At 37.7% G+C, this 72,089-nt stretch overlaps 3 protein-coding genes across 4 annotated transcripts in view; 2 read left to right on the top strand and 1 right to left on the bottom strand.

Moving 5' to 3' along the window:
• The window catches only part of atcayb (ATCAY kinesin light chain interacting caytaxin b), a gene marked incomplete at both ends in the record, with an annotated part of 36,362 nt that extends 19,625 nt beyond the window's left edge, over positions 1-16,737 (bottom strand). Inside the window, 4 exons of one of the 2 annotated variants that reach the window (XM_079820554.1) lie at positions 2,205-2,432; positions 2,698-2,744; positions 10,261-10,355; positions 16,183-16,737. In XM_079820554.1, the coding sequence (XP_079676680.1) occupies positions 2,205-2,432; positions 2,698-2,744; positions 10,261-10,337 (352 nt within the window). Of the gene's footprint in view, positions 1-2,204; positions 2,433-2,697; positions 2,745-10,260; positions 10,356-16,182 lie in introns of those variants that run through there. The other variant, XM_079820555.1, reaches the window with a different exon arrangement.
• An 8,001-nt stretch (positions 16,738-24,738) lies between these two features.
• cplx4c (complexin 4c) lies at positions 24,739-41,162 on the top strand. The gene is made up of 3 exons (XM_079818651.1): positions 24,739-25,148; positions 38,228-38,315; positions 39,284-41,162. Exons 1-3 carry the CDS (start codon positions 24,988-24,990, stop codon positions 39,506-39,508), a joined length of 474 nt encoding a protein of 157 aa, XP_079674777.1. The 5' UTR covers positions 24,739-24,987; the 3' UTR covers positions 39,509-41,162.
• Positions 41,163-63,434: 22,272 nt separating this feature from the next.
• Positions 63,435-72,089, top strand: part of rx2 (retinal homeobox gene 2) — a 13,378-nt gene continuing 4,723 nt past the window's right edge. The window contains exons 1-2 of the mRNA XM_079819435.1: positions 63,435-63,669; positions 65,881-66,256. Coding sequence (XP_079675561.1) covers positions 65,965-66,256 — 292 coding nt within the window. The 5' untranslated portion in view covers positions 63,435-63,669; positions 65,881-65,964. The remainder of the gene's footprint in view (positions 63,670-65,880; positions 66,257-72,089) is intronic.

The following is a 72,089-nucleotide window of genomic DNA, read 5'->3' as shown; positions in this document are numbered from 1 at the left end:
TTGGGGTCGCTTCAACCCGCGGACATGGCAACACAGTGCAGTTGAGTTCTGTTGACATTTGACGACTAATGTTATGCGTCGCTCCGTTGCTCTGATTGGTTGTAGGTCTATCCAATTGAGGGCTTTCCTGGTTCGGTTATCACAGCCCAACGGAGCAGGAGCAGACTCATATTCTGACTAGAATTGAGTATGACGACGTCAGGCTAGCTAAATCATGCAAGCTAAATCATGCTAGCAATGTTAAATCATGCTAGTGTAACGGAGGCCAGCTAGTAGTTGCTGTGCGAGTAAAGCTCACTCCTCTGATCTCAAGGGACGCTCTAGCGACTGACACTAGGGGTTGCAGCCTTTAGCCTCCTTGTTAGAGCGTCCAACTCTCATGCCGGTGGACCCGAGTTCGAGTCCCGCTTGGAGAGGGCGGTTCAAACAGGAGGGGTTACAATAGCAACATGATAATCATGCAAACAAAATGTAAATCATGTTAATAATGGTAGCAATAGGTTAGCAATGTGTTAAATCATGCTAGCATCTTAAATCTCACTAGCAAACTGATAATGCTAACATGGAATCATGCCACCAACGTGCTATCAATGTGCTTAATAATATTAGCAATGTGCTAAATAATGCTAACAAAATGTTAAATCCTGCTAGCAACATGCTAATCATGCTAACAAAATGTTAAATAATGTTAGCAACAGGTTAGCAATGTGTTTAATCTAGCTCACAACATGCATATAATGTTAACAAAATGCTAATCATGCCATTAACATGCTAAATAAAGCTAGCATTGCGCTAAATTATGCTAACATTGTGATAAATCATGCCACCAACATGTTAGCAATGTCCTAAATAATGCTAACAATGTGCTAATCATGTTATTAACATAAATCATGTTAGCAAAATGCTAGCAATGTGTTTTCGTTAACCAAAAATGCTAATAATGACATCAACATGCTTGAAACATGCAGGCATCTTAAATCTTGCTAGCAAACTGATAAATAATGTTAACATGGAATCAATCCAACAACATGTTAAAATGTGTTAAATCATGCTAACAAAGTGTTAAATCTTGCTAGCAAAATGCTAATCATACTAACAAAAATGCTAAATAATGCTAGCAAAATGCTAATAATGCTAACAAAATGTTAAATCCTGGTAGCAACATGCTAATCATGCACACAAAATGTTATATAATGGCAACATGTATATCATGCTAACAACATGCTAATCATGCCATTAAAATGTTAAATCAAACTAGCATTGTGCTAAATCATGTTAACATTGTGCTAAATAATGTCACCAACATGCTAGCAATGTCCTAACTAATGCTAACAATGTGCTAATCATGTTATCAACATAAATCATGTTAGCAAAATGCTAGCAATGTGTTAAATTTTGTTAGCAAAAAATGCTAATAATGCCACCAAAATGCTAGCAATGTGTTAAATAATGCTAGAAACATGATAGCATCTTAAATCTTGCTAGAAAACTGATAAATCATGCTAACATGGAGTAATGCCAACAACATGTTAACAATGTGTTAAATCATGTTTACAAAATGTTACATCCTGCTAGCAAAATGCTAATCATGCTAATAAAATGTTAAATAATGCTAGCAAAATGCTAATAATGTTAACAAAAATATAAAAAAATGTTAGCAAAATGCTAATCATGCAAACAAAATGTTAAACCATGCTAGCAAACATGCTAATAATGCTAACAAAATGTTAAATAATGTTACCAAACATGCTAATCATGCTAACAAAATGTTAAATAATGCTAGCAACATGCTAATCATACTAACAAAATGTTAAATCATGCTATCAACATGCTAATCATGTTAACAAAAATGATAAATCATGCTATCAAAATGTTAATCATGTTAACAAAATGTTAATCATGTTAACAAAATGTTAATCATGTTAACAAAATGTTAATCATGCTAACAAAATGTTAAATAATGCTAGCAACATTCTAATCCTGCTAACAACCTGATAAATCATGTTAGCAACATGTTAGCAATGTGCTAATTCATGTTAGAAACATCAGTTTTTCTGATAGACTGCGTTCAAGACATTGAAACTTTAAATTTTAAAACTACTTTAAACTTCAAACTGTAAACCTTCAAACTTCTTTCTCAAGCCAACTTCAGAGTCTGTCTTTTTTTAAATCTAGTGTGCATTTGATTTGTCAAACTGACGGACCTTCCCATTCCAGCTCGTTGCCGTTGTTGAGGGAGCCGAGAGAGTCATCATCCGGCGTGTCGATGTCGTCCACGTTTATGTCCAGGTCGTCTGGGGTTTCCAGGAAGTCGTCAGAAAGGACTGAACCTTCGCTTTTGTCCAGCGACAGGTTAATATCCGGAGCGATCAGCGTGCGGCGCTTTTGCCGGACAGACTCTAGATGATCAGCCGTCAGAGCGCCATGATGAGCTGCAGAGAAACACATTTATACAAGAAGAAGCATTCAGACATCAGAAAGAACGTTTTGCTCAGTACAGGGTTTGTTTTATATGGCTAATTTATGGAATTGGGATTATATAAGGGCAATTTTTTTATTTATTCTGTTAACTAACTATCTCTTAACTTGGCCAGGTCTTCATCTAATGTCGTCTAATAAATTCTGTGGATTATCTTTCTCAAGTACAGCTTTTTATATGCCATTATCAATGCAATTTCAGATGCACTGAGAACTTACAAGTGTTGTCAGTGAGTCCGTCTAAATCCCCGTCTTCAGGAAGAGGCCTGTAAATGAACCCAGACGACCACAACACCAAAATACACACATTAACACTTCATAAATTCACAATAATGAGACAAGTGAACCACAATCATAATTGGGTGTTGAGTTAAACCAAACCCTAAGGCCTAGAGACTTGAAACTTGGACAGATGGTAGGTCTCAATTTGGGGAGAGACTGACGTGATATCACCCCAATCGGCCAATAGGGGGCGCTACAGCAATTTAAAGTTTGAAATCGCTCACAACTCGTAACGTTTGTCGTAGACTCTTATATCATGGGAATCCGTGGCTCAAGATGGACAAACCGTATATCTTCGATTTCAACATTTCATTTTGAATGTTGTCCAAAACCTACTTTTGCTAACTAGTCCCAGGTTATTCACCCGATCGGAACCAAACCAGTGCAGAAAGATTCTCTGGAGACTGAATTTAAATAATTATCCCAAAAAACGGTGAAATTTTGATTCATGTCGCTAAGGGGTGCCAAAATGATCGAAGTGGGCGGAGCCACCTTTACTAAACTGGCTATAACTTGTGACCAGAATGAGATATTTTCAAGGTACACATATGAATGAGTTCAATGTTTGGTCACAGCGATTGTTGGTGCTATAACTTGGAAAAAACATGAAAATGGCTAAAACAACCCAACCATTAGTCTGATTGACTCAGGTGTCTTATAACATTGGAATCCGTGGGTCAAGACGGACAAACCGTATATCTCCGATTTAATTTCCGCCCTGAAAAATGTTCCGCCATTTTGAATTTTGTCCAAAACCTACTTTTGCAAACTATTCCTAAGTTATTCACCCGATCTGAACCAAACCAGTGCAGAAAGATTCTCTGGAGTCTGAATATAAATAATTATCCCAAAAAAGTTGAAATTTTTATTCACAGTCGCTAAGGGGCACCAAAATGTTTGAAGTGGGTGGAGCCCCTTTTACTAAAATGGCTATAACTTGTGACCGCAATGAGTTATTTTCAAGGTACACAGTGATTGTTGGCGCCATAACTGGGAAAAAAACATGAAAATGGCTATAACCACCCAACCATTAGTCTGACTGACTCAAGTGTCTGATATCATTGGAATCCGTGGCTCAAGACGGACGGTATATCTCCGATTTCATTTCCGTATTAAATTTTTTCCGCCATTTTGAATTTTGTCCAAAACCTACTTTTGCAAACTAGTCTTAGGTTATTCACCCGATCGGAACCAAACCAGTGCAGAAAGATTCTCTGGAGTTTGAATATAAATAATTATCAAAAGTATTTTAGGTGATTAAGGTACACAAAATTTTTATTCACGGTCGCTAAGGGGCGCCAAAATGTTCGAAGTGGGAAGAGCCACCTTTACTAAAATGGCTATAACTTGTGACCGCAATGAGTTATTTTCAAGGTACACATATGTATGAGCTCAAATGTTTGGTCACAGCGATTGTTGGCGCTTTAACAGGGGAAAAAACATGAAAATGGCTTTAACCACCCAACCATTAGTCCGATTGACTCAATTGTCTTATATCAATGGAATCCGTGGCTCAAGACGGACAAACCGTATATTTCCGATTTAATATCCGTATCCAATTTTTTCGCAATTTTGAATTTTGTCCAAAACCTACTTTTGCAAACTAGTCCCAGGTTATCCCACCCGATCGGAACCAAACCAGTGCAGAAAGATTCTCTGAATATAAATAATTAACAAAATAATTTTAGGTGATTAAGGTAGACGATATTTTGATTCACGGTCAAATGTTCAATGTGGGCAGAGCCACTTTTACTAAAATGGAGATATTTTCACCAAACTCGGTACACATATGTATAAGCTCAATCTTTGGTCGCAGTAAAATAAAAATTGCGGCAATTGGACACTTGTTGGCGCTATAACTGGGAAAAAACATGAAAACGGCTATAACCACCCAACCATTTGTCCAATTGACTTGAAAATTGGCATGCACTGTCTTTGTCCAAGGTTCCATAATGGAAAATGAGGACATTTGCAAATCTCCAAAAACATGGCCGCCATCGGCCATTGAAGTTTGAGCACCTATTAGACAAAGTTAACGGAGGCTGAGCGAAACGAAACTTGGTGGGCATGTTCGACTCATCGAATTTTGAAAGAAATCGGCCACTAGGTGGTGCTAACGAGTTTTACGCCTCAGTAATCACGAGGTGTTTCACACATACACACAATATTCATATAATTTGATAGAACAATTTCATACGGAACAACTTTGCCTCAAGAACCACTGCTGTCAATCAAATAGTTCATTAAATAATATACTTTTTGCGAGCTAGTCCTAGGTTTTTTTAATAAAAGTTTTTTTTTATCCGAATAAAACCAATGCAGCATTTCCCTGGACTCTCTAGATCAATAATAATGTTAAACTTTGGGTTGCTATAACAGGGTCATTTAGAAAATGGGTGTGGTCAACTGCATACGAAAGCCTATAACTCCTAAACGAAAATTGGAAACTTCACAAGCATGCAAACTTTTATGAGGGTGGCGCTATAACTGTTAAAAAGGCTTAAAAACCATATATTTCCTATGGTAAATTGCCTGCATTGGCTGTAAATAGTCTTTTCCATCTATGATCTAAGTTGTTACATGCTTGCTAAGTATGCATTAAAGGCCTTAAACGCTTGAACCCTGATTATTGATGCTCACAGCTATATTTATTATTATTATTAGGGTGGTGATTGTGTACGTGTTCTGGGTGTTTTTTAAGTGGTTGCTTACTAGTCAACTGAAAAGGGTCATGCATCCTCAATTCTCTGTGACAAATGAACACAGTACAAGGATAGCTAACAAACCACAACCTCAAGTTTAATAAATGATCATGATCATTATTTAAAGTTGGTTTCAGCTCACACAAAGGTCACTGGTAAACCGAACACATAAATGATGAATTCACATGTGTCAAGCCATGAACAATAGCAGTTTGTGTTTCACCAGGAGTAAAGGCAACATTTATCCCGTCTCTCTCTGACGTGTTTGCGCATCCCAGAATGGAACGGGTGGTAGTCTAGCTGACAAACTACATTCAACACCGGATCTCTGAACAAACCCACACAGTGTGTAATTACCCAGCAGTCTGTGCAGTGTCAGGGGACGTGCTGTTTAATGAGAGAGTGCAGCAGAAGAAATAAAGAACTGAGCGATAGGAAACTTTCTGCTGCACTGATATCTGTTAAGCGATTATCACCAGTATCGGGGTAGTACTGTAGTTCTAGACTAGATATGTTAAAGTATACAAATGTACTTTATGGACTTACTCTCATTTTATTAACCAATGTCTTTGATGATCCAATTCAATCATACGAATAAGCAACATTTGTGTTTAATTTGTTTGTTTGTATTGCTGAAGTAAGTGTTGAGCTTTCTTCTACTGCGTTTATCTTCTGTAATCCAGAACGGCAGCAGAGCTACTGTACACATGTTCAACCTGAGACTTATTCATTTCACTTTTGGCCTTTACATTTGCCAAAAATATAACTTTTTTTTTTCTTCTGTTAAAAACAAACAAGCAATCCCCAGAAAATAAATGCAAAAGTAACGCAACACATTACTTTCCATAAAATGTAACTAAATAACTAGTAACCTTATGCCAAGGTTCAATATACACTCACCTGAAGGATGATTAGGAACACACACTAATACTGTGTTTGACCCCCTTTCGTCTTCAGAACTGCCTTAATTCTACGTGGCATTGATTCAATAAGGTGCTGAAAGCATTCTTTAGAAATGTTGGCCCATATTGATAGGAGAGCATCTTGCAGTTGATGGAGATTTGTGGGATGCACATCCAGGGCACGAAGCTCCCGTTCCACCACATCCCAAAGATGCTCTATTGGGTTGAGATCTGGTGACTGTGGGGCCATTTTAGTTCAGTGAACTCATTGTCATGTTCAAGAAACCAATTTGAAATGATTGGAGCTTTGTGACGGTGCATTATCCTGCTGGAAGTAGCCATCAGAGGATGGGGACATGGTGGTCATAAAGGGATGGACATGGTCAGAAACAATGCTCAGGTAGGCCGTGGCATTTAAACGATGCCCAATTGGCACTAAGGGGCCTAAAGTGTTCCAAGAAAACATCCCCCACACCATTACACCACCACCACCAGCCTGCACAGTGGTAACAAGGCATGATGGATCCATGTTCTCATTCTGTTTACGCCAAATTCTGACTCTACCATCTGAATGTCTCAACAGAAATCGAGACTCATCAGACCAGGCAACATTTTTCCAGTCTTCAACTGTCCAATTTTGGTGAGCTTGTGCAAATTGTAGCCTCTTTTTCCTATTTGTAGTGGAGATGAGTGGTACCCGGTGGGGTCTTCTGCTGTTGTAGCCCATCCGCCTCAAGGTTGTGTGTGTTGTGGCTTCACAAATGCTTTGCTGCATACCTCGGTTGTAACGAGTGGTTATTTCAGTCAAAGTTGCTCTTCTATCAGCTTGAATCAGTCGGCCCATTCTCCTCTGACCTCTAGCATCAACAAGGCATTTTCTCCCACAGGACTGCCGCATACTGGATGTTTTTCCCTTTTCACACCATTCTTTGTAAACCCTAGAAATGGTTGTGCGTGAAAATCCCAGTAACTGAGCAGATTGTGAAATACTCAGACCGGCCCGTCTGGCACCAACAACCATGCCACGCTCAAAATTGCTTAAATCCCCTTTCTTTCCCATTCTGACATTCAGTTTGGAGTTCAGGAGATTGTCTTGACCAGGACCACACCCCTAAATGCATTGAAGCAACTGCCATGTGATTGGTTGATTAGATAATTGCATTAATGAGAAATTGAACAGGTGTTCCTAATAATCCTTTAGGTGAGTGTAAATCACGATACTGAACTCACGATACGATATTATTGTGATACTCCAAGGCATAAGGTAAAATGTTAACAACAATAGCATTGGCTATTTGCACTAAGTGCAAGTTCTTTGCAATATGTGTAAATAGTAATTAAATGTATGTAATTTATACTTTATTTTGACAGATGCATACTATTTGCACCTCAGTATTGTTGTACATTAACAGGATGCAATAATAACATCGTGTAAATGATTATATTTATTAAAATGATTAAATGGATGCTGCCTTAATGGGACAATAAAAGCCCTACCTACACCGACCCCTAACCCTACCCAATAAATGCTTTTATTATTATTAAACATTTCGTTAGGCTCTTTATTTCCACTTTTAGAACATTTTCTTATTTTTATCGAAAGTAAATGCCTTTCTGATGTGATACGTGATGGAAAAGAGAGAAGAGCGAGCTCTGCAAAAGGCGGATTCGAACCCGGGTCGATCGCGTCAAAACCTTGTTTCACAAGCCTTATGCTTTACTGACTACATCACTGAAGATGTTGAAATCTGTGCATGTTCTTTAATCTTGTTTGTCCCAACCAGGCATTGTTAGGCGTAGCGAGTGTGAACTTGCCAACAAGGCACACGATTTGCACTTGGTGTGAATACACACTAAAATAATGTAGGCCACTTTTTACTGGTAGTAACATAAGACACACAAATAATCCCCCATTGCTTTATTATACATTATATTCAACATTATATAGCAGTTTAATGTAGTACTTGAAGAAACTTGAAGAAAATAGCTCACACAGTAATTTTCATTTTGGGTGAACTATCCAAGATACATGTTGCAGTTTTGTATTGTGATATATTATGACATGATGCACTGTTACACCCATATAAGCAAAGCACTTTAGGGAGTAACTGAAAATGTTAGGACTCTCTCAAGGGATACAATCATCTAAGAGCTACTCGTTTGATTTACTCAAAACAATATATAAATAATTTATTATAAATATAACATGCAGTGCTTACTTTACTTTTAATCACTATCAGATTAGGGTCCAATTCTCACTATTAACTACGACTTTTACCTCAATAAACTCCTAATTACTGCTTTTTAATAGTTAGTGAGGTAGTTGTGAAGTTTATGTATTGGGTGATTAAGGGATTTAGAATATGATCATGCAGAATAAGGCATTACTATGGGCTTTATAAGTACTAATAAACAGACAATATCCCAGTAATATGAATGATAATAAGACACTAGTTAATAGTTATGGGCTCTAAACTAAAGTGCTACCCGCATTACTTTAAAAAAAGTAACTTTCTTAAGTTTAAAAAGTGTGACACTAATAAAAAGTACTATTCTTTGCACATGCACCATATAAGATATGATTGCTTTTTAAATATGGTACATGAATATGGTAATCTTTCAGTACACTGAATGCAAAAGTAATTGAAAGCAGGTGTTATTTTAACTGTTATTTTATCAATTTTAAATGACCTGAGCCATAAAGTAGCCTTTTAAACCTTACATTTGCATTTACATTTATGCATTTGGCAGAAATTGCATTCAGGTTATCAGTTCATGCATTGCTTGGGAATCGAAAACCAGTTACCATGTGAAGCATATGTTTAGGAGTAAAAGCTTGTAATGTGAAATTATTAATAAAAGCTGAAACACAATAAGGTTCATCAGAGAAAAAGTTTTATGCAGCCATTAAATAGCAATTTTGTTCAGCACGGTTTTATAAGATAATGTGCTCTAGCACACTCACATAATCAATTATTCACCATCCTCTGTCTTTTATACCCTCATTGTCATGGCAACACTGATGACCTTATATTTGCCCATAAATGGTAATGCATTATGATGTAAAGGGGGTGTGTCTGCTCTCTTTATGTCATCATGTACCACATGCATCGCACCAAACACACTTGAACTGCTGATCTTGGACTGACTACGCCATCATTCACCTTCATTTCTCCTTCAAGTGCAGATAACATGCACTCAGCTCCACATACTCTGTAGCGCACATTATTGATCAGAAATCAAAGACGTCTGCAATGTGGATGATAATAACTGATGCATAACAAGCCCCATGGGTATCATACATGTTCATGGGTTTACAATAACATGTCTGGGCTCGCTGTGTCTGCTTATTAGCAACTTCTGCCTTCTAATGCCTCTGAAATCATCATAAATATGATCGATATATAGATCAATAGCAGTACCGTTTGTGCAAATATTGAATTTTAAGAATACATACAGTAAGGGCTTGTTCAAATTCACTTACAAATTGAACTAGTTTCAAAGTTGTAAATAAAACAACGATTTTTGGAGTATGTTTTACAAGAAAAATGCTTAAAAAAACCCAAAAAATGTAACGTCTCTTTCAATGTGTTGCTGCAATCCACATGAACTCTTAAGCTCTTCTTTATGTCAAAGTCTATGCAAAAATGCTGTCATTTCAACCTCACTATGCTGCATGTCAAACCTGGCACATTGCATTATGGGATACAGTATCTGATGCAGTGTGCTCTGCTGTAAACTGCACATTTACTAAATGTTGTACAGAAGATTCCCATACTGTGCACAGGTATGCCAACTGTAGACCGTGAGACTAGTTTCCCACTGACACCAAATCAATGCTCATTGTTAGCTGGAGAGCGACTGAAGGTTAGTCAAACAGCGGCTGAAGGGCTTACCGTGGGAAATCATCGTCTTGCCACTCATCTTTTACCTCCATGTTCTCCATGCGTAAAGTGGCTTCAGTGGTTCCCATCCTCTGCTCCCGATCGCACTGATTAACACAATCAATTACAGAAGATTAACACATTTACAAGAGGCTATATGGACCAACAAAAAAAAATTCTTAATTATTTCTCATTGACAACATGTTAAATAAGCAATCAGCGAGGAATGTTTATAGTTTGCAACACTCTCCCCTAAACACCAAGTCACTCAATTTGAAATCAACATTGACATCGACAGACAGACACAGACAGGCCGATCGACCGACAGACAGACAGACAGACGAAGTGACAGACAGCCGATTAGACAGGCAGACAGACAGATAAAATGAACGAACGACAGACAGACGAACACAGACAGAAATATAGATAGACAGATTGACTGACAGACAAATAGATAGACAGAAAGACAAAACGGCCAACCGACCAACCGACCAACAGACAGACAGAACGGCCAACAGACAGACCGACCAACAGACAGACAGACCGACAGACAGACAGAAAAATGAACAGACAGACGGACTGACCTGCCAACAGGCAGACAGAGAATGACCGACAGACAGACAGAACGACAGACAGACCGACCAACAGACAGACAGAATGACCAACAGAAAGACAGAACGACCAACAGACAGACGAACAACAGACAGAACGACCGACAGACAGACAGAATGACCAACAGAAAGACAGAACAACAGACAGACAGAACGGCCAACAGACAGACAGACCGACCAACAGACAGACTGACTGACAGATGAACAGACAGACAGACAGCTGAACAACAGACAGACAGAACGGCCGACAGACTGACCGACAGACAGACAGACAGATGAACAGACTGACCAGCAGGCAGACAAACAGACAGAACGTCCAACAGACAGATGACCAACAGACAGACAGAGAATGACAGACAGACAGAAGGGCCGACAGACTGACCGACAGACAGACAGATGAACAGACTGACCAGCAGACAGACAAACAGACAGAACGTCCAACAGACAGATGACCAACAGACAGACTGACTGACAGATGAACAGACAGACAGACAGCTGAACAACAGACAGACAGAACGGCCGACAGACTGACCGACAGACAGACAGACAGATGAACAGACTGACCAGCAGACAGACAAACAGACAGAACGTCCAACAGACCGGTGACCAACAGACAGACAGAGGATGACCGACAGACAGACAGAACGACCGACAGACCAACCCAACAGACAGACAGAATGACCAACAGAAAGACAGAACGACCAACAGACAGATGAACAACAGACAGACAGAACGGCCAATAGACAGACCGACCAACAGACAGACTGACTGACAGATGAACAGACAGACAGACAGACAGCTGAACAACAGACAGACAGAACGGCCGACAGACTGACCGACAGACAGACAGACAGATGAACAGACTGACCAGCAGGCAGACAAACAGACAGAACGTGCAACAGACAGATGACCAACAGACAGACAGAGAATGACAGACAGACAGAACGGCCGACAGACTGACCGACAGACAGACAGATGAACAGACTGACCAGCAGACAGAACGTCCAACAGACAGATGACCAACAGACAGAGAATGACCGACAGAAAGACAGAACAAACAACAGACAGACAGAACAAACAACAGGCATACCCACCAACAGACAGACCAACAAAAAGACAGAACGAACAAAAGAGACAGAACGGACAGACAGACAGACAGACAGACAGACAGACAGACAGAACAAACAAAAGAAAGACAGAACGAACAACAGACAGACGAACAACAGAAAGACAGAATGAACAACAGACAGACAAACAACAGACAGAACGACCGACAGACCGACCAACAGACAGACAGAATGACCAACAGAAAGACAGAACGACCAACAGACAGACGAACAACAGACAGACAGAACGGCCAATAGACAGACCGACCAACAGACAGATAGAACGGCCGACAGACCTACCGACCGACAGACAGACAGACAGACAGATAAACAGACAGACAGACAGCTTAACAACAAACAGACAGAACGGCCGACAGACTGACCGACAGACAGACAGACAGACAGACAGACAGAACGTCCAACAGACAGACGACCAACAGAGAGACAGAGAATGACAGACAGACAGAACGGCTGACAGACTGACCGACAGACAGACAGACAGATGAACAGACTGACCAGCAGACAGACAAACAGACAGAACATCCAACAGACAGGTGACCAACAGACAGACAGAGAATGACCGACAGAAAGACAGAACGAACAACAGACAGACAGAACGGCCAACAGACATACCCACCAACAGACAGACCAACAGAAAGACAGAACGAACAAAAGACAGACAGAACGGACAGACAGACAAAACAAACAACAGAAAGACAGAACGAACAACAGACAGACGAACAACAGAAAGACAGAATGAACAACAGACAGACAGACAGACAGACAGACAGACTGACAAACAACAGACAGACAAAACCACCAAAAGACAGACCGACCAACAGACAGACCAACAGACAGACTGACCGACAGATAGAATGAACAACAGAAAGACAGAACAAACAACAGACAGAGACAAGCAACAGACAGACAGAACGGCCAACAGGCAGACCAACCAACTGACAGACTGATCGACAGACAAAGAGACAGACCGACCAACGGACAGACCAACAGACAGAATGACCAACAGACAGACAGACGAACAACAGACAGACAGAATGACTGACAGACGAACAGACAGACAGAACGGCCAATAGACAGACCGACCAACAGACAGACTGACAGACAGACAGACAGAACGACCAACAGACAGATGACCAACAGACAGACAGAATGACAGACTGACCTGTCAACAGACAGACAGAAAGACAGAACGAACAACAGACAGACAAACAACAGACAGACAGAACGGCCAACAGACATACCCACCAACAGACAGACCAACAGACAGACTGACCGACAGACAGACAGAATAACCAACAGAAAGACAGAACGAACAACAGACAGACAGAACAGCCAACAGACAGACAGAACGGCCAACATACAGACAGAACGAACAACAGAAAGACAGAACAAACAACAGACAGACGAACAACAGACAGACAGACAGACTGACCTGCCAACAGATAGACAGAGAATGACCGACAGAAAGACTGAACGAACAACAGACAGACAGAACCACCAAAAGACAGACCGACCAACAGACAGACTGACCGACAGACAGACAGAATAACCAACAGAAAGACAGAACGAACAACAGACAGACAGAACGGCCAACAGACAGACAGAACGGCCAACATACAGACAGAACGAACAACAGAAAGACAGAACAAACAAACAGACAGACAGAACGGCCAACAGACAGACAGAACGGCCAACAGACAGACAGACGAACAACATACAGACAGACGAACAACAGACAGACAGACAGACTGACCTGCCAACAGATAGACAGAGAATGACCGACAGAAAGACTGAACGAACAACAGACAGACAGAACCACCAAAAGACAGACCGACCAACAGACAGACAGAAAGACAGAATGGCCAACAGAAAGACAGAACGAACAACAGACAGACGAACAACAGACAGACGAACAACAGACAGACCGACCAACAGACAGACTGACCGACAGACAGACTGACCGACAGACAGACAGACCGACAGATGAACAACAGACAGACAGAATGACCAACAGACAGACAGACGAACAACAGACAGACAGAATGACCAACAGACAGACAGACGAACAACAGACAGACAGAACGACCGACAGACGAACAGACAGACGAACAGACAGACAGACAGACAGAAAAACGAGCGACTGACAGACAAAAAATACTGACAGGCAGAATGACTGACTGACATACAGATACACAGACAGACAGATAGACTGATAGACAGACAGACAGATGATAGGTGGGTAGGTAGGTAGGTGGATAGACAGACAGACAGACAGATAGATAGACAGACAGATGATAGGTAGGTAGGTGGATAGACAAATAGATAGATAGAAAGACAGATAGACGATAGGTAGATCGACAGACAGACAGACAGAATGACAGACAGACAGACTGACCTGTCAACAGACAGACAGAAAGACAGAACGAACAACAGACAGACAAACAACAGACAGACAGAACGGCCAACAGACATACCCACCAACAGACAGACCAACAGACAGACTGACCGACAGACAGACAGAATAACCAACAGAAAGACTGAACGAACAACGGACAGACAGAACGGCCAACAGACAGACCGACCAACAGACAGACTGACCGACAGACAGACAGAATAACCAACAGAAAGACAGAACGAACAACAGACAGACAGAACGGCCAACAGACAGACAGAACGGCCAACATACAGACAGAACGAACAACAGAAAGACAGAACAAACAAACAGACAGACAGAACGGCCAACAGACAGACAGAACGGCCAACATACAGACAGACGAACAACAGACAGACAGACAGACTGACCTGCCAACAGATAGACAGAGAATGACTGACAGAAAGACTGAACGAACAACAGACAGACAGAACCGCCAAAAGACAGACCGACCAACAGACAGACAGAAAGACAGAATGGCCAACAGAAAGACAGAACGAACAACAGACAGACGAACAACAGACAGACGAACAACAGACAGACCGACCAACAGACAGACCGACCAACAGACAGACTGACCGACAGACAGACAGACAGACAGACAGACAGATGAACAACAGACAGACAGAATGACCAACAGACAGACAGACGAACAACAGACAGACAGAATGACCAACAGACAGACAGACGAACAACAGACAGACAGAACGAACAACAGAAAGACAGAACAAACAAACAGACAGACAGAACGGCCAACAGACAGACAGAACGGCCAACATACAGACAGACGAACAACAGACAGACAGACAGACTGACCTGCCAACAGATAGACAGAGAATGACTGACAGAAAGACTGAACGAACGACAGACAGACAGAACCGCCAAAAGACAGACCGACCAACAGACAGACAGAAAGACAGAATGGCCAACAGAAAGACAGAACGAACAACAGACAGACGAACAACAGACAGACGAACAACAGACAGACCGACCAACAGACAGACCGACCAACAGACAGACTGACCGACAGACAGACAGACAGACAGACAGACAGACAGACAGACAGATGAACAACAGACAGACAGAATGACCAACAGACAGACAGACGAACAACAGACAGACAGAATGACCAACAGACAGACAGACGAACAACAGACAGACAGAACGACCGACAGACGAACAGACAGACGAACAGACAGAAAAACGATCGACTGACAGACAAAAAAAACTGACAGGCAGAATGACTGACTGACATACAGATACACAGACAGACAGATAGACTGATAGACAGACAGACAGATGATAGGTGGGTAGGTAGGTAGGTGGATAGACAGACAGACAGATAGATAGACAGACAGATGATAGGTAGGTAGGTGGATAGACAAATAGATAGATAGAAAGACAGATAGCGATAGGTAGATCGACAGACAGACAGACAGACAGACAGATATACAGACAGACAGACAGATAGATAGATAGATAGATAGATAGATAGATAGACAGACAGACAGACAGACAGACAGACAGACGATAGATAGATAGATAAACTGATAGACAGACAGATAGATCTGTAATCTTTCATTAAAATATAATAACTTGCTGCAGATCTGAAACAATTGTATTTTAGTTTTTCACTGACATCCCCTATATAACCCCTATCCCTCCAACCACCTGTCAGCATCCAATCAATTCCACATCAATCCAACGGTTTCTCACTGAATGTCCTGCTGACTCAGAAATATCACTTTATGACAGTAATACTTACAGCAGAAGAGAGTTTCCTCCGCAGGTTTTGAGGTCTCAGTGTGTTGATATCTCAGCTCTTGATTAAATCCATCATGCGTGTCTTAGATGAGGATGTTGAAGTGTGAAGCCGGGCACGTCTGAGCTTCTCCTCGGACAAAGAGAGGGTGGAGGATTTCAGGACAGTCCCCAAAAACAAGCTCTCAGTATCTCTGCACTGCCATTATTAAGCAGAACTGAGGACATATATGTTCCCGTTGTGCAGCTGTCAGGCTTTTATCATTCATCCCTGAATGGCAGAAGGAAGACCAGCACATAATCCCGGTCCGGATTACGTAATATCACCTGGAGGCTCCGCCCCTTCTTTCCGTCGTTCTCCTTCTGTATGGTTCCCTGGAAAAGCTTTTATTTCCCTCCGCTGTGGATTGAGATCCTTTCCCTGTGCTTTTGCTCTATGTGGAACAAGCTGCAAAAGATGGACGTCTCCTCTCTGTTCCCTAGCAACAGCATCCCTGTCTGACACAATCTCTCCTCTGTAAATTCCTCCTCTCTCTCTCTCTCTCTCTCTCTCTCTCTCTCTCTCTCTCTCCTCTCTCTCTCTCTCTCTCTCTCTCTCTCTCTCCCTCTCTCTCTCTCTCTCTCTCTCTCTCTCTCTCTCTCTCTTCTCTCTCTCTCTCTCTCTCTCTCTCTCTCTCTCTCCTCTCTCTCTCTCTCTCTCTCTCTCTCTCTCTCTCTCTCTCTCTCTCTCTCTCTCTCTCTCTCTCTCTCTCTCTCCCTCTCTCTCTCTCTCTCTCTCTCTCTCTCTCACAGCTGCTCAGAGCTCTGGACTGCGTCTGTGAGCAGAGGCTCATCCCTCTGTCTCCTGGAGCTCTGTGATTGGTGGAGACACATTTCCTGCTGCTCTCTGATTGGCTCGGGGTTCTGTTTGATGATGTCATCTGTTTAGTACTCCGCAGGCTCTGTGAGGTGCATGTGTGTGTTTCGCACATCTAATATGACATTTTCAGTCTATATAGGCCAGGAAATTAGTCATGTAATGTTTCTTTACATAACAGTACATACAAGGAAACACATTTTTTTTATCAGTTATTTTATTTTTATTGGTAAATTTAATACCAATTATTTATAAATTGCAACTACTTGAAACCTGTAAAACAAAGGCAAATTCACTCCCACAATAAATGGCAAAATATGGTATTTTCTCCATATGTAATTGCATAAATTTTAACATTCTTCAACCCACTATTTTTTTTAATGATACATAATAATAATAATATCATATTTCATTAACTGAAATAATGTTAAATTACCAACCTATTGAAATACTAATATCTGTTATGTACCTACGATATATACGGACAACCACCAATCACAGTCGAGATGAGAATCACATGATGAATCAAAGCCCATCACAAGCAGCTTTTAGGACAATACTAAAATATAGAAGAGCTCAGTGTCATTCACACAAACACTAAACACCATCATGGTAACACACGTGAATGCAAAAAAATGCAATAAACATTAATTTAACAACATCAGATGTAACATAAAACCCTAATGTACATAACTGATTAGAAAAAAACAAAGAAGAAACATAGTTATTGCAATGAAAATACATCAAATTTGAAGTGTCACGCAGGGAATTCTGGCAATGTCAATTTACGGGTTTTCACTGTAAATTACACAATGACTTGTTCTTTTTCACTTCCAAAAACTGTAAATTTAACGGTATTTTACCGTTTTAAAAATGAAATGTAAGGTAAGATCTATTACAGTTATTCACCGTATATAGTACGGAAACTTTCTGTTAACCAATTAACTGTTTTCACCGTAGCATTTTTACAGTAAAATACCGTTAAAATCACAGTCATTTTTTACAGTGCATATATTATTGCATACATTTTAACATTGGACCCTCAAATCTTTTTGAATGTTTCATAATAATAAAAATAGTAAATATTGTTAATATTAATATATAATAATAATAATTAACAACAAAATAATACAGTTAATGAAATAATTACTTTAGCATTATAATTAAAAAATATGTTAATAATAATATAATTACAATAATAATTATTCAACATGAATAATAATAATTATTGCTACTAACAATACAAATTTATAATTAAAATGACAACAATAACAAGTATTAAGTATATAATTATTATTATAATATTAGAATTAAAATCCCACTTTATACAAAAATAACTATAATTATAATAAATATTATTATATAATTTATTATTATTAACAACAAAAATAATAATTGTTATTGATAACAATAACATTAAAAAGAAATATAATAATACTTATAATATTATAATTAAAAGAGTAATTAAAAGAGCAAATATTAAAATAATAACTAATGGTAATTTTTGTATTAAAATTAAATTAATATAATATGATAATTATTACTATGATATTATAATTAAAATAATAATGTTCATAATAATAATATAATTACAATAATAATGATTTAATATCATTAAAACAAATAACTAAAATAACAATTATTAATATAATAATGATAAAATTATGATTACAATTAAAATTAATAAAAATAACTACAATAATGATAATTATTATGATTATAATTTATATAATAATTATAATGTTGTGAATAAAATGTAATATAAAAATGATTAATAATAATAATATATTACAATAATACTTATGATTATTATTGAAGCTGAAATAATGCAGTGGTTTGCGGTTAGGCTTTGCAAGGCCATAAAAAAATAAAATAAAATAAACATCCCAGATTTTAAAAGAGCTTTAGGGTTTGACGTGCTCTTCTGCACTGACTCAGAGACAGTCTGTCGGATGTATAGCCATAAACATCATAAAATCGTCCTGGAATGGTTTTGTCAATCGCTGAGACGACTTCATAATGGACGAGAGTGAATTTAGAGATATGCTGAGCCTGGGGTTTTCCTGTCAGGACAAACACTGACCCCAAACCTCACAGCCATCCATTAATATCCACTCAATCATTTCAGGACGGGCAGCCATGTGGAATTTAGCCTCTCATCGTTCACAAAACAATTCTTAAAATCAAAATGATGCATCTCCATGTTAGCTGTATTTGAACTGCACACACGATACACTAATGATGCATACAGTTATAAAATATTCAGAATGAATGTAACATCAGATGTTCTTCAGAATGATAATCATGATGTTCAGCTGTTGAGACTCTATGCTGTACTTCTCTATACTCACCAGCAGATGGAGCTGGAGCTCAAATACCCCCCCACGAGCAGGAACAACTCGATCTTCTCCACTGATTAAAGAGAAAAGAAAAGAATGGGATTTAAAAATAGTAAAGAACTTTTACCTTTAACATGAAACTGCAGCCTTAACCTTTATTATTAATGAATAAATATATAAAAAAATAGTTTTTTATTCATTATAAATTCATATTTTCAATTATTACATTCATTTACGTAATTCAGATCACATGTAATCAGTTACTATCCATCAGTGACTACACGGTTGAGTAAATAGGGCATTAGTACATTAGTACATTTGTTTAAGTACATAATATATATTACTATATTGATATATAGTGCATAGTGTATAAGTACATAGTGCATAGTGTATAAGTACATAGTGCATAGTGCATAAGTACATAGTGCATAGTGCATAAGTACATAGTGCATAAGTACATAGTGCATAGTGCATAAGTACATAGTGCATAGTGTATAAGGACATAGTGCATAGTGCATAAGTACATAGTGCATAAGTACATAGTGTAAAAGTACATAGTATATAAGTACATAGTGCATAGTGCATAAGTACATAGTGCATATGCATAAGTACATAGTGCATAAGTACATAGTGCATAGTGCATAAGTACATAGTGCATGGTGCATAAGTACATAGTGCATAAGTACATAGTGCATACTGTATAAGTACATAGAGCATAAGTACATAGTGCATAGTAAATAAGTACATAGTGCATAATGCATAAGTACATAGTGCATAGTGCATAAGTACATAGTGTATAAGTACATAGTGCATAAGTACATAGTGCATAAGTACATAGTGTATAAGTACATAGTACATAGTGCATAGTGCATAAGTACATAGTGCATAACTACATAGTGTATAAGTACATAGTACATAGTGCATAGTGCATAAGTACATAGTGTATAAGTACATAGTGCATAGTGCATAAGTACATATTGTATAAGTACATAATGCATAGTGCATAAGTACATAGTGCATAGTGTATAAGTACATAGTGCATAAGTACAAAGTGCATAAGTGCATAGTGCATAAGTACATAGTGCATAGTGCATAGTGTATAAGTACTGAAGGGTCAAGGGTCAAGCCAAACATCACTTGTCTCTTCATCAGACACATATCCTTCAAGAATGATTTTATGCTCAATATTAAAATAAGAATGAATGATAATCAAGTTATAACAGTGTCCTACATTTGATAAATCAGTTCTCTATATTCAAGGAGTGATTTTGAATATTGTAGTGTTTTAGTTGCTCTGTGCTTTTGAATCCAGCTCTGATGTCTGTGTCAAGACGTGCTGGCAGGCAGATGTCCTTGGTGTAGTAATAACACTCCAGGGAGTCAAACGAGATCAGCATATGTTAACTATATGTCTTCCTGAGGTGACCCCCCGGGGTCATCCCTGAAACATCTATGGGATTCTTTGGGGACTCTTTTGGGGAGAAATGTACCTCTCTGATACTTTTCTTTCTTTATAGAATAAAGTCACTTCTGTACTAAATGTAGTATCAGCATGTTTTGGAGAAGCTTTGTTGATAGTTAGTTAAGATGTCCCGACCTTGATGGAAACTGTTTTTCTGGGAAACTTTGTGTGTGCGTCTCATGATTCTGTGCAGATCCAGTATTGGAGATGGTCCTTTCGGCAGACGATTCTAGACTTGGAGGCGTCTTTTCTATGACCTCCGAGGTCACTGGGGACTAATCTGGGCCTGGGCGACATCAAGTCTACGCATTTTTAGAGATATATGCTCCTATCTGTCTACGTGTGGAAAGTTGCTTACGTTGCATGTTGTTAGAACCAATCAAAATCATTCCACATGGCAGTAATGACGTGTCTAGACCTTGAAAACAGTATAACTGTTCAGAAAATTGTATGTACGTTAGACGGAGGCGGGGAGACTGTTGGAGGGAGCGCGGCCTACGAACTCCTCTTGAGCTGGCTTCTGCTGATGAAACTGCAAACTATTCTTCAGTAAAATTTTCTTTAATTAATCTGACTCCTGACTCCTGGTCTTCATTTTTTCACTACTGGTCCTGGGTCCTAAGCTGTTACCCCAACAGTACATAGTGCATAGTGTATAAGTACATAGTGCATAGTGCATAAGTACATAAGTACATAGTGCATAGTGTATAGGTACATAGTGCATAGTGTATAAGTACATAGTGTATAAGTACATAGTGCATAGTGTATAAGTACATAGTGTATAAGTACATAGTGCATAGTGCATAAGTACATAAGTACATAGTGCATAGTGTATAGGTACATAGTGCATAGTGTATAAGTACATAGTGCATAGTGCATTAGTACATAAGTACATAGTGCATAGTGTATAGGTACATAGTGCATAGTGTATAAGTAAATAGTGTATAAGTACATAGTGCATAAGTGTGCATAGTGTATAAGTACATAGTGCTTAAGTACATAGTGCATAGTGTATAAGTACTATGCACTATGTACTTATGGACTCTGTACTTATGGACTATGCACTATGTACTTATACACTATGCACACTTATACACTATGTACTTATACACTATTTACTTATACACTATGCACTATGTACCTATACACTATGCACTATGTACTTATACACTATGCACTATGTACTTATGGACTCTGTCCTTATGGACTATGCACTATGTACTTATACACTATGTACTTATACACTATGTACTCATGCACTATGCCCTGTGTACTTATGCATTATGTACTTATGGATTCTGTACTTATGGACTATGTACTTATACACTATGTACTTATGCACTATGTACTTATGCACTATGTACTATGCACTATGTACTTATACACTATGTACTTATGCACTATGTACTATGCACTATGTACTTATGCACTATGTACTATGCACTATGTACTTATACACTATGTACTTATGCACTATGTACTATGCACTTTGTACTTATACACTATGTACTTATGCACTATGTACTATGCACTTTGTACTTATACACTATGTACTTATGCACTATGTACTATTCACTATGTACTTATGCACTATATACTATGCACTATGTACTTATACACTGTGTAATTATGCACTATGTACTTATGCACTATGTACTATGCATTATGTACTATGCACTATGTACTTATGCACTTTGCACTATGTACTTATGCACTATGCACTATGTACTTATGCACTAAATACTATGGACTCTGTACTTATGCACTATGTACTTATGCACTATGTACTTATGCACTATGGTGTACTAGTCATTTTCATTGGCTGATTATAGAAATACTCTATTCACATGCATTTTTCACTCATTATTCATTTATTCCTCAACATAAAGAGGGTCACTAAGGTAAAGTCAGCCAGATCCTGCTGGTCATGTGATCTCAACCTGGATCAAACTAACGTAGAATAAAACAGAACTTTTTGTTCAGATTTTATCATTATGCCAAAAGTACTAATCATATGAAATTAAGTTTAACTTCGTGCACCTTTAAAAAAACCTCATGCACACGAATAGGAAATCTCAATAAATGAATAAATGAATGGAGAAGGTTGTGGACATGTTGTTTAGAAACACCATATTGGTCTTGAGCTCAGGAGAGATGTGTCTAATTTAAGAACAGGCGAACAGACGGGGGTCTTAATCTGAACATGCTTCTGTACATCTGAGATTAGAAAGATCTCACCTCCAGGTTTCAGTCCACCATGAAAATCTGGGATTTTTTTCTCCATTTAAACCTGGAAATAAACAAAGTAGTAGAATCTTGAACGACACAGAAAAGTTATGGTGCGGAGACATGTGTGTGCTCTAGTTAAATGTATGTAAATGAGTGTCAGTGATGTGATCTTTGTACATATGGTCAGGTTTTCTTTATCCGCTGAAGCTCGAGATGCTCTTTGGATCTCAAATCCTGCTGGAGAACATGATCATGAGGAGCTGAGCTCCACTTCTGCTGTCAGTAAAGCAAAAGAGACAACATGCACAATTTCACATCAGTGATATTTAACATTATGTATGTATTATTACAGTATTTAATGTTTAATTTCAAGGTTGCTTTGTTGTTTTTTTGTCATTTCATTATATTTTAACAATTAAAAAAAATCTATTTAGCTTTATAATTTATATTTATTTCAGTTAGTAATTTTGGTATGTCAATTACAATTTTCTTTTAATTTCAACTTTTTTTAAGATTACTTAATTTTTTTAGATTTATTTAAATGAAAACAATTTTTAATCGTTTTATTTTTTAGTTAGCAACAATATTATAATTGTAAAAAATAATGATCTAAATAATAATTAATTTTCATTAATATTAATATTTTATTTTAGATTAATTTTAATTAACTAATAGCTAAAATAATTTTAATACCTATTTTTTAAATCAAATTTATACATTTTTTATATTTTATTTCAGATTTATTAATGAAATGTATTTTTAATAGTTTTTTTTAGTTAGCAAAGGTTTTATAATTAATCAAATAATTAACTAAATAATAATTATTCTTATCTTATCTTTATTTTATTTTAGATTTATTTTAATTAATGAAATAAAAATGTATTCGTTTTTTTTCAATGTTATAATTGTAAAAACAATTAACTAAATAATGCATTTTTAATTTAATTGATATTTTATTAATTGAAATGTATTTTAATTAATTAAAAACAATTTTTTTAACAATAGTTAACAATAAAAAATAATGGAATATATAATTATTTTTAATATAATATTTATATTGTATTTTATTTCAGATTTATTTCAATTAGCTAAATTTAACAATTTTATAATTGTACAAATAATTAACTAAATAATAATAATTTTTCATCCAATATTTATATTTTATTTCAGATTTATTTCAATTAATGGGAACTATTTTTAATAATTTTTTTGGTTAAATAAAAATAATTAATTAAATAATTATTATTTTCCATCAAATTTTTATATTTTATTTCAGATTTATTTATTGATTTTTAATAGTTTTAGTTAACAGTCACTGATCCAAGTTCATGTTTCAGCTTTAAACAGTATTTGCAATTAATAATGTGTATTAAAAAGGCGTTTTTCACAAGTGGTCACAGACCTTTAGATAATACTGTACATCGAAGCAACACTCACTGAAACAAAATTTGGTGTAAAGATTTACAGTTCACAATTTACATTGAATTAAAAGTGAAATTTGTAAGTAGAAAAACTGAACTGGCATTTCCTTGTAATACGTACTCCAATAATCTTAGTTTTTACAACATATATTAATGAACAGCACGTTCAGATTATCTGTGCTGCTGTAATGTCCTTGGCCCAAGGAGAGGCCAACACAGGTTTTGATGGGCTTTTATAATAAGCTAAGCCCTTGAGCCGTTTTCATCACACCCTCAGCCTCATCTCCATCACAACAACAGGTGCCAAATCTGAAACTACACCTCTATTGTCTTCATATTGTTAGTGTTGCTCCAAAAAATAAGTTATAATTAGCTTCAACGCCGGCGTTACTGAACTGGAAAGGATACTTCTGGAAAGCTCTGGGTCGAATACATGAGCTAACACCACAATTTAGTGAATATTGGATAGTTCATCTACTCTCCAGGCCTAAACCCGGAGAACATGGCATTCCTCATGCAGCACATGTTGGGGGACAAACTGAAGAACATGACCGGAGGAAAGGAGGATACAGACGAGAAGGCGGACGGAAAAGAGACGGCGGCGTCTAAAGGAATGAGCCGGGAAGAGTTTGAGGAGTATCAGAAGCAGCTCATCGAGGAGAAGTGAGTACAGCGTTTCATTCATTAGAGCAGAGGTGGACAAAGTACACAACTCCATTTCTTGAGTAAAAGTAAAAGTACTATTGGTTAAATATTACTCCATTACAAGTGAAAGTTGTAAAGATAGATTTTTATTTAAGTAAAAGTACAGAAGTACTTGCTTTTAAAAGTACTTAAGTATCAAAAGTAAAAGTAAACGCAGTATTTTATTATCGTTGCATTGTTGTATGAATGCGCTGTTCCATCATGGTGGTTTAAGCCAGTCATTCTCCATCCGACATGCTAGCATATCTTGAACTCATTTAAATACTTGCTTAAAAGTTACAAAGCTCTTATCAAAGTCAAAATCATACTAGAAAAGAAAGGTTTCTACATTGTGTTTATTTGACAGGATTATGTAAAAAACATTTCTGAAAGGACTTCAGTTAACATTATTAGCCCAACTACGTTTTTGCATGCTAACTAACATCATTGTCGAATGTTACCTATGCGTTAGCGCTCTATCCACAAGGCTATGGCAACTTGGCGGGTAAATCTATAAAAATCATTTGACCAACCATACTTCATACCAATGTTAATTTTGACAGCAAATTTTGATTTAGTTTTAGTCCTAGTCTTTTGACTATAACATTTAAGGCATCTGAATTGTTTTAGTTTTAGTCTATAATAAGTTTTAAGTAAAATTCAGTACTTGTGGTCTGGCGTCTGAGAGGCAGCTTTCTGTGTGCACGTTCATGTTTTCGCACTTTTTCAGACTTATCCACGTCTGCTCTTCTTAATTTTAACTTTTAAGTATGACTATGGTTGCGCGCACTGCGTCTGGGAACTGCCGCCGTCTATTTTGCCATCAATTGATTAGTGTTCAAAAAATACTTGGAAATCATTGAACTTCATGTGATCCTACAAGAGTGATTACTGATAGGCTGTCTGCAAAAAAACCCCCCGAATCATCCACTGACTTTCAAAGCGGCTACGACTTTCTTCTTCGAGGGCCTTGATAGAAATGTAGTGGAGTAAAAAGTACGATATTTGTCTTTCATATGTAGTGAAGTAAAAGTCATACGTTTCCAGAAAAAATACTACTCAAGGAAAGTACAGATACTCAAAAAGTGTACTTAAGTACAGTACTCAAGTAAATGTACTTATTTACTGTCCACCTCTGCATGAGAGCTGAGACTACAGATGGAGAGAGATAAGACACATGAACATGTTCTGTTAAGGTCTTAATACACTATGAAGTGAATAACACTGATGATCACTTGTTAGTGGGTGGGATATATTAGGCAGCGAGTAAAATTTTTGTCCTCAGAGTTGATGTGTTACACTGTAAAAACTAACAAGCTCATTCAACTTAAAATAATTTGTAACCTGGCTGCCTTGAAATTTTGTGTTAAGCTAGCTAAGAAACTTATATTGGAGTTCCTTAGGCTTAAAATTAATCGTTGGGATAACAAAGATGAAGCTGACAAAATAGTCTGAGCAACTTCAATTTAAAAGTTTTTTAGTTACTCCAACAATACATTAAAAGTTCAATAAACTTAAATCCCAGTTGAGGCAACATAAAATTAGTTACACCAACAAACTTTTTCTGCTATCTTGAGTTGTTTAAACTAAGTATCTTGTTGAGTCAATTTATAATTAATAGTTGTGCCAACAATGTAAAAATTGGCTTAACTATGCATTTTGCTGAATAAAATAATTTTTTTAGGCAGCTAGGTTACTTTTTCAAGAATAGTTAGTTGTAGTTCATACAACTAAGAAATCTATGTTGCCTGAACTACTCTGATTAAACGGAGTAGTTGGGCACTGGTAAACTTAATATCTTATACTCAACATTTTAGTTGAACTAACTTATGAAAATTAGTTGAGGTAGCAAAAGCCTCAAATCCTTTTTTAAAGTGTAGAAGCAGGAAAAATGGGCAAGCGTAAGGATTTGAGCGAGTTTGACAAGGGCCAGATTGTGACGGGTCAGAGCATGTCCAAAACTGCAGCTCTACTGGAGCTCAAACTGCTCAAGAAGTTAATGCTGGTTCTGAAAGGCGTCAGAATACACAGAGCATCTCAGTTTGTTGCGCAAATGCTTCAGGAATGGTTTGAGGAGCACAACAACGAGTTTGAGGCGTTGGCTTGGCCTCCAAATTCCCCAGATCTCAATCCAATCGAGCATCTGTGGGATGAGCTGAACAAACAAGTCCGATCCATGGAGGCCCCACATCACAACTTACAGGACTTAAAGGATCTGCTGCTAACATCTTGGTGCCAGATAGTTACCTACCAGAAGTGGTAACACCTAATAAAATAGGTTAGTTGTCACAACGAGCGAGAATAGTTGGCATGAAGCAGCTAAATCTCCAACCTATGGGTCAGAGAGTCAGACTTATAACCCTAAGGTCGCGGGTTCGATTCTCAATACTGGTAGGAACTACTCCGGGTATGAGTGTGTTCACTACTCACGTCTCCTAATGTGTGTGCGCTAACTTGGATGGGTTAAATGCAGTGTACAAATCACAAACTGCTGTTGTTCTCTTCTAAAATGTGATTTTGAAACTGATATCTTGTTTTTATGTGCATAAATTAGTGTTATCAAATCAATTAATGGCATCTAACATAAAAGTTTGGGCCCCACTTTATATTAGGTGGCCTTAACTACTATGTACTTACATCAAAAAATAAGTACAATGTACTTACTGTGTTCAAATTGTATTGCAAAACACCTTTGCTGATATTGAGGTGGGATACGGGTAGGGTTAGGGACAGGTGTGGTGGTATAGGTAAGTTTAAGGGTAGGGTTCGGGACAGGTGTGGTGGTATAGGTAAGTTTAAGGGTAGGGTTAGGGACAGGTGTGGTGGTATGGGTAAGTTTAAGGGTAGGGTTCGGGACAGGTGTGGTGGTATAGGTAAGTTTAAGGGTAGGGTTCGGGACAGGTGTGGTGGTATAGGTAAGTTTAAGGGTAGGGTTTGGGACAGGTGTGGTGGTAAAGGTAAGTTTAAGGGTAGGGTTCGGGACAGGTGTGGTGGTATAGGTAAGTTTAAGGGTAGGGTTAGGGACAGGTGTGGTGGTATGGGTAAGTTTAAGGGTAGGGTTCGGGACAGGTGTGGTGGTATAGGTAAGTTTAAGGGTAGGGTTCGGGACAGGTGTGGTGGTATAGGTAAGTTTAAGGGTAGGGTTTGGGACAGGTGTGGTGGTAAAGGTAAGTTTAAGGGTAGGGTTCGGGACAGGTGTGGTGGTATAGGTAAGTTTATGGGTAGGGTTAGGGACAGGTGTGGTGGTATGGGTAAGTTTAAGGGTAGGGTTCGGGACAGGTGTGGTGGTAAAGGTAAGTTTAAGGGTAGGGTTAGGGACAGGTGTGGTGGTATAGGTAAGTTTAAGGGTAGGGTTTGGGACAGGTGTGGTGGTAAAGGTAAGTTTAAGGTTAGGGTTCGGGACAGGTGTGGTGGTAAAGGTAAGTTTAAGGGTAGGGTTAGGGACAGGTGTGGTATAGGTAAGTTTAAGGGTAGGGTTAGGGACAGGTGTGGTGGTATGGGTAAGTTTAAGGGTAGGGTTAGGGACAGGTGTGGTGGTATAGGTAAGTTTAAGGGTAGGGTTAGGGACAGGTGTGGTGGTATAGGTAAGTTTAAGGGTAGGGTTAGGGACAGGTGTGGTGGTATGGGTAAGTTTAAGGGTAGGGTTAGGGACAGGTGTGGTGGTATAGGTAAGTTTAAGGGTAGGGTTAGGGACAGGTGTGGTGGTATAGGTAAGTTTAAGGGTAGGGTTAGGGACAGGTGTGGTGATATGGGTAAGTTTAAGGGTAGGGTTAGGGACAGGTGTGGTGATATGGGTAAGTTTAAGGGTAGGGTTAGGGACAGATGTGGTGGTATAGGTAAGTTTAAGGGTAGGGTTAGGGACAGGTGTGGTGGTATGGGTAAGTTTAAGGGTAGGGTTAGGGACAGGTGTGGTGGTATAGGTAAGTTTAAGGGTAGGGTTAGGGACAGGTGTGGTGGTATGGGTAAGTTTAAGGGTAGGGTTCGGGACAGGTGTGGTGGTATAGGTAAGTTTAAGGGTAGGGTTCGGGACAGGTGTGGTGGTATAGGTAAGTTTAAGGGTAGGGTTCGGGACAGGTGTGGTGGTATGGGTAAGTTTAAGGGTAGGGTTCGGGACAGGTGTGGTGGTATAGGTAAGTTTAAGGGTAGGGTTCGGGACAGGTGTGGTGGTATAGGTAAGTTTAAGGGTAGGGTTTGGGACAGGTGTGGTGGTAAAGGTAAGTTTAAGGGTAGGGTTCGGGACAGGTGTGGTGGTATAGGTAAGTTTATGGGTAGGGTTAGGGACAGGTGTGGTGGTATGGGTAAGTTTAAGGGTAGGGTTCGGGACAGGTGTGGTGGTAAAGGTAAGTTTAAGGGTAGGGTTAGGGACAGGTGTGGTGGTATAGGTAAGTTTAAGGGTAGGGTTTGGGACAGGTGTGGTGGTAAAGGTAAGTTTAAGGTTAGGGTTCGGGACAGGTGTGGTGGTAAAGGTAAGTTTAAGGGTAGGGTTAGGGACAGGTGTGGTATAGGTAAGTTTAAGGGTAGGGTTAGGGACAGGTGTGGTGGTATGGGTAAGTTTAAGGGTAGGGTTAGGGACAGGTGTGGTGGTATAGGTAAGTTTAAGGGTAGGGTTAGGGACAGGTGTGGTGGTATAGGTAAGTTTAAGGGTAGGGTTAGGGACAGGTGTGGTGGTATGGGTAAGTTTAAGGGTAGGGTTAGGGACAGGTGTGGTGGTATAGGTAAGTTTAAGGGTAGGGTTAGGGACAGGTGTGGTGGTATAGGTAAGTTTAAGGGTAGGGTTAGGGACAGGTGTGGTGATATGGGTAAGTTTAAGGGTAGGGTTAGGGACAGGTGTGGTGATATGGGTAAGTTTAAGGGTAGGGTTAGGGACAGATGTGGTGGTATAGGTAAGTTTAAGGGTAGGGTTAGGGACAGGTGTGGTGGTATGGGTAAGTTTAAGGGTAGGGTTAGGGACAGGTGTGGTGGTATAGGTAAGTTTAAGGGTAGGGTTAGGGACAGGTGTGGTGGGATGGGTAAGTTTAAGGGTAGGGTTAGGGACAGGTGTGGTGGGATGGGTAAGTTTAAGGGTAGGGTTAAGGACAGGTGTGGTGGTATGGGTAAGTTTAAGGGTAGGGTTAGGGACAGGTGTGGTGGTATAGGTAAGTTTAAGGGTAGGGTTAGGGACAGGTGTGGTGGGATGGGTAAGTTTAAGGGTAGGGTTAGGGACAGGTGTGGTGATATGGGTAAGTTTAAGGGTAGGGTTAGGGACAGGTGTGGTGGTATAGGTAAGTTTAAGGGTAGGGTTAGGGACAGGTGTGGTGGTATAGGTAAGTTTAAGGGTAGGGTTAGGGACAGGTGTGGTGGTATAGGTAAGTTTAAGGGTAGGGTTAGGGAAAGATGTGGTGGTATAGGTAAGTTTAAGGGTAGGGTTAGGGACAGGTGTGGTGGTATAGGTAAGTTTAAGGGTAGGGTTAGGGACAGGTGTGGTGATATGGGTAAGTTTAAGGGTAGGGTTAGGGACAGATGTGGTGGTATAGGTAAGTTTAAGGGTAGGGTTAGGGACAGGTGTGGTGGTATAGGTAAGTTTAAGGGTAGGGTTAGGGACAGGTGTGGTGGTATGGGTAAGCTAGGGTTAGGGTTAGGGACAGGTGTGGTGGTATAGGTAAGTTTAAGGGTAGGGTTAGGGACAGGTGTGGTGGTATAGGTAAGTTTAAGGGTAGGGTTCGGGACAGGTGTGGTGGTATAGGTAAGTTTAAGGGTAGGGTTAGGGACAGGTGTGGTGGTATGGGTAAGTTTAAGGGTAGGGTTCGGGACAGGTGTGGTGGTATAGGTAAGTTTAAGGGTAGGGTTCGGGACAGGTGTGGTGGTATAGGTAAGTTTAAGGGTAGGGTTTGGGACAGGTGTGGTGGTAAAGGTAAGTTTAAGGGTAGGGTTCGGGACAGGTGTGGTTGTATAGGTAAGTTTATGGGTAGGGTTAGGGACAGGTGTGGTGGTATGGGTAAGTTTAAGGGTAGGGTTCGGGACAGGTGTGGTGGTAAAGGTAAGTTTAAGGGTAGGGTTAGGGACAGGTGTGGTGGTATAGGTAAGTTTAAGGGTAGGGTTTGGGACAGGTGTGGTGGTAAAGGTAAGTTTAAGGTTAGGGTTCGGGACAGGTGTGGTGGTAAAGGTAAGTTTAAGGGTAGGGTTAGGGACAGGTGTGGTATAGGTAAGTTTAAGGGTAGGGTTAGGGACAGGTGTGGTGGTATGGGTAAGTTTAAGGGTAGGGTTAGGGACAGGTGTGGTGGTATAGGTAAGTTTAAGGGTAGGGTTAGGGACAGGTGTGGTGGTATAGGTAAGTTTAAGGGTAGGGTTAGGGACAGGTGTGGTGGTATGGGTAAGTTTAAGGGTAGGGTTAGGGACAGGTGTGGTGGTATAGGTAAGTTTAAGGGTAGGGTTAGGGACAGGTGTGGTGGTATAGGTAAGTTTAAGGGTAGGGTTAGGGACAGGTGTGGTGATATGGGTAAGTTTAAGGGTAGGGTTAGGGACAGGTGTGGTGATATGGGTAAGTTTAAGGGTAGGGTTAGGGACAGATGTGGTGGTATAGGTAAGTTTAAGGGTAGGGTTAGGGACAGGTGTGGTGGTATGGGTAAGTTTAAGGGTAGGGTTAGGGACAGGTGTGGTGGTATAGGTAAGTTTAAGGGTAGGGTTAGGGACAGGTGTGGTGGGATGGGTAAGTTTAAGGGTAGGGTTAGGGACAGGTGTGGTGGGATGGGTAAGTTTAAGGGTAGGGTTAAGGACAGGTGTGGTGGTATGGGTAAGTTTAAGGGTAGGGTTAGGGACAGGTGTGGTGGTATAGGTAAGTTTAAGGGTAGGGTTAGGGACAGGTGTGGTGGGATGGGTAAGTTTAAGGGTAGGGTTAGGGACAGGTGTGGTGATATGGGTAAGTTTAAGGGTAGGGTTAGGGACAGGTGTGGTGGTATAGGTAAGTTTAAGGGTAGGGTTAGGGACAGGTGTGGTGGTATAGGTAAGTTTAAGGGTAGGGTTAGGGACAGGTGTGGTGGTATAGGTAAGTTTAAGGGTAGGGTTAGGGAAAGATGTGGTGGTATAGGTAAGTTTAAGGGTAGGGTTAGGGACAGGTGTGGTGGTATAGGTAAGTTTAAGGGTAGGGTTAGGGACAGGTGTGGTGATATGGGTAAGTTTAAGGGTAGGGTTAGGGACAGATGTGGTGGTATAGGTAAGTTTAAGGGTAGGGTTAGGGACAGGTGTGGTGGTATAGGTAAGTTTAAGGGTAGGGTTAGGGACAGGTGTGGTGGTATGGGTAAGCTAGGGTTAGGGTTAGGGACAGGTGTGGTGGTATGGGTAAGTTTAAGGGTAGGGTTAGGGACAGGTGTGGTGGTATAGGTAAGTTTAAGGGTAGGGTTAGGGACAGGTGTGGTGGTATAGGTAAGTTTAAGGGTAGGGTTAGGGACAGGTGTGGTGGTATAGGTAAGTTTAAGGGTAGGGTTCGGGACAGGTGTGGTGGTATAGGTAAGTTTAAGGGTAGGGTTAGGGACAGGTGTGGTGGTATAGGTAAGTTTAAGGGTAGGGTTAGGGACAGGTGTGGTGGTATAGGTAAGTTTAAGGGTAGGGTTAGGGACAGGTGTGGTGGTATGGGTAAGCTAGGGTTAGGGTTAGGGTTAGGGTTAACCCTAACCCTAATTAAGATGTTAGTGCATAGTAGTTAAGGCCACCTAATATAAAGTGGGTCCACAGTTTGTAAATATACATGTATGTGTGTGTGTGTGTGTGTGTGTGTGTGTGTGTGTGTGTGTGTGTGTGTGTGTGTGTGTGTGTGTGTGTGTGTGTGTGTGTGTGTGTGTGTGTGTGTGTGTGTGTGTGTGTGTGTGTGTGTGTGTGTGTGCATGTATTGTATGTATGTATATATACACACATATAGTATATATTTACAATTTTTTATGCTACATGCAATTCATCAATTTGACAGCACATGTATAAATGATGTATTCCCAAACTCTCTATGGGATTTGTGATTGTTGTCAAAATGTGTGTATTACAGTAAGAATGGATGGGAAAACACATATTTCGGTGAAATTAAATAAGTACTTTGGAAGTATGCTTGACCCCTACATATTAATGCATCTGCTTTGTGCTACTGACTGATCACAAAATCTATAATCTGCAGGATACAGTTCTTTAACAAAATCCACAACAGATCTCTTCATATCGTACGGTAAACTACATATGTCTTCATTTGGGAGCCACTGAGCATCATAAACACACTGTAAAAAATGATTGTGATTTTAACAGTATTTTACTGTAAAAATGCTACGGTGAAAAACAGTTAATTGGTTAACAGAAAGTTTCCGTACTATATACGGTAAAAAACTGTAATAGATCTAACCTTACATTTAATTTAATTTTAAAGTAAAATACCGTTAAATTTACAGTTTTTGGAAGTGAAAAAGAACAAGTCATTGTGTAATTTACAGTGAAAACCCGTAACTCAAATAATTAACTAAATGATTAATTAAATATAAAAACTATTAACTAAATGATTCATTAAATAAAAAATAATTAACTAAATGATTAATTAAATATAAAAACTATTAACTAAATGATTCATTAAATAAAAAATAATTAACTAAATGATTCATTAAATATAAAATAATTAAATAAATGATTCAATAAATATAAAAATAATTAACTAAATGATTCATTAAATATAAAATAATGAACTAAATGATTCATTAAATATAAAAATAATGAACTAAATGATTCATTAAATATAAAACATAATGAACTAAATGATTCATTAAATATAAAAATAATGAACTAAATGATTCATTAAATATAAAATAATTAACTAAATGATTAATTAAATATAAAAATAATGAACTAAATAATTCATTAAATATAAAAATAATGAACTAAATGATTCATTAAATATAAAATAATGAACTAAATGATTCAATAAATATAAAAATAATTAACTAAATGATTCATTAAATATAAAATAATGAACTAAATGATTCATTAAATATAAAAATAATGAACTAAATGATTCATTAAATATAAAATAATGAACTAAATGATTCATTAAATATAAAAAATAACGAACTAAATGATTCATTAAATATAAAAATAATGAACTAAATGATTCATTAAATATAAAATAATGAACTAAATGATTCATTAAATATAAAAATAATTAACTAAATGATTCATTAAATATAAAATAATGAACTAAATGATTCATTAAATATAAAATAACGAACTAAATGATTCATTAAATATAAAATAATTAACTAAATGATTAATTAAATATAAAAACTATTAACTAAATGATTCATTAAATAAAAAATAATTAACTAAATGATTCATTAAATATAAAATAATTAAATAAATGATTCAATAAATATAAAAATAATTAACTAAATGATTCATTAAATATAAAATAATGAACTAAATGATTCATTAAAAATAAAAATAATGAACTAAATGATTCATTAAATATAAAATAATTAACTAAATGATTCATTAAATATAAAAAATAATGAACTAAATGATTCATTAAATATAAAAATAATGAACTAAATGATTCATTAAATATAAAATAATTAACTAAATGATTCATTAAATATAAAAATAATGAACTAAATGATTCAATAAATATAAAAATAATTAACTAAATGATTCATTAAATATAAAATAATGAACTAAATGATTCATTAAATATAAAAATAATGAACTAAATGATTCATTAAATATAAAATAATGAACTAAATGATTCATTAAATATAAAAAATAACGAACTAAATGATTCATTAAATATAAAAATAATGAACTAAATGATTCATTAAATATAAAATAATTAACTAAATGATTCATTAAATATAAAAATAATTAACTAAATGATTCATTAAATATAAAATAATTAACTAAATGATTCATTAAATATAAAAATAATGAACTAAATGATTCATTAAATATAAAATAATTAACTAAATGATTCATTAAATATAAAAAATATTACTAAATGATTCATTAAATATCAAAATAATCAACTACATGATTCATTAAATATAAAAATAATGAACTAAATGATTCATTAAATATAAAAATAATGAACTAAATGATTCATTAAATATAAAATAATAATGAACTAAATGATTCATTAAATATAAAAAATATTACTAAATGATTCATTAAATATAAAAATAATCAACTAAATGATTCATTAAATATAAAAATAATGAACTAAATGATTCATTAAATATAAAATTATTAACTAAATGATTCATTAAATATAAAATTATTAACTAAATTATTCATTAAATATAAAAATAATTAAATTGTAGAAATAATTATCTAAATGATTCATTCAATATAAAAATAATTAAATAATTATACAAATAAGTATCTGTGATTTTTTGGCAGGAACACAGTTACCAAAGTATTTTTGTATAACTAAAATGTAATTAAATATAAATAAATCAATTAAATAAATAAATACAATTTGTAAATATTTCCAATTGTTAAAAAATTAACTGTGGTATTTTGGCAAGAACACATATTATAGTAACTTTTAAGTAAAAATAAATAATATAATATTAATATTAGAATCATTGTAAAAAATGAAGTTCAGTCAACTTGGATGTTTAAGTCATTTCAACTTAATTACATTAAACTGACTTTTAGAAAACGAGTTGAATGCTGTATAACATGATTTTAAATGAATAAATGATACAGAAGGTTAAAAAACAAACATAATATAGGTTTCAATCCCACTCACTGTGTGTATGTTTATAAACATCAGAAATCGTCTTAGTCTGTTATTATTGTCTTATCCTAATTCCCATTTCCTGTGGCCAGCCGGCCAAAAGTGGGATCAGTCCGTTATAGCCGTCACCGCTGATCTGAGGTCAGAGATGTCAGAGATGCATGACAGTATATGTGAGGATGTGATATTAATAAAGCATAAATCCATGTAATGATGAATAATAATAACTCTGCCTCTTGAGCTGGAGGTCAACAGTGAGAAGAGAAGCCGCTCAGTGCGAAGGCTGTGACGTCTCGGAAAAAAGACTACACACACACATTGCCGTAATGTTGCTTTGCACTATATCTTATCTCTTTATATAACGCCCCATGGCTTTAAGACCAGAACTGGGTCACGAGAGGCCTTACCGGGTCAAAGGTCACGGCCTTTAGTGTGATCCGACCACAACAACTGATGAAATGATCATAAAGGTGCTGCTGTCTGTGAGCATGACAACACGTCTGCTCTCCCGTGTGTGTGTGTGTGTGTTTGGCTATTGAGCATTACAGCGTTTACCTTGCTTGACTCTATAGAGCCGCCTGCTCCATATTTTACCCATAAACCCCTGTAACCTTCTTAGGCTCCATCCTGCTGCCGTCGGGTCAGCGAGTAACTGGGCTATTATTTCGGTAAGGAACAGTCTGTGGACACGTTTGAGCGAGCGCTAATCTCTGGGTCAGAGTAATACGATTGCCAGGGTTAGGAAGACGGTCAGATTGATTGCTTTCATGTAAATAATAGCCCATCTCACAATACATATCTCAATCCAGATTAATACAATAAACTAATAAGGGTTATTAAGCCCACTTTTGTACCATATATATATATATATATATCAATTATAATTTCAAATTTGCATTAATATAATGCATATATGGATATTTTACTCTTTTATTATATGATTGGCATTAGATTGTCATAATTCAACTATAATATTTATTTATTTAATCAGCAAAAATACTCATTAATATAATGCACATATGGATATTTTATTGTTGATGTTTTTTATTAAATGATTGGCATTAGATTGTCATAATTCTACTGTAATATTTATTTATTTAATCAGCAAAAATACTCATTAATATAATGCATATATGGATATTTTACTCTTTTATTAAATGATTGGCATTAGATTGTCATAATTCAACTATAATATTTATTTATTTAATCAGCAAAAATATTCATTAATATAATGCACATATGGATGTTTTATTGTTGATGTTTTTTATTAAATGATTGGCATTAGATTGTCATAATTCTACTGTAATATTTATTTATTTAATCAGAATAAATTCTCATTAATATAATGCATATTTGTATATTTTATTTTGATGTTTTTTTATTAAATGACTGCCTTTAGATGATCTTAATTCTACTGTAATAATTGCTTTATTTATTTAAATAAACACACATTTTCATTAATATCATGCAAACTGTATCAACACAGTTTTATTTTTAAATATTTTTAATTAAATTATTGCTATTAAATTCCCATAATTGTACTGTCATTTGTTTTATTTATTTAATCAATAAATTATCATTAATATAGTGCATATATGCCTTACTTTTGATGTTTTTTTTTATTTAATAATTGCCATTAGATTTTCATAATTTTGCATTAGTTTAATCAATATACATTTCCATTAATATAATGCATACTGAAGTTTTATTTTAAAGCTTTTTATTAAATGATTGCATTAGATTCTCATAATTGTACTGTAATAATTGCTTTATTTATTTAATCAACATAAATTCTCATTAATATAATGCACACCAAAGTTTTATTTTAAAGCTTTTTATTAATTGATTGCATTAGATTCTCAGTAATACACTTTTTTTGTTCTTTTTAAATTTGGTGCAACAAATACTATTTACCCCATAAAGACTTTACAATTGAAATAATGTATCATTACAGGAGAAGTTGCATAAGAAAATGCTGAATTTTCATGAAAACAATGCAAAAAATGTTCAGCAAAACACAATTTCTCATTTTTACCTTGTGAGATTTACCCAGGAAACACCTCATAACATATTCCAGATCCATTTATCCATTTAATAGAGCAGAAAACACCAGAAACTGATTCACTAAAGGGCTAAAAGTCCAAGCAGTAAAACCACACAATGCAGTTTCTAAAGTCTCGACCTGATTTGTGCTGTCGATCTGTAATGCTGAAGGTGTTAAGCACATTATCTCACACTGTTAGCTGTGGTCTAACATGGAGTAAACCTGTTGTAGAACAGACACATGAACAATGCAGTGACGTGTTGTGTGTTGTGTTGGCAGGATCGCGAGGGACCAGGAGTTTGCCACAAAAAAAGCCGAGAGAGCAAACTTACGCGTGCATCTGCGTGACAAATACAGACTACCACAGGTATTTCCATTAAAGGATCAGTTCACTTTTAGATCAACTTTTGCTGATAATTTACTCACCCCCATGTCATCCAAGATGTCCATGTCTTTCTTTCTGCAGTCGAAAAGAAATTAAGGTTTTTGATGAGGATTGTTCTCCATATAATGGACTTCAATGGGCTCCAAACGGTTCAAGATCCAAATGACAGTTTCAGTGCAGCTTCAAAGGGCTTTAAACGATACCAGGCGATGAATAAGGGTCTTATCTCGCCAAACCATCAGCTTCTGAGAGAAACCCAGCAGTATTTATGCTATTATTTTACCTCTTATCAGACTAACGTGATCATCTCTGAGCTCCGCCATAACTTCCGCTAAGTGAGGTCAAAATACGAGCCTGGTCATAGATATATCGATCGTAGATGCCTCATTCTACTGATCCGTGCAGGCGCTAATGAGGCATCTACGTATAGATCTATGACCACGCTCGTATTTTGACCTCACTTAGCGGAAGTTATGGCGGAGCTCAGAGACGATCGCGTTCGTCTGATGAGAGGTAAAATAATAGCATAAATACTGCTGGGTTTCTCTCAGAAACTGATTGTTTGGCTAGATAAGACCCTTATTCATCATCTGGTGTTGTTTAAAGCCCTTTGAAGCTGCACTGAAACTGTCATTTGGACCTTGAACCGTTTGGAGCCCATTGAAGTCCATTATATGGAGAACAATCCTGGAATGTTTTCATCAAAAAACATAATTTCTTTTCGACTGCAGAAAGAAAGACATGGACATCTTGGATGACATGGGGTGAGTAAATTATCAGCAAAAGTTTATTTAAAAGTGAACTAATCCTTTAATAATATAACATATGCTGGGTTCATCTCTCATATAACATGTCCAGATCACATTTAACTTGAATGTGGAATTTGTTGATATACTGAAACATATTTCAAACTCAGGCCTCATGACTGTCTTTCACACTTGCATCTGTAGAGCGCACAAGACGATGCCACCGTCCAGATGGCCGGAGACGATCTGGACATCCCCGAGGAGCTGGCAAAGATGGTGGATGAAGACGAGGAGGAGGAAGAGATAAACGATTCGTTTCTGGGAAAGCTCCAGAACATGGACGTGGACTTTGATTCAATCAAGGCTAAAGCTCAGAGCACGATGACGGAGGTCAAACAGGCCGCCGAAGACAAATGTGTCGTGATGTGATCGTTCGGTTAAACGTACAATAAACCGCACATCGTCAACAAGTATGGATTTGGAGGAATTTTTACTTAGTTTTCTTCATCTAATGATTAAAGTATTAGGCAAAATTCACTTTTATATGGTGTTTGAATATAAATGTGTGTCGGCAGTGTGTTCACACCCACCCTATAATAGTAAAAATACACCCATTCCTTTTTTTTAAATCCCCATAAATCATAAAACATGCCGTTTGCAGTTTCTATCACATATGATTAGGCCCCGCCCACGACAGCTGACAGACTCCGCCCTATTAGCATAGCTCCTCCCCTCGGTGAGCTGTCCGCCATGTTTATCTCCTCGCCGGAGCGTTCAAGAAAACAAATGTGTTCTTTTTAAAGCTACTAAAGTTATTGTTTGATTCATATTAACAGCAGATATAGCATTAGGTACTGTATATTACGCTGCTGTCACTTTAACACACAGATCTAATACACACATGTGATTTCTTTCCCTGCTGTTTGCGTTCACAGACAGAACCGACTGTGTTTATGTGTGTGTTTGACAGTTTAAGCGCAATAAGACGTGAAAGAGAACTTAGTTTAATACTCACGGGACGCTCCGTCTGACATCAGCTTTCTGTGCGCGTGCGGGTGTGTGTGCGCTCAGAAAACCATATATCAGACGTTTAGACTGATATGGTTTTAAAACGCATGCAGATAATAAACTTTCATGAGGAAGAACTGCAATGTCACGTGAGAGTGATCGCGATATAGATCATAATCAAAAACAAACAGATGTTTTAGTTTTTGGCAGAAGCTTTTAGTATCACAGGCATGAGCTGTACAGGCTCCGCCCTCTTCTGGAAAGGGGGCGGGGAGCAGCAGCTAATTTGCATTTAAAGATACATGCATGTTTTTCCTTCCACTCCAAAAAATTATCTGTGGGGTATTTTGAGCTGAAACTTCACAGACACTTTCTGGGGACACCTGAGACTTATATTACATCTTGTAAAAAGGGGCATAATAGGTCCCCTTTAACACAAAGACTGAATTTTTATTTTTGGGTGAACTATCCCTTTAAGAGGATAACATTTACAAGGCATGCTTTAGCCATACAGGACAAGTTCCCCTAATTACAATCAAACAGTCCAAACACATATGAGTGTTGTTCAAACTCAGTCATGCTGAATACTAAAATCTGATTGGTTGAATTAGGATCATGTCCTACCTGGATGAAAGCATCACGAAGCTGAGGACATCTGCTGTTTTTCTGAAAAGCAATGAAAAATAAGCTCATGATCAATAATTAGGCATCTTAAAATAACGTTTCTTCATCTGAAGTAGACATTCAAATCAGTGAAAGAGAAGATGCATAAGAATGACAATAATGTCTTATCTATTGTTTCTTTCTTTGTCAGTTTATTATGCTTTATTGTATTATGTTATGTTAAGCATGAATTCAAAATAAAGCATTTGCCATCTTTCCATTAAAAAATGAGACCAAATGAGTGTTGCATCTTGGGTAATATTTTACAATAAGGTTTCATGTGTTAAAATTAATGAACTACATTATAGTTAACATGAATAATACAGAATGTATTAGTTAATCTCTCATTAGTTAATGCTCTGTGAACTAACATAAACATTTTAAGTAACATCAACAAAGGTTAATAAATCGCAAAAAAAAATCTAAATATCGCCTTTATCCAACTTGTTCTTGTCTTCCGTGTGTGCCTCCACGACGCATGCGCGAGAATATGACGTAGATCCGGCGTTTGGACACATGACCGATTTGTTTACAAGCAGAGGAAGACGCGCGTGTCTAAGCTGTTGAATTCTACATTGATCGTGCTTTGGGTCTCGGCGTAGTGCTCAGAATGGGGCTAAAGTGTGCATTTCATGGATTCCCGAACGCCGGATCTGCGTCATATTCTCGCGCATGGAGGCACACACGGAAGACAAGAAGAGGTTGAATAAAGTCGTTATTTTGATTTTTTTTGCGCACAAAAACTATTGTCGTCGCTTCGTAAAATTATTGTAGAGCCACTGTGGTGAGATGGATTTTGTAACGACATTTTAAGTGCCTTTTATGGGTCTTGTGAGTGTAAATGTACTGAATGCCAATGGAGGCCTATCTGAAGCCTTTCTCAGCACCAGCTTTACACTCAAATATCTTCATTTGTGTTCCGAATATGAACGGAGGTCTTACGGGTGTCGAATGTGTCGAACATGAGGGTGAGTAATTAATGATATCATTTTCATTTTTGGGTGAACTAATCCTTTAAACCTTATTCCAAGCCTGACACCAAACATTAACCCTGTAATGAAGTAACCATTAGAGCCTGACCAAAGAAGGGAAAACTGGGACACCATCAGCTAATTAACCTTCATTACAAAACAACACTAATTAAACTGCCATTGTGATATCACCAAGAGTTGCAGTCAAAGACTTTTAGAAAAGGATAAAATGTAAATTTTTCTAATTTTGTTGACAGATCTTATTGGTTTGACTTAGCACTGCCCTTCAGAAGCAACAGAAGATATGTTTCCCAGAAGACAAAATAAGAACACTTTATTGATACATTGATCTTTATATTCAGAAAGTTTGAAAATAAAGGGGCGGGGCCTGGTTGAGTTAGTTAGTAGTGTTTATGGTAAGGGGCGGGACATTTCCCAAACACGCTGGAATCGTTTGACCAATCACAACACACTGATCCAGCCGACCAATTAGAGCACAGTGTGCTTTTCAGAAGGCGGGGCTTCATAGAGACAGAGTGTTACTGACAGACTGAGAAGAGAGGAAATAATCAACATTCAAGCCGGAAAACCTGCTCTAGTAGAGCCTTAAAACTAAATCAAGACTGCAAAAGAGCATAATTGGTCTTCTTTAAGAATCAAGCACTTGTAAATTCAGTTATATTTTATTCTTGTGGACTATATGTATGTGAAACAGCTCATTCAGGACAGTACCAAATAAAAACAACCCTCTTGTTTAAAATTATTATAATTTTGTGGATTCTGCAAGGTATGTATATTTAAACATACGTCTGCAACTATAAAAACTCAGATATTGAAATATAATTTAAAGGAATATTTCACATAAAAATTTGAATCTGTCATCATTTACACTGCATTCAAACGTGACACTTATAAGTCCTATGAACAATTATGGTGCTTTATAAAAAATTTAAGTAGTAAACGAGTTAATAATGACAGAATTAGGCCTATTTGTGGACGGACATCCCTTTAAAGGAGTGGTTGATTATGATTTCACTTTTTAAACTTTAGTGAGTGTGTAGTGTCGCTATTTGAGCATAAACAACATCTGCAAAGTTGCAGCGCTTAAAGTTCAAAGCAAAGGGAGATATTTTCTTTTAAATAAATTGCATTTTAAGGACTACAACGAGCTTCTTCACGGGTTAGTGACATCACTAACCCTAATATCTACATAAACCCGCCCCCGGGAACACACAACAAAGGGGATGAGATTATCATGATAGAATATGCTAATCAATGACTTGAAGATCGTTAAAGGGATAGTTCACCAAAAAATTAAAATTAGCCCATTATTTACTCATCCTCAAGTTATCGTGTATATGACATTCTTCTTTCAGACTAATAAAATCTACTGAGTTCTGAGTCTGAATCTGAGCTATATTAAAAATGTTCAGGCTAATCCAAGCATTATAATAGCAGTAATAGTTGCTCTGTTTTTGAAGTCCATAAAAAATGCATCTGTCCGTCATATAACTGCTCCACACGGCTCTGGGGTGTTAATAAAGGCCTTCTGAAGCGAATCGATGCGTTTGTGTAAGAAAAATATCCATATTTAAAAATTTATTTCATTTTTTTCTCTGGCTCTGCATCAGCCGTCCCCGCGCCATCACTTCCGGCGAATAAGGTCAAAATACATGCAAAATACCGGCACGATCCTAGATATATACATAGATTCCTCCTTAGTGCCTGCACGGATCGGTTGAATGAGGCATCTATGTATATATATCTTTGATCTGCCAGTATTTTGACCTTATCCACCGGAAGTTATGGCGCTGGGAAAACTAGATGACATTTGTCTGATAAGAGGTAAAAATCTTTGGTTTCATTGCCGGTCTGCATGAGGTAATCAGAGCTGCTAACATGAGCTCCTGAAGCTCCGCCCAGTGAGCGGCAGCTCATTTGCATTTAAAGGGACACACACAAACAGCGCGTTTTGTTCGCCCTCAAAAAGTGACCATTTTAACATGCTATAAAAGATGATCTGTGAGCTAAAACTTCACCTGCACACTGTGGGGACGTCAGAGACTTATTTTACATAATTATTGTAAAAAAGGAGGCAATCAACCACCCCTTTAAATTAAACCCAGTACTAGTTTATAGCAGAATACAAGATAGTTGAATGTCAAAAGAGCATTGTAGGGTCTACTTCAGGAATACCTTAACCTTTTCTTCATCCTTAAAATGTTAGCGTGATAAACAAGAGTGTCTTCTTCACATTGGACAGCAGATTATCTGTTCTATCCCTTCTCTGCACCTGCAATCACAACACAGCCTAAGAATAGACAACACTAGACTGCTTACTTAGCATTGCTTCACAAACTTCCTCTAGATAAAGCATTAGTTGTGTGACAAGAGATGCTTAGCAGTGTGATTCTGCAGATAAAGACTTGCTTTGGTATCAAACACCAGCTGCTCCAAATCATTCATGTGAAAAGCTCATTAACCATCGAAAGAAAGGCTACAGCAAAAAAGGATGTGTAAACAAGAAGAATAAGGTATTCCCATGTTTTCTGGATAAGGGTGATGGTTTTAACATGTTTTTCATTTAAGTAGCCTTGTTGGTCACAACCATTTTACTTCCATAATAATACATATTATTAAACAGATTGTTTGCTTTGATTATTTAGTATGTCATTTACTTCTATAAGCAGACACATTTGCGAATGCACCAGATTTTATGCTTGGATAAAAAGGGGCTACATGTTCGGAAATGCTTGTTATTAGCGCAACGGTGGCCGTTAAGTGAACTGCAACCAGCAACGCTCACAAACTAGTGCACACATGTAATGTTCAAAAGACTGAACCAGAGATGGGCACTCAAGTTCATGGGCGTGGGAACCATTGTATGTGGGTGGGACAAGGGAGTGGAGTGAGTTCGGCAAAAGGCGGATTCTAACCTCTGTGATTTCCCTAATTTTGTCTTGCCCAACTAGACGTTTAGCAAACAAGGCAATATTATAATGTCTGTCGTCAATAATAACGCTGTGTAACAAACGTGATTCATTCAGTGACTGTATTGAAAATGACTAGCCTACTCGTCTTGTTGCCAGGACAATTGTTTTTTTTTTATTTTACATTATAATAATCGATTATATACATCCAACAGGCTGGATGTAGGCTATCCCTTACAACTTAGGACCTATATTAAAGGGGTGATGAATTGAGAAATCAACTTTCCTTTGAGCCTTTGTTATATAAAAGTTCATCGTGATATGAAAATATCCTGTAAGTTTCAGAGCTGAAAACGTCCTTGTTAAGGCCCTTTTACACCGGACCCGTCACGAAAAAAAAAAAAAGGAAAATTATTTGTGTGCGAATAGTTTGCGTCAAAACCATTCACATCAGCTGCGACACGAATTTGTGACGTCTGTGATGTTTCAGAGCTCCAACATTACAAAACATTCGCGGCGACAGCTGAGAAAACACGGACACTTCCTCATCCAGTGAAGACGAGCTTTTCACTTTATTTAAAAGACAGAATAGTAGGTTTCGGGTGCACCCAGTCTTAAAGAACAGAGAGTCTGAAGGGGAGCTCATCTTGTACAAGAGCTAAACTTTATCATGGCCGGTTCCGCACTTACTTTCAAATGTCCGTGGGACAACTCCTCCAGAGACAGTAGCACACATTCACTTTCCATAGTCACAATTAGGTTTAGAAAAAAATCAACGAGTTTTAACTCAAAAGTTGATGTTATCGTCGTCTGTAGCCTACAGTGGGCAAACGCAGCTGCATCTGTACAGCTGTAAACACAACTACAGCTGTAATCTCATGAGAAATGCGATACCTGGCAAAGGTTAATGTTGATTGAATAGCTAATGACATCAACTGGACATTTCGTGATCTTTGTTTCCTTGTATGTGATTGGTTTAAGCCTTTTCTGTCGCTGCGAGAGTTTAAAAAAAATCGACATCGAAACGAAAAAATAAACTTCGTTTTTTCGCCACAGCACATTCGTGTTCGGTGTGGAAGCCCTCATTGCACAAACAGCTGATCAAAAATAAAACCATTGCGCGAATTATTTGCGCATCAAAATCGCTTCCAGTGTGAAAGGACCAAAGAAAAGCTTTTATAGACACCAGGCCCAGAAAACAAGAGATCTCACAATATGTCGACCTTTGACGTCATAGGCCCCGATCACACAGAACGCCTTTTTCAGGATCGAAAACGCGAGGCTTTTATTAGTCGACGATTTTCAATTTAGAAAATAGCAGTGCGCTGCGTTTTTTTTTATGTTCGTAAGAAACCCCCGAATCAGCTGTCCTGTCAGTCTCATCAAGGTAACGTCACCACAACGGAAGGCCGCCTCTCCATTCATTTGATTGGACAACAGAAAAAAAACGTGATGACGTCGAGCGCTTTTCCGCTCAGAGTTCATTTTTTTTCAACTTCGGGCGCTCAGAGCGCCCCTTCTAATGCTGCGTTCACACCAAACGCGAATAGAGCGCCAAAATCGCGTCTACCGCGTCTAGTTTCACGCGCGAACATTTTGAATGCATTTGCGCATCCGTGGCGGATTGGACGCGTGTAGAAATCAAGCGCTGGAAGCGAAATTGACTCGCGTTCAAGGCACTCCAGGAGAAATATGTCATAAAACACCACTCTGCCTCTTTTCATTTTCATTAAAAATATATATTAATCATTAATAGCCACACACATGTGGCCCAGGAAACGCCTACATTATCTTCACTACATGTATATTTAAATATCCTAAAACAGCCATTCCCAAACTGTGGTCCGCGGACCACTAGTGGTCCGTGAGGGTATTGCAGGTGGTCCGTGGAAAGGCAAAATAAAATAAAATAATATTTTTTTACCTTCATTTTACTAGGAAATTCCCATTAAAAAATAAAAAGTAAAAAGAATATGTAGGCCTATCTTGATATAACATTTGTATTAAATTGTCAAGTTATTGTGCGATTACTAAAATAGGCTAGTGGCGCTCAGCCGTGACGTTCAAGTTCAGTGCTGTTATGGATCGGTGGATAGCAACAGGTTCTCTGAAGAGAAAAGAGACAGAGGCAGAAGTTACAAAAAATGAAGAGATTGACAGTGAGTCGGATGCATCTATGAGCCAGAATAAATAAATTAAATATGTGGCAGCCGTTGTGTGCAGTAAACTTTCTTTTAACAAGCCTGTTGTACTGATCTGATGACTAGTTATAGTTTTAGTGCTAGTAAGCCTATTTAGAGGTGCGGATTAATTCAGGTAGGACCGTGTGTAGACATATTTTATTATGTGTGTTATGAGGTGGTCCGCAAAATTTTTTGATTACAAATAGTGGTCCACACACACAAAAAGTTTGAAAACCTCTGTCCTAAAACATAAAGTTATGAAACTTCTCTTTGCCCTCAGTCAAAACGATTTGGCAGACAACAAATTATAGATTCATGACACCAAAGATCGCCCGTTAGATCCACACAAGATGCACCACTACAGGACATCAGAGCCAGCGGCAAACGTCAGAAGGACTGGCCGAGGAAAGGCTGCCCTCGCCGGGGTTATGAGCGGTGAGTGCCCGGTGATCACCTGGATCTCACAACTCCAAAAACACAAGATAATTTTTTTTAAATAGGCGCTCTCTTTATAAATAAACCACAGATTTGAGCTTTAAACAACTACATTCTCACCTGAAAAAGTCTTAAAACTACATTTTGTGACACACTAGTAGCATTTTTAAATTATGCGGGGTTTCTCATCACTTCACTTTACCACGTGACTGCAGCGAGCAGGCTCCTGATTGGTTAACGCGGCGCGAATTGACGCCAAAGTTAAATTTTTTCAATTTTTCTCGGGCATCAGACGCGAATTGCATTCACAACACTGCATTCACACGGGGCGTCGCCGTTAATGCTTCTCATTTACTTTGAATGGGTGACGTCATGCGTTGCCGAACTGAATTGTGGGTTCCGTCGAGTCGCTTCACTCGCTTTGCAAGCGGCAGAAGTTGAAGATTTCTCAACTTTTCAAACGTCAACGGAGGCGTCATCCAATCAGATCGCCCTATGCAAATACCTTAGGGCAGACTCTAGCCAATTGCGTTCATGCAACCCCAGAGCAGACGTGTGATTGGCTGTTGTCACTATGATGGTCGCATCTGCACGATGCTTCAGCCAAGCGTTAACGTCGACGCCCTGTGTGAATGCAGCGTTAAACGCGTGGCGCCCGGGGCGCATAAGCAGCGTGCATAACGCTCTCTGCCAACAGAAATCTATCAAAAAAAGGCGCATCTCGCTTCATAAACACGTTCCGTGTGATCGGGGCCATAGAATGCAGAAGCACCGCCTCAAGCCCGCCCACCGACTTGTGGATCTAAACGGGTCGCGCTACCGAGCAATAAACATGCGGTTCCAGCTCACGTGTGTAAGACATTGAGTTTGTTCGCTTCATTTCACCGCAGAATCGATTGTAAACAAGATACAGGTCGAGACTGGATTTGCAGACATATTGAGATTAAAACACAATGCAAAGTCCTGGGGCTATGTGTTTTTCAGATGGACTATCACTTTTCTTGCGCGCGCGTAAATGCGTTGTACGGTTCGCGGTTATATTCACTGATGATCGGGCGAAATGATACAGAAATAACATTCCAATCAATCGTGGGTGGGTACATCATTGTATTTGTTTGATAAAGATATTTTTCGAGCCCTGTGAGCGTTTCCCCAGACGCTTTAAAAACAATTCCTCAGGTGTACTGACAGGGGAGCGGAAACTCATTAAATATGCAAATCTTATCCAATCATAGCTGTGGGCGTTTACTTCCAAGTCTTCAGTGCAGCACGCCCATAAAAACCGACCATTTTTCAGAGAGCCTCAAAACCAAGGCAGAAAATAGCCTATTACTTATTCATTATGATGTTTCTGAATGTAAAAAAACATGCAAACGTAATAAGTTGACCTCAGACAACTGTATAAAAAAAAGTTGTATAAAAAAAAAGCCAGTTCATGACCTTTAAAAACAAAACAGATGATAGAAAGGTCATGTATTTTGTCTAAATAAAATAAAAAAAATTAAAAAAAGTTTTTGAATATGAGATTATTTTTTTTGTAAGACATAAAATGACTTGAGACTCGGACTCGTGACAAAAGACTACTTGACTCGGACTCCAGTGATAAAGACTTCAGGCTTGATGCATCTCTGGACTGAATGTAATTTAATGCAGCGATTTACTCACGGTGAAGATATTTTTCGTTCTTTGCTTAAAAGTAATAAGAAATTAGAAATACCTTTGCCGCGATATACGAACATCCCGACGCCGTTGACACTGAGTGACGTTTAGATGAATATGCGTGCTTTCTTTTCAATAACAATATAAACACAACAAAAGTGACAGAGGTAAGGAATCAGTAAATAAATCCTCTGATTGTAGCGATGTGGATATGTTTACACCAGCTCTGCCATTCACCGGCATCACAGATGAGGTAATTAAAACTATCTGTTAGGATAGTTTGATTATAAATTAGGCTATATTCGAGAGTGTATAGACCTGGCTATGTGAGACCATAGTTCTTTGCATAATAAATTGACATTACAGTACAGAATGGCACTTTCGGCATTATTCTGAACTAGGGTGACCACCTGTCCCGCTTTGCGTTGTACCGCACAGCATTTTCACCCCTTGTCCCGCATGTCGCATATTGAGAAAATGTCCCGCATTTTCACCAGTCTATTGATTTTTAATGATCATATTGAGAAAACATGCATGCATTCTTTTGCCTTTTTAAGAAAGCATTTTATTTATTATTTTTGCGGCATCGTTTTTCACCTATATTTAACAGCGCTTCGTCAGAAGTAACATCCCGCCTTACACAAATACAAAAGCCATTTTTTAAACCATATCCAATGGTTGAAAAGAAAGGAGTAAACACGGTCACTAGTAGGTTGTGACGGCTGTCAATCAAAATGTGGAGCGGTGATTCGTTCCATGTGTTCCCTGTCAGAAAACGAATGGATAGTTCTGTATATAAATGAATATATATATATATATATATATATATATATATATATATATATATATATATATATATATATATATATATATATATATATATAAATAAATAAATGCAGTTCTGTATACAAATTTATATATATATATATATATATATATATATATATATATATATATATATATATATATATATATATATATATATATATATATATAAATAAATAAATGCAGTTCTGTATACAAATTTATTTATATATATATATATATATATAAATAAATAAATGCAGTTCTGTATACAAATTTATTTATATATATATATATATATATATATATATATATATATATATATATATATATATATAAGATTAACTAATTTAATGTTGTTTTATTTGTTTCATTATTTATTTAGTTGGATTTTAGTTGCACTTGGTCAGAACTGTTTCAAAAGTAGTTATCTGCATGATGCCTGCTGCCTTTGGGCTCAGTGATGTTGAATTTAAGATTATACAACAGTTTCAGGTTATGATTTAGTGTTGGTAACATGTCCCACATTGTCCCACACAAACTTAGTAATCGTCCCACATTTGGTTTGTTTGATGGTGGTCACCCTATTCTGAACATTGTAGCTAAACATTCATTTCATGTGAACGGAAAGAGAGACTATGATCGGGAGCGCGCGTAACCGTCACATATTGATTTTCCCGGCAAAAACGTCCCTCACATAAAAATCATGCTGAATTCGGAACCGCATACTTTTATAATATACTTTTACTCATTTTACCATATCCTTTCATGGCTAGTAGCTGTTCCGAATTCATAGAAATCGGGGAAGGTCTCGTTTTTAAGTTGCTGTTCACACATTGGTAATAAAAAGCGATTAATAGGATGAAAATTCTTACATATAGTCCCTTTAAAGCGGCAGCTTGCATAAATATATAGCTACAACAAAAAATACTGTAAATACTATATTAAAAAATCTGACCCCACCATCACTTTCATTCATGAAGCAACAGATGTAATCTCCGAGAGCAGCGGATGTATGTTAGGAAGGATGGAGTAGGCGGAGTTAATTAGCACATAAAGACTAAGCGGTAGATTAAACCAAAGCATGTCAGGGTCTCATTTGGGCTTTGACGTCATCAACAACCTAAAATTACACGCGCAAAATCCATTTGGCAGGCATTGACAAAGCTACTTGACATGAAATACCCACACACAAAAAATAAATGATCAAAAGCATGCGTGTAATTTAAACGCATTAAGGTTGAAGGAATGAGTTGGCTCTTGGTTTAATTTGATTTTCAGCCATAACAGGATTAGTTACCTGTGCTTTCATTCTTGTCCTTGGTGTCAGAGCAACAAAAGCAAACAAACTTGTCATGCTGAAGCAGATCTACAGGTGTTATGTAAAACTCAGACATCGGCTGTGTTTGGAAAGCACTTACTGTATGGGCATTATTGATTTATTTTTAGTATGTGAAAGAAACACATTATGTAACATTAGTAGCATTATTGTTTTCCTGTACAAATATCGAAACATTCATTAAATCAGGATACATTTACTTGAGAAGCAAAATGATCTTGTTTTCTGAAAAATCGATCAAAATGAAGTGAGTTTATGCTTAAAAAAAAACAAATATCTGGTTAGGAAAAATAATAATTTCTTCCCTTTGAATTAAGATTATTTTTCTGACCCATTGGCAGATATATGTTCTTGTTTTAAGCCTAAATGAATGATGAAAAGTTAGATATTTGTACTGGAAAACAAGACAAAAATACCAAGTTTGTGCCAATGTCAAATCAAATAATAAGTATGTATTGTATTATAAGTACAGTATGCATGTATATTTATTTATGACACTGGAAAATTAAGGACAAGTTGAGCACATTGCATTATGGGATACAGTATCCTACACACTTCGCTCTGGATGCACATCTTGCCAGAAACACTGTCCAAAAAGATTAAGTCACACTTTAGATCAGGGTCCAATTCTCACTATTAAAGGAACAATGTGTAATTTCGCCGCTACACTCTAAAAAAAAATGGTGCTATATGGCACTTAAAGTGGTTCTTGGCTCATGATCATAGGTAGCGGTGCTATATAGCACCTCAGTCATCCCAAAGAACCGCTGAAGAACCACTGAAGCACTGAGATTTGGTGCTATACAGCACTTAAAGTGGTTCTCCTACAATCTCAGAAAAAAAGCTACAGTGGAGGTACAATTTTGTTCCTTGGGGAACAAAACGTATAACTGTACCTATAAAGGCACACAATTGGTCCTTAGGGTACAATTACCTCTACAATTAACCAATGGCAGGCAAGTTGGGTCCTAGTGAGCCGCTGTCCTGCAGAGTTTAGCTCCAACCCTGAAAGACATCTATAGAAGCTCTTATTGAGAATTTACAGAGGTTTAGATGTTGATGTTTTATTGAAAATAGTTGGTTACCATTATGGTGATCAGTGTTTCCTTTAGTTGGGCAGTTTGACTCTTGGCTTTTTAAGTCAGTTTGTGGTTTTTGTTACAGTGTTAACAAAACACATAATCTGTTCAAATCAAAAGAAGCCATAAACAAAAATTGGAGAAAAATGTTTGACTGAACTCATCACTGACTAAAACTATTAATAAATAATATTCACCAACAATACCACTTGCCAGGCATTCTGAATTCTGATTTTAAAATACATTCTAGGGGGGGGGGGGGGGGGAGAGTTTAGACGCACACAGATATCAAGAATCAGCATATGAATCTCAACAATGGTGACATACTTAATGCTGCAATGCATGCTGGGAGTCATGAGTTTAACACTGTGGTGGCTTAGTAGGGTTGGAGCTAAACTCTGCAGGACATCAGCTCTCTAGGACCGAACTTGCCGACCCCTGACTTACAGGTACAAAAATGTACCCTTAAGGGTCCCACCCCAGTGACGGCCACTTGTACCTTAAAAGGTACAATTTTGAACTCTTGATTCGCTGATTTTGTACTCTTATTATAATTGAGTGTATGATTTCGAGCCAAAGAACCACTTTTAGTGCTAAAGGATAGCACCGTTTTTTGTAGAGGTGGCTTACTCAAAACAAAGGCGCAGCTTGATGACGCTGTGAATGAGCGTGCATTCATGGGAGTTGCCGTCTTCACCTCCACAGCTGATGGAAAGCAACCAAAAGCATATTCATGGATGAGCTAATGTATTCAATTTGAGCGAGGCAGCTGGAGCTAATGCTAATGAAAGACACCTGCGATACACCGGTCTCAAGGCCAGTGGAGCTTTTATTATGCACTGCAGTCGGCCACTTCCGCTCTTGTCCTTGCGTATGTGGGGCAACGCAGCTGTTTTACATGGTTAAAATAAAAACAATCATACTAAATACATTGAGTGTGTTGAAAGTTATGATATAAAGTTACTCTGTGCATTCACTCGGTGACTGGTGCGAAATTAGAGTATCTAATAAAAACGGGATGACTTGTGTTGCTAAATGACAATTAATTTTATAATATATTGTATGATGGAGAAAGCTCTCTCTGGTTATGCTGTTAGCAACTTGACATAATAGTTTCGTCTCTGTGCATGGTAAAAAATTGTTACTCGCGGTGAATCAAGAAAACAAGCGATTCAAACAATAAGACTAATTGTGTTAAAGGGTCACTTCAGTGGTTTAGCATTATGCTTTGTATCAGTAGAAACCCGGTAGTATATTTGAATTATGGTACTTTCTCCCCTCATATCCCCCTGAGACGAAAGAATTGTGCATTTTATTTCTGGAAAAAAATCGTCCCGTGACGCAAATATCATCATTTTGCGTCATCAGAGGATTTTTTGGCCAGAGGCTAGAGACTACAGCCTGTAGATGGAGCTGTTCCGCATGTTATCAACCCGCCCACAGGGAAGAGATCTCACCACAGAATGTAAATGTGCTCGGCTCGGCCTCGGGCATTCATAATGGAGCGGTGCAGAGCAAAATGAGTGTTTCAACTTTTCAATTAATTCCTATGAAAGTTTAGCTTTCCATATGCGATCAGAAAACGCGCCAGACTGGACACGCGTCGAGAATGACAATGAATGAGATCTGACTCCTGCTGCGTTTGTCCTGTGACTTTTGTTCAGCTCACTCACACTTTATTGAAAAGACACGTTCAGTTTTTAATTGTAGTGTTTATTCTCTAACTGAACGAAATTATTGTATTATTATGAAGATCAAGACGCTGGGGGCGGTGTAGGGAGTGGCCTCGTAGGGCAGCGAAGCAAGTGCATTCTGGGAGTTGTTGTCTTTCATCCAAATGAGACAAAAATACATTTTCTCTCTATTCTCAGTCTAGAAGGCACCAAATTCAGAAATTCTACTACATAAATGACACCGTTTAAATACACATTCATCTTCCCAGCCCTGAAGTGCCCCTTTAAGATATATAACATTGATTAGTTTCCCGTCAATGAATGAATGCAAACAATTGCTCACCTGTCTAATAAAACACATCATATATTAAAGCGTCTTTGGTGTTTCCATGGTTTCTACGAAAGTAAACCCAGAAATTGAGGGTACACTCAAATAAGCGATTCTAACCAGGACCGTGGTCACCGTGCGTCATATCCGCGTCACACTCTAAATAAAGCTGGGTTAAAAACAACCTAAGTTGGGTTGGAAATGGACTAACCCAGCAATTGGGTTGTTTTAAGCAAACGTTTAACCCAACCACTGGGTTAAAACAATCCAATTGCTGGGTTTGTCCATTTCCAACCCAACTTGGGTTGTTTTTAACCCAGCTTTTTTTTTAGTGTACCGCGGATATGACGCACGGTCCGTGGCCTGGTTAAAAATCTGCTTATTTCTCTGGATTTAAACACTGTTGGAAAATGTAAGTACACAAGTCAACAAAATATATAACATAGTTTTAATGATTTTTGGATATTTTAATCTAAATATTTTATGTGCCTTAGACTACAACTTTTGCCTCAATACACTTCTAATTACTTCTTATTAATAGATAGTAAAGTAGTTAAGTTTAGGTATTGGGTAGATTAAGGGATGTAGAATATGATCATGCCGAATAAGGCATTATTTATGCTTTATAAGTACTAATAAAAAGACAATATCCTAGTAATATGCAATTGGACCCTAAAAGTGTTACCTTGCTTGGCATTTCTATCTATCTATCTATCTATCTATCTATCTATCTATCTATCTATCTATCTATCTATCTATCTATCTATCTATCTATCTATCTATCTATCTATCTATCTATCTATCTATCTATCTATCTATCTATCTATCTATCTATCTATCTATCTATCTATCTATCTATCTATCTATCTCTCCATCTCTCCTCCCTGTCCTAGCATGTTAAGCTGACACAGCTCCTTCAAGCGTTATCTGCTTTGTCACTAATAGGATCTGCGAGGCTTAAATTGTCTTCTGATAAAACTAAGGAGCTTGATAGCTACACTGCACCTCTTAGCTAATTTGCTCTCAATTAGGATAATGAGGAAACAAGCAAAGAAGGGCAGCCTTAATATTTTAACGTGATAAAATTATTATTAGCTTTGCTATTAGCTAAGCCAACAACCGACCACGTTTGCCACTGTGATTTTCGATGTTAACGTTGACAGATAATTAAATATTGGAGGAAATAAGGTAGTACTATTCATAATATACTTTAAGTTAGAAAATAAAAAACAAGATATTGGTTGAAGTGCATATGATACAGTCTTTAATTCTGGTTCAGTGACATGATTTAATTTAATGTGTTGTAAAAATGAATCAATTCAAAATAAATGTTAATGTCCAAGAGTCACATACATTAACTGAACTGCAATCTAAGCAGGTTATACTGTAATAATACACAGCTATTTTTGTCTTGATAGCAGTACAAGTATCTAAACATTCTTACATCAAGATGCATTTACTTGAAGTGCAACATTACTAAGTTAATTATTACACTTTGTTTTCTGAAAAAAAAAAAAAACTAAGTTAAGTGAGTTTTTAAAACAAGAACAAATATCGGCCCATCAACCATTGGCAGATATTTGTTCTTGTTTTAAGCATAAATTCACTTCATTTTGATATTTTTCTTGCATCAGTTTGCTTCTCAAGTGAATGTATCTTGATTTAAGAAAATGTTGATATCTGTACAGGAAAACAAGACAAAAACTGAGAAAGCTGTGATTTAATACAGAACGCAATTTTTTTGTGTCTTTAATGTGTTAATACAAACAGAATTCTGGTCACTTAAAATACAGGGTGATTTTAAACCCTATTTATGATATTTCAAGCTAATTTCAGCAGTTGCTGTGGTTTTATCATGTACGATATTTTTTTTGCACATAATGAAATAAACATATTTATCTTGTGTTTATCTAGTAGCTCAACAACACCATGACTTTGATTCCCAGGCAGTGTTGCCACAGTTACTTTGAAAAAGTAATCTGATTACTGATTACTCCTTTAAAAAGTAACTAAGTTAGATTACAAGTTACTTTATTAGTTACATTCAGCAGTTGCCAACAACACCCCTGGCGCCTCAACATAGAAACGACAACCGTTTTTGCCAAATATAACGTACTGCTCCGAGAGACAAAGGGTTGAGAATCCAAATGCAGCTTTATTAAAGGGTAATCCACACTCGTAGTCAATAAACAGGCAAGAGGTGATAACAGGTGATCAGTCCAAACAGGCAAAGAAGACAGGAGAGACAGGAACAGGCAAGAAATCCAAAACCAGAGACATGAAACCAGGGAAAACGCTCAGAAATGCAGTATACAACAAACAAGACTTCGCAGTGAATGACAGAGGTTGGTTTATATAGGCAGAGGTAATGAGATAATGAGACACAGGTGCAAACAATGAGTAATGATGAGTCTGGGCAAAGGATTATGGGTAATGTAGTCTATGACATAAATGACAGTCCGGGTTGGAGTGCCCTCTGGTGGTGATCATGGGCAATTGTGACACCAACACTCACTTTATTGCAAGTGCATTTTTAACAGTAACGTCAACAATGTATCTCCTGACATTTTAAGTTGAAATGAAAAAAATATTTCCTGAAAAAAAAAAAAACATTTTAATAAAAAATGTAAAAAAGTCTTTCTTGACTTCACTTAATATAAATACTCTCCCCGAGACGCAAGAAGAAAGCAAAAATATATATTTTTACTAAGGAAAATGACTAAAATAGTAACTCACAGTGACTTGGATACTTTAATCTGATTACTGGTTTTGGAAATAGTAACGCGTTAGATTACTTGTTACTGGAAAAAAGTAGTCAGATTAGAGTAACGCGTTATTGAGTAACACGTTACCGGCATCACTGTTCCCAGGGAATGCATGAACTAATAAAACGTCCATTTTCAATGCATCAATGCAATCTCCCAAATGCATAATTGCACATATAAAGACTAAAGACACCCTTGAAAACATCTGAAATACAGCTAGATAAGCAACATGCATGAACAAATGACATTTTCATATTTTTACCATGAATGCACACTCTAAAAAAAAAGGTTCTATATGGCACCAAAAAAGGTTCTTGGCTCGTAATCATAGGGGAACCTTTTTAAGTGCTATATAGCACCAATTTTGGTGCTTCAGTGGTTCTTCAGCGGTTCTTCAGAGGTTCTTCAGCGGTTCTTCAGAGGTTCTTCACCGGTTCTTCAGAGGTTCTTCAGCGGTTCTTCAGAGGTTCTTCACCGGTTCTTTGACTAAGGTGCTATAGCACCGCTACCATATACAGAACATGTTAAGATATGTTGCTATATAGCACCAAAAGTGGTTCCTCTATGATTACGATGAAGAACCATTTTTGGTGCCATATAGAACCTTTTTTTTTTAGAGTGCAGTTAATTAAGGATAGGTCACCCACATTTGAGTTGAGGTTCACAGGGTATATTAAAACAGCCTGACTTGTGTGTCATGTCCAGTACGGCCGTTCCTCATCAACACAGGACCAAACATAATTCAGTTGGTAAATATTACAATAAGAATGCATAGTCTGATATCATAACCTTAAATCCAATGCAAGTTGCTTTGGATAAAAGCAAAAATGTAAACAACACAATATGAATGAATCTGCTTGTGTAGCTTGGCATTCGGGGCCTTTCACTGATGCCCAGATGGCCCAAAAGCCTCTTTTATAAGAAAAATCCCACTTCAAGAGACCCATCGGGGTTTGTTCGAAAATCCTTATCAGTGTAAAGTCTGTAATTGGCTCGTCTGGCTCTCACATTTGTACTGACGCCTCATCAGCTGAAGTCAGACTGTTTATTGTTTGGACTCGAGCACTGGAACGGAAGTAAACCGTTCTTGTCTTTTGCCTCCTGTTTTTTAAGCTGAGGTCAAACTGACAACAGGCTCAGGGTCCAGTAAGTGGGCACTGTCAGTGTGCATTATCGCTGATCGTCAAAACCACATGCACAAATCACAATCTGAGTGTACAGCACTGGACAAAAGTCCTGAGAGTGACCCTCTCCATTAAACCATCACAATATGAGGAAAATATTTCATATATATATTTTTTAAATATTAAATAATGAGGGAAGAACAAAACACTAAACCTGCACTCTAAAAAATGCTGGGTAAAAAATAACCCAAGTTGGGTTGAAAATGGACTAACCCAGCAATTGGGTTGTTTTAAGCAGACATTTAACCCAACCGCTGGGTTAAAACAACCCAATCGATGGTTTAGTCCATTTTCAATCCAACTTGGGTTATTTTTAACCCAGCATTTTTTAGAGTGTGGTTAAGGTATTTATCTGCTAAACTTGTTTGGCAAAAAAAAAGCAAACTACAGCTACAGGTTATATTTTACGATGCAAAAAATATGCATAGAAAAAGGGAAAAGTTATGAATAATACATTCATTAATATTTGGTTGGTTCATAATTTCTTTGTATGACAGCCCGGCACAATTTGGCTTGTTTTGTTGCGTTATCACAAATAAGACAATCGACTCTGAGCAATAATAATATTTTAAAGGGGTGGTTGATTGCCCCTTTTTACAATATGTAAAATAAGTCTGAGATGTGTATGTGAAGGTTTAGCTCAAAATAAACCTCAGATCATTTTTTATAGCATGTTAAACGTTTTTTGAGGGTGAGCAAAAACACAGCATTTTTGTGTGTGTACCTTTAAATGCAAATGAGCTCTGCTCCCGGCCCCCTTTCAAGAAGAAGGCGGAGCTTCAAGAGCTCATGTTAGCAGCTCAGATTACCTCATGCAGACCGGCAATGAAACCGCTCAGCCTTTTATGATCAAACCGGATCATATGTTGTTTTAACACAGCGATTGGGTTGTTTTAACCAGCGATTGGGTTGTTTTAACCCAGCGATTGGGTTGTTTTAACCTAGCGGTTGGGTTGTTTTAATACAGCGATTGGGTTGTTTTAACCTAGCGGTTGGGTTGTTTTAACACAGCGGTTGGGTTGTTTTAACCTAGCGGTTGGGTTGTTTTAACACAGCGATTGGGTTGTTTTAACCCAGCGATTGGGTTGTTTTAACTCAGTGGTTGGGTTGTTTTAACCCAGCGGTTGGGTTGTTTTAACCCAGCGATTGGGTTGTTTTAACCCAGCAATTGGGTTGTTTTAACCCAGCGGTTTGGTTGTTTTAACCCAGCGATTGGGTTGTTTTAACCCAGCAATTGGGTTGTTTTAACCCAGCGATTGGGTTGTTTTAACCCAGCGGTTGGGTTGTTTTAACCCAGCGGCTGGGTTGTTTTAACCCATCGATTGGGCTGTTTTAACCCAGCAATTGGGTTGTTTTAACCCAGCGGTTTGGTTTTTTTAACCCAGCGATTGGGTTGTTTTAACCCAGCAATTGGGTTGTTTTAACCCAGCGGTTTGGTTGTTTTAACCCAGCGATTGGGTTGTTTTAACCCAGCAATTGGGTTGTTTTAACCCAGCGATTGGGTTGTTTTAACCCAGCGGTTGGGTTGTTTTAACCCATCAATTGGGTTGTTTTAACCCAGTGGTTGGGTTGTTTTAACACAGCGATTGGGTTGTTTTAACCCAGCGATTGGGTTGTTTTAACCCAGCGATTGGGTTGTTTTAACCCAGCGATTGGGTTGTTTTAACCCAGCAATTGGGTTGTTTTAACCCAGCGATTGGGTTGTTTTAACCCAGCGGTTGGGTTGTTTTAACCCAGCGGCTGGGTTGTTTTAACCCATCGATTGGGCTGTTTTAACCCAGCAATTGGGTTGTTTTAACCCAGCGGTTTGGTTTTTTTAACCCAGCGATTGGGTTGTTTTAACCCAGCAATTGGGTTGTTTTAACCCAGCGGTTTGGTTGTTTTAACCCAGCGATTGGGTTGTTTTAACCCAGCAATTGGGTTGTTTTGACCCAGCGATTGGGTTGTTTTAACCCAGCGGTTGGGTTGTTTTAACCCATCAATTGGGTTGTTTTAACCCAGTGGTTGGGTTGTTTTAACCCAGCGATTGGGTTGTTTTAACACAGCGATTGGGTTGTTTTAACCCAGCGATTGGGTTGTTTTAACCCAGCGATTGGGTTGTTTTAACCCAGCAATTGGGTTGTTTTAACCCAGCGGCTGGGTTGTTTTAACCCATCGATTGGGCTGTTTTAACCCAGCAATTGGGTTGTTTTATCTATGTCATATAATACTTATCTATATCATATAGTCAAAACATTCAGAGTCAATATACATACAGTCAAATGCATTTTGGACTAAGAAGAGTCCCAGCCCGCTGAAAATAACCCGAAATATTCATTCATAATGAAAGGAAGGTATTAATAATTCAAGGGAAAATAGACATATTATCCCTTCCCTCATTCCAGAGATCCTAATTGGTCTTCCAAGGCTTCTTAAACTTATCTTTAGATTTCATTAAGGCCGTGGAGAATCTCTAGAAGCTTCTGTAGAGTGTCATTAAGACGAGGGTTGATCTGTGTGCCAGTCAGTCTCAGGAGAATGAACCTGACCAACTGCAGCGAGACGCTCTCCTTCTGAACCCACACAAGCCGCCGCTAGCATGGGAACGCCACGTTTAAAACAATTAATAAAGAGTCTGAGCAGTTTGTTTGCCCATTTCAGGTCAAGCGTGGCATCGTTTGATGAGGTCAGTTCCGAGTCTAATGAGCTGCACGGGGTCAATTGAGAGTAATCAAGGCCAGGTAAAGCCAATCTGTCACACACTCAATCTATCATCCAGACAACTTATGAAGTCAAGAACATCAGTGATGCATCTTTTCATATTTGTTACAGGAGAACACATCAAAAACTGCTCAGTGGAGCACATGTAATGTCCAGTTAGTATGGCCGATTTTAAAACCACATATGCAGTGTGAATTCTCCTGCTGAAAGAGCCACAGCCACCAGGGATGTGATGAGCTGGACATGGGCTCAACAATGCTTAGGTAGGTGGTGTGTGTCAAAGTATCAGGACCCAAGGTTTCCCAGCAGAACATTGCCCAAAGCATCACTGCCTCCGCCGGCTCGCCTTCTTCCCAGAGTGCACCTGGTGCCATGTGTTCCCCAGGTAAGCCACACACACACACACACACACCCGCCCACATGATGTAAAAGAAAACAGGACTTGTCGAACCAGGCCTTCCTCCATTGCTCTGCGGTCCGGTTCCAACACTTTATATTATTTGTGCCATATTTAGATGATAAAATACATAAAATGAATACACTCTAAAAAATGCTGGGTTAAAAACAACCCATATTGGGTTGAAAATGGACAAACCCAGCAGTTGGGTTGTTTTAATCCAGCGGTTGTTTTTTTTTTTAACCCAGCGGTTGGGTTGTTTTAATCCAGCGGTTGGGTTGTTTTAACCCAGCAGTTGGGTTGTTTTAATCCAGCGTTTGGGTTGTTTTAACCCAGCAGTTGGGTTGTTTTAATCCAGTGGTTGGGTTGTTTTAAACCAGCAATTGGGTTATTTTAACCCAGCAGTTGGGTTGTTTTAATCCAGTGGTTGGGTTGTTTTAAACCAGCAATTGGGTTATTTTAACCCAGCAGTTGGGTTGTTTTAATCCAGCGGTTGGGTTGTTTTATCCTGTCGGTTGGGTTGTTTTAATCCAGCGTTTGGGTTGTTTTAACCCAGCAGTTGGGTTGTTTTAATCCAGCGTTTGGGTTGTTTTAACCCAGCAGTTGGGTTGTTTTAATCCAGTGGTTGGGTTGTTTTAAACCAGCAATTGGGTTATTTTAACCCAGCAGTTGGGTTGTTTTAATCCAGCGGTTGGGTTGTTTTAATCCAGTGGTTGGGTTGTTTTAAACCAGCAATTGGGTTATTTTAACCCAGCAGTTGGGTTGTTTTAATCCAGTGGTTGGGTTGTTTTAACCCAGCAATTGGGTTGTTTAAACCCTCCGGTTGGGTTGTTTTAACCCGTCGGTTGGGTTGTTTTAACCCAGTGATTGGGTTGTTTAAAACAACCCAATTGCTGGGTTTGTCCATTTTCAACTCAACATGGACTGTTTTTAACCCAGCATTTTTTAGAGAGTATATATTTATATATATACAGAATACGATTTTTTATAAATATATAATTATATATACACACACACACATTTCGTATCCAAAATAAAATCTAGTTTACATAATATATGTGTCTGTACTGTGTATAATTATTATGTATATATAAATACACACTCATTCATGTATACATGTATACAAGAAATATTTGCATGTACTGTATATACTGTATTTATATAGGCTAATTTATATTATATACAGTGTAAAAATATTTTATATATAAACATAATTTTATTAAATATATATATGCATGTGTGTATTTATTCATATATATATATATATATATATATATATATATATATATATATATATATATATATATATATATATATATATATATATATATATATATATATATATATATATATATATATATATATATATATATACACACAGTATATATTATTTTGTCACATTTAGATGATAAAATAAATGAAATGGAAATATATATATAAATGCATAAGATTATATAAATAAAAATAGCAACAGTTATTTATTTATATAAATAAAATTATGTGTGTATAAATATGCATTCACACACATTTTATATATAAAAATAACTGTATTGCTATCTTTGTTGATATATATATATATATATATATATATATATATATATATATATATATATATATATATATATATATATATAATTTTTTTGTCACATTTAGATGATAAAAGAACAAAAATATGCATATATACTGTATATTATAAATCAACAAAAATAGCAATACAAATATGTATATATACATACACATTTTATGGCAAGAAAGACACTTGTTTGAATGCCACATGGAATTGGATTATGTTTGCTGAGATATATATGTATGTCATTAAGTTATGCACATAGCAAACAAAATAGCAATAATAAAACTACAACGACCTGTTTGTGCTGTCAGCAATAACACTGTGTCTCCATGTACGCCTGTTTATGTTGATCGTTTTTGTGCAGCACTGAAGGCATTTGGCTGCAGAAAAAACACATCTTAATACATGGTGTGTTGTCTTTGTTAAGTTGGGGATTAAAGGACACTTTCAGTAGGTCGCCATTATCATTTAGACAAAAGAGTGTTGAAAGGACATTCTGTCGGTGGTTCATTAGCGCAGGCCTCCCTCTGTGGCCAAACCCCAGCCAGCGTTTAGTGCAATTACCCCAGCAGAGAACAACTGTCAATCATCCTTAAAGGGGAAGGATTCCAATTATTAAACCTCTTAAGTCTTTTCCTCTTGCCACCGGCTCTCTGCACGTCAGGCCAGTTTTCATGGCTTCATCCTAAAGATCAAGACCTCCATATGCTCTGGGAATGGGATATATCTGAGTGCTTGGGAATTTTGGCTCACTTTCGGGACTTTTCGGAGTTATTTTACGTTTCACGGCACCATCCTAACAAGGTGCACTGTGGGTAAAAAGCTGTGGTCTATCATTTGCGGGTATGCTTGGAAGCAACAAGCTTGCGTGACTCTGATGAGCCGTAAAGTTGAAGAAAAAGGTGCGTTTTTCCATTTACCTTTAAAATGTATCATTATTAGGTGACAATAAGACTTAATTACTGTGTATATTTAAAGTATATACATGTTAACATGCTCCATACAGTACTTTGGGTTGATTGAACTGATTTATCTGAGTTGGAAGTCTTTATGCATATACAATAGAAACTGAGTAGAATAAAATATTGCATATTAAATAGCACTCCTGCCCACAAACTCAAAAATTCTACAAAATATCTAAAACTTTAATAAGGTGTCAACCAGGCCGATATGATTCTGATTAAGCAAGATATTAATGGAAAAAAGTGTGAAGTTTAGTCTTCTACTTGAAACTACTTTTATTTTGTAAACTCAAAATATTTATAAGACAAAAAAAGTAACATCACTACATCACAGAAACTAAACAAATATGACTGATTTTATACATAAATATTATACACTACCAGTCAAAAGTTTGAAAGAAGTCTCTTCTGCTCACCAAGGCTGCATTTATGTTATTAAAAATACATAAAAAGCTGTAATATTGTGAAATATTATTAAAATGTACAATAACTGTTTTCTAAATTCTATATTTTAAAATGCAATTTATTTCTGTGATTTAAAGCTGAATTTATCATCATTATTCCAGTCTTCAGTGTCACATGACCCTTTAGAAATCATTCTGATATGATGATTTTTGAAAAGAAAAGAAACATTTATGATTATTATCAATGTTGAATTGTTATTGGGGGGATTCTTTGATGAATAGATATTTGAAAAGAACAGCATTTATAAAAGAAAGTTTTTGTTACAATTTACTACCGTTCAAAAGTTTTGGGTCGTAAGAATAAAAAAAAAACATTTTTTTTTGGGGAAATAACTTAAAGAAATTAATACATTTATTCAGCAAGGATGCATTAAATTGATCAAGTGACAGTATAGACATTTATAATGTTGCAAAAGCTTTATATTTCAGATAAATGAACTTTCTATTCATTCAATAATCCTGAAAAGAACTGTTTTCAACACTGATAATAATCATAAATGTTTCTTGAGCAGTAAATCATCATATCAGAATGATTTCTGAAGGGTCATGTGACACTGAAGACTAGAGTAATGATGATAAATTCAGCATTTGATTACATTTTAAAAGATATTCAAATAGAAAAAAAGTTATTTTAAATTGTAAAAATATTTCACAATATTACTATTTTTGCTGTATTTTAGATCAAATCAAAGAGACTTCTTTCAAAAACAATAAAAATAGTACAGTTTCCAAACTTTTGACTGGTACTGTACATATATATACATACATATATATATATATGCTTTTGATTGATGGCAAAGACTTTAATAACTCTTTTAACTACTGACCGAACATTTAAATTGCATAGGTTGAAACATAAGTAGTAAATTTCCCTGTGGGTTGAAACTATTTTTAATAGAAATTCAATTTGTAAAACTCTGTGCCAGATGAATGTGCCGACACAGGCCTGAAATAAGGATTCCCTGTCAGTAAAGTTGGGATAGATCCGGAACAAAGGGTCACAACAAAGACAACTGACCTCATGCATGATGTGTTTTTGTCATATTCTATGCGTCTATAATTCAGTAACATTCAATGCATCTGCAATCTGTCATTTAATCGAAACTTATGAAGCATGCAAACCATAAATGGTCAAAGCCGGAGATTTATCAAATGTAACATTTAATTTAATTTAATCATCATGCAAAAGATACAGGAATATAAATGGGTCTGTGCAGAATATGAATACTTTGATAACTTTTCGGCATTATTTTTATAATTTATATAACAACGAACAAGATATGTAATCCAACATTATTTTCAAAGATTATTAAAGATTATACCTCAAATTCTCCTTTCATTTGGATGCAAATGAGCATTAGTTAGTCATTATGTATGAGCATGAATAAAATGAACATGCTCAGATAATAAGACAATAAATGTTTCTTATTCAGATCTCTGACTTTTGACGGCAGATTTGGCTGTTTTGGTGAACAGTATGAGACCTGTTTGAAAGTTTCAGAAACTTTAGATTACTGTAGATGTAGCATGTATTACCATGTGTTACCATTTTTAAATAAGATACAGAATCTACCTTTTTTAACGATGGTTTAACACCTGATTTTGTTGAGTGATGCACTAAAAGTTCAAAAGGTTAACCGATTTTGTCATCTTTCATTACTTATTAACCCTTGTTGTTCTTGAACAGGAAGAGAATCTCTACCGCAAATTGGCACCTGATCGTCTTTTGGACGTCATTTCCCCGCGGAGACTTACTGTGAGGGCCGATTGGATGCATTTGTCACTGGATACGATGAACATGGTGGACGATGGCTGCCTCTCGACGGACAACTATCACGACCTGGGTAAAGGTGGCGCCTCGGGCATGGGTGGCCGCGTTCACAGCATCGATGTGATTCTGGGCTTCAGTAAGGACCAGGATCCCCTGCTCAACCCGATCGGGCCTGTTGACGCACACAAAGTGGACGGAGTGGACCTGGGAGAACAGGAGAAACACGTGACCTCTGACCCCTACAGTCACCTGCAGAGTCTCCCGGACAGCTCACAGCAGTCGGCGTATCACGGTGAGCATCTATTGGTTTGCTAAATGACAGAATGACAGAATCAAGAGCGAAGTAAATATCACACTCTTAGAAGAAAATTTCTATAAAGGTGCAGTGTGTAAGTTTTAACGGCATCTAGTGTTGAGGTTGCAAATTGCAACCCCTCCCCTTTGGAAGTACATAGAGAAGCTACGGTGGCCGACACAGGACAAAAATGTCATCGTCTGAGACTGTAAAAACAAAATCCCCGTAAAATTTACGGTAAAAAAAAAATGGCAGCTGTGGTTTAACCGTAAAAATACGGTAGCAACATTTTAGGTTTTACAGAGTTAAGTCAAATTTAAAGTAAATAATGTTAAATGACCAACCTATTGGAATACTAATATCTGTTATGTACCTTTGATATAAACTGACAACCACCAATCACAGTGCAGATGAGAGTCACATGATGAAAGCTGCTTTGAAACAATCTACATTGTTAAAAGCGCTAAATAAATAAAGTTGACTTGACTTGAATCAAAGTTTTTCGGAGGACAATACTAATATATAGAAGGTGCAGAGTCTCATTCACACAAACGCTAAACACCATCATGGTGACAGCAATAAAGCAATAAACATTCATTTAACAACATGAAATGTAACATAAAACCCTAAAGTACATAACTGATCAGCAAAAAAGTAAGAAAAAATAAGAAGAAAGTGTTTTTTCAACGAAAATACATCAAATGAAAGTGTCATGGAGGGAATGTCAATTTACGTTTTTTCACTGTATATTACACAACGACTTTTACGAATTTAACAGTATTTTACTGTACATGTAATGTTAAATGTAAGGTTCGATCTATACAGTTATTCACCGTACATAGGAAACTTTCTGTTAACCAGTTAACCGTAGCATTTTTACAGTCTTTTACCGCTAAAATCATAGCGCTCTGTAGGACAGTTTGTCCTTTAGGGCAGGGGTGTCAAACCATAGACTGTAAAAAAAATATGTATGTGTCCGTGACGTCACCCATAGGGATATGAAGCCATCTTGGCAGCGCGTCACTAACAGACAGCAGACAAACGGCAATCCACCTGTCACTCAAAGTGGCCACGCCCTTAATTATGCAGAACTTTAAAGATTTATATAATGTAAACGAATGAGTTATAAATAAATTCACCCCCCCTTACAGTCGTCATGAAGGGCAAAATTAGCCGAATAGACCAAAAGCACAGTTTGTCCCAGACTATAAACATGTGTTCTTCTGCTGTAAAGTTGGGCATTTTAACATGAGCTCAGTGAGATTCTGCTCCTTCTGGAGTCTGTCTCTAGTGGCCAGTCCATGAACTGCAGATTAAGTCACTTCCAAATTGGCTTCAAGAGAAACTGGGGGAGGTTTCCGCTTGTGTCAAACATTCGGCCCGCGGGCTGAATACGGCCCAATAAGGTGTCCAATCCGGCCCGGGGTATGATTTGAACAATAATATAAATAGAGACGCACTGACTAGTCCACAGGCACCGGCCATTCAAACGGGTTTTAGTTTTATTTTGGCCGATTTCTATTCCAGACTTGCAAACAAACTGCTTTGCAATCATTTGTGTGGAAATATTATGAAGTCTGTAAACAGGACATTGACACAGGCACGCGCTGAATACAGACGCAAAAATGAAAACACAGATGCGCCAGCAGAGAAACTGTAGCCTACCAGGAACAAGCTCACTGTTCACGGAAGAAAAATATTAATATTGAATTGGGGTTTATATGAATGTATCTCTGAAGGGAACTGACTGTAGTAAGAAAAGTTTTGATGATCTTTTCCTCTTATCTCCGTATAAAGCAGTAGCCTGTTAATAAGCGCAGCGCTGCTTTGTGTACAGTGGTAACCAATCACGGCTCTTTCATAAACGCCACCTACTGGCAGAGAGTGAATTCGCATTTTCATTAAATCTGTCTGCTATTTTAGTTTTGTGCAGGACAGGCGTGTCTTATGAAGCATAATTTCACAAAGCCAAAGTCAAACCACACTGTTTTTGCCTTAAATCTTGAAATTATACAATCTAATTTAAATAAAAAACAACTGCTCATGCTCATGTGTGTAGCATCTTTGTTCGGATTGTAATGGCTACACATATTTTTTGTTTAAAGGGTTATTTCACCCAAAAATGTAAGTTACCCCATGATTTACTCACCCACAACTCATCTTAGATGCCTAAAAATGTCTCTTCCAAGCTTTATAATGGCAGTGAATTGAGTTTCGTGTTTGAAGTCTATAGAAGTGCATCTATCCATCATATAACTGCTCCACACGGCTGGGGGGGGGGGGGGGGGGTGTTATGACGTTACTCTGTGTGTTCTCTCTGCGGCTGCTATGACACTTGTTCACACTACAGTGAGAGTAAAGCGTTTCTGCAGAATAAAACCGCAAACCGAGGGGAACGCAGATATGATGTCATCGACAGGCCACGCCCCTCACACTTCCCGGTTCCTCGTTTAAAATAGCAATTTCTCACGATTTACAAATAGTTGAAAACATTTGGGATATTGTAAGTACTCAACTGAACAAAATATATAACACTGGCCTAGTGGCTTTTGGATATTTTACTGCAAAAATGTTACATAGTGCACTTTTAATTATGTCTAGTGGCATTTTGTGAAACATTTAAACCTTGTGCACCCATGGCTGGTTCAATTCCTCACCAAGACGATAGATGCACACTATCTTCCAATCTCTATTGTGCTTAAATTTCACAGGCTTAAAGCTACACTATGTAACTTTTCCGTCCACTAGAGGTCGCCTGTTCAAAACAAAGGCGTAGTTTGATGACGCCACGTTTGAGCGCAGAATCTCGGGACATGTGATCTTCTCCTCACAGCCGGCTGAAAACAGTCAGGATAGGACTCGGGCAGAAATCATGTTGATGGATGCGATTATTAACGTTACTGTAGTGAAGCAGAGCAGGGCCGAGTGTTGTGGAGCTGAGCAAGGCCGCAGGAGCGATTGAAGAGCGGGACTGTTATTATGGCATAGTCGCCGGCGGGACTTTTATTATGACACGGTTGCCGGCGCCACTTCCTCTTTTCCAGTCATGAGTATGATGTAACGCAACTCTGTTTATCGTATTAGATATATCTGAGTGTGTTGAGAATGAAGTTATGACGTTCGCTCGGCGGCTGCTATGACACTTGTTCACACTGCAGTGAGAGTAAAGTGTTTCACTGAATAAAACCGGAAACCGAGGGTGACGCAGATATGACGCAATCGACAGGCGACTCTCTCACATGCATAGCTCACACGTCCCGGTTCCTTGGTTAAAATAGCAATTTCTCACGATTTACAAATAGTTGGAAACATTTGGGATATTCTAAGTACTCAACTGAACAAAATATATAACACTGGCCTAGTGGTTTCTGGATATTTTACTGCAAAAATCCTACATAGTTCACCTTTAATAAACAAGGTTACAAAACGACTCTAATTAACCCTAGTGCCACTGAAATTGGTGTATGTTTGTGCATGAAAGAACGTTTAACACTTGTGCTGCCGCAGGCGAACATTGAACTAATGATCTGATTCTAATCCTGCCGAACTTAATTAGATTCAACCTGGATCTGCCCCACCTCAACATGTGGCTCGGTTTGCTCTTAGCCGTTTCTGCGAAATGAAAATCTCTGCTGTTGTCAGGCCGGTTGGCCCTTCTCTGTCAAAACGCTGCGGTATTGAGTGAACCTCTTAACGGTTGGATTAGCAGTCTTGGCCACATGAGGTCTACAGGTTTAACCGGTGACATCTGCGGGCTTGGATTACTGGGGAGACTTACTTACCATGACAGTGATGGAACGCCCAAATCTGTTATTTTCTAGGTATTCATAAAATCGAAAGGTTAGCATCTGACTCAATCGCTGTACCATTTTATAAGAACATAAAAGTGCCTTTGTTCTTGCATTATAAATGGTACTTGTTAATGCACCGCATGTTCCTCATGCGTACCGTTTGTGCTACAGACATGAATGATTCCTTATGTTGAGGAGAGATGTGCTGTTACTTAATAAGAGATCAGACACATCATTTTCACCTGTTGGATGATAAAACATTTGAAAAATATCCCACAGACTTACACTGAAGGAGGGACCTGAGCCATATCAGAGACAAGAATAGTCTAGCAACTTTTTAGCAACACCCTAGCAACCACCCAGCACAGTCTATCAACTTCTTAGCAACCACCTAGAACACTCTAGCAACTTCTTAGAAACACCATAGAAACCACCTAGAACACTCTCGAAATGTCTTAGCAACACCCTAGAAACCACCTAGAACACTCTAGAAATGTCTTAGCAACACCCTAGAAACCACCTACAACACTCTAGAAATGTCTTAGCAACACCCTAGAAACCACCTAGAACACTCTAGAAATGTCTTAGCAACACCCTAGAAACCACCTACAACACTCTAGAAATGTCTTAGCAACACCCTAGAAACGACCTACAACACTCTAGAAATGTCTTAGCAACACCCTAGAAACCACCTAGAACACTCTAGAAATGTCTTAGCAACACCCTAGAAACCACCTAGAACACTCTAGAAATGTCTTAGCAACACCATAGAAACCACCTAGAACACTCTAGAAATGTCTTAGCAACACCCTAGAAACGACCTACAACACTCTAGAAATGTCTTAGCAACACCCTAGAAACCACCTAGAACACTCTAGAAATGTCTTAGCAACACCCTAGAAACCACCTACAACACTCTAGAAATGTCTTAGCAACACCCTAGAAACCACCTAGAACACTCTAGCAACTTCTTAGCAACGCCCTAGAAACCACCTAGAACACTCTAGCAACACCATTGCAACCACCTAGAACACTCTAGAAATGTCTGAGCAACACCCTAGAAACCAACTAGAACACTCTAGCAACACCATTGCAAGCACCTAGAACACTCTAGAAATGTCTTAGCAACACCCTAGAAACGACCTACAACACTCTAGAAATGTCTTAGCAACACCCTAGAAACCACCTAGAACACTCTAGAAATGTCTTAGCAACACCCTAGAAACCACCTACAACACTCTAGAAATGTCTTAGCAACACCCTAGAAACCACCTAGAACACTCTAGCAACTTCTTAGCAACGCCCTAGAAACCACCTAGAACACTCTAGCAACACCATTGCAACCACCTAGAACACTCTAGAAATGTCTGAGCAACACCCTAGAAACCAACTAGAACACTCTAGCAACACCATTGCAAGCACCTAGAACACTCTAGAAATGTCTTAGCAACACCCCAGAAACCACGTAGAACACTCTAGAAATGTCTTAGCAACACCCCAGAAACCACCTAGAACACTCTAGAAATGTTTTAGCAACACCCCAGAAACCACCTAGAACACTCTAGCAACTTCTTAGCAACACCCTAGAAACCACCTAGAACACTCTAAAAATGTCTTAGCAACACCCTAGCCACCACCTAGAACACTCTAGCAACACCATAGCAACCACCTAGAACACTCTAGCAACACCATAGCAACACTCTAGCAACCACTTAGAACACCTTAGCGGCCACTAAGCAACACCGTAGAAACCACCCAAAACATCCTAGCAAATTTTTATCAATGCCCTAGCAACCACCTTAAACACCCATGCAATTACCAAGCAGCATCTTAGCAGCCACCAAGAACACCATAGCAACACCATAGCCACCATCTAGAACACTCAAGCAACTTCTAAGCAACACCCTAGCAACCAACTAGAAGACTCTAGCAATGTCTTAGCAACCACACAAAACACCCTAGCAACCACATATCAATGCTGTAATAACCACCCACAAAACCGTAGCAACTTCTTAGCAACACCCTAGCAACCACCCAAA

The sequence above is a fragment of the Gobio gobio genome (assembly GCF_949357685.1).
Source record: "Gobio gobio genome assembly, chromosome: 6".
NCBI classification, from domain to species: Eukaryota; Metazoa; Chordata; class Actinopteri; order Cypriniformes; family Gobionidae; genus Gobio; species Gobio gobio.
Note: the sequence above shows the minus strand (reverse complement) of the source record. Positions and strands in the feature narration are given on the sequence as shown.

Bases quoted from the DNA above. Each gene is read 5' to 3' on its own strand.
- cplx4c (XM_079818651.1), top strand. From the start codon at position 24,988: ATGGCATTCCTCATGCAGCACATGTTGGGGGACAAACTGAAGAACATG. The intron at 25,149-38,227 runs GTGAGTACAGCG...TTGTGTTGGCAG, and splicing joins AAGCAGCTCATCGAGGAGAA to GATCGCGAGGGACCAGGAGT. The intron at 38,316-39,283 runs GTATTTCCATTA...TTGCATCTGTAG, and splicing joins ACAAATACAGACTACCACAG to AGCGCACAAGACGATGCCAC.